General features: G+C 43.8%; 1 protein-coding gene across 5 annotated transcripts; it reads left to right on the top strand.

Moving 5' to 3' along the window:
* Window positions 1-26,084: 26,084 nt before the first annotated feature.
* DDX3X (DEAD-box helicase 3 X-linked) lies at window positions 26,085-47,435 on the top strand. 5 transcript variants are annotated; one of them, XM_081952243.1, is made up of 19 exons: window positions 26,085-26,289; window positions 27,722-27,776; window positions 28,468-28,518; window positions 30,795-30,857; window positions 32,549-32,680; window positions 33,521-33,644; window positions 36,086-36,253; window positions 36,337-36,436; window positions 37,761-37,896; window positions 38,317-38,402; window positions 40,649-40,747; window positions 40,841-41,001; window positions 41,127-41,271; window positions 41,669-41,813; window positions 42,051-42,232; window positions 42,315-42,432; window positions 43,973-44,129; window positions 44,668-44,831; window positions 44,934-47,435. In XM_081952243.1, exons 1-19 carry the CDS (start codon window positions 26,245-26,247, stop codon window positions 45,011-45,013), a joined length of 2,211 nt encoding a protein of 736 aa, XP_081808369.1. In that variant the 5' UTR covers window positions 26,085-26,244; the 3' UTR covers window positions 45,014-47,435. The 5 variants fall into 5 exon arrangements, with proteins under 5 accessions (XP_081808369.1, XP_081808366.1, XP_081808365.1 ...); XM_081952240.1 differs by lacking the exon at window positions 30,795-30,857 and having other exon boundaries at window positions 26,087-26,289; window positions 28,471-28,518; XM_081952239.1 differs by lacking the exon at window positions 30,795-30,857 and having other exon boundaries at window positions 26,087-26,289.
* Window positions 47,436-72,089: the final 24,654 nt, after the last annotated feature.

Genomic DNA, 72,089 nt, shown 5'->3' with positions numbered 1-72,089 from the left:
ACAACCGCCCTGCCGCCCTGTTTCGGGTGACCCACTCCCTCTTATCACAGAGGCCGCGGGAAGCCCCCTTGCAGGGTAGAGCAGAGGAATTTGGGGAATATCTGCAGGACAAAATCGCTCAGATCTGGAGTGAATGGGTCCCCTTCAGTGGACCAGGGGGGACGGCAGAAGCGAGTCTTGAGGGACCACTCTGGGAGGAGTTTGACTCTGTTGCCGCCGATGATATGGACAGGTTGCATGGGCGCCTGCGAGCCACTACATGTTTATTGGACCCGTGTCCCTCCTGGCTTGTACTGGCATCCTGGGAGGTTACACGAGGCTGGCTCCTGGGCCTAGTAAATGCTTCATTGGGTGAGGGGTCCTTACTGGCCGCCTTGAAAGAGGCGGTGGTGAGGCCCTTACTCAAGAAGCCTTCTTTGGACCCGGCGGAGCTAGCTAATTACCATCCCGTCTCCAACCTTCCCTTCTTAGCGAAGGTTGTAGAGAGTGTGGTGGCACAACAGTTCCCACGTCACCTGGAGGAAATCGATTATCTAGACCCACGCCAGTCCGGTTTCCGGCCCGGTCACAGCACGGAGACGGCCTTGGTCACGTTGGTGGATGATCTCTGGAGGGCCAGAGATAGGGGGTGTTCTTCTATCCTGGTCCTATTAGATCTATCAGTGGCTTTTGATACCATCGACCATGGTATCCTATTGCGCCGGCTAGAGGGGGTGGGGGTGGGGGGCACCGTTTTGCGGTGGTTCTGCTCCTACCTCTCCGACCGGACGCAATGCGTGTTGGCAGGGGAGCAGAGGTCGACCCTGAGGCCGCTCACTTGTGGGGTGCCGCAGGGGTCGGTCCTCTCGCCCCTCCTGTTCAACACATATATGAAGCCGCTGGGTGAGATCATTCGTGGTTTCGGGGTTGGATACCATCTGTACGCTGATGATACGCAGCTGTACATCTCCACCCCGAACCAGCCCAACGAGGCCGTCGAAATGATGTCCCGGTGCCTGGAAGCCGTTCGGGTCTGGATGGGGGACAACAGACTCAAGCTCAACCCCTCCAAGACGGAGTGGCTGTGGCTACCGGCGCCCCGGTTCAACCAGTGGACTCCATCGCAGGCCATTGGGGGCGAACAACTGGCCCCCATGGAGCGGGCGCGCAATTTGGGCGTCCTCCTAGATGCCCGGCTGTCGATGGATGACCGTGTGGCAGCCGTGGCGAGGGGGGCATTCCACCAGGTCCGCCTGGTGTGCCAATTGCGCCCCTTATTGGACCGGGACGCCCTTCGCACAGTCACTCATGCACTGGTGACGTCTCGTCTGGACTACTGCAATGCTCTCTACATGGGGCTCCCCTTGAGATGCACCCGAAGACTGCAGCTGGTCCAGAATGCGGCCGCGCAGGCTATCATGGGGAGTACGAGATACTCCCACATAACACCTCTCCTGCGCGAGCTGCACTGGCTACCTGTGGTTTTTCGGGTGCGTTTCAAGGTGTTGATTACCATCTTTAAAGCGCTCCATGGCACAGGACCTAGTTACCTGCGGGACCGCATCCTACCCCATACATCCCTGCGACCAATTCGCTATCACAGGGAGGGACTCCTCCGGGTGCCGTCCACCAAGCAATGCCAACGGGCGGCGCCCAGGAGTAGGGCCTTCTCTGTGATGGGCCCAACCCTCTGGAATGACCTCCCCCCCGACATCAGAACCACTATTAACCTCCGCTCCTTCCGTAAGAAACTCAAGACCCACCTGTTCCAATTAGCCGGCCCAGCCCATCTATAGTTCGATTCTTATCCTCCTGGCAGTTATTTTTAATTATTTTAATTATGGGGTAGTTTTTAGGGGCTGATTTTTAACGTTGTTCTTAATTGTATTTTACTGTACAGTTTGTATATTGCCTCCTCTATCTATATGTATGTATGGTGTTTTTACCTTGACTGTACACCGCCCCGAGTCCCTTGGGGAGAGGGAGCGGTTTATAAATTTAAATAAAGTTAAAGTTAAAGTCTGGTCTAGCCATCATTTCTTTTCCATAAAATATTTCCTGAGGTAACATATGGTACAAAGTACAAGGAGACCTTTTTTAATATTTGTTCCAAACCCTTAGAATGGCACATCTAACAAAGTGATACTTAAATTAAACATTTATTTTAACCTATACAATAAATAGGTATATCATTCAAATCTTAGTTTGTGGCCCTCTAATTCAAGTAATCTCATATTTTAGGGAGTCACACACGCATTCATCCAAACCAAACAGCAGGCATCAACCTACAATTTCAAACCCGGTAACGGCAAACCTTCTCTTTCTTCAGCATATTACAAAAGTTTATATCTAATATTCGATTTTTTTCTTTGACATATTTACTTAGAAATGTCCTTTTGCCATTGTTTAAATCAGAGGTGGTATTCAGCAGGTTCTGACCAGTTCTAGAAAACTGGTAACGAAAATTTTGAGTAGTTCGGAGAACTGGTAAATACCACCTCTGACTGGCCCTGCCTCCATCTATTCTCTGCTTCCGAGGCCCAGCTGATCAGGAGGAAATGGGGATTTTGCAGTAACCATCCCCTGGATTGGGGAGTATTATATTTGAAGAGGTGGCAATGACTGAGGCAAGGCAGTGACTCGGATAACAAGGCTTTATTACAAGGCTTTATTACAACAGTTAACGCAACAGCAACTCCAGAACCAAGAAGCTTGAACAGTTCCCGCTTGACAGCAATTTATATACAGGCTGTCCCATGGGTAGCCAATCACGCAGTAACTTTCCTGCTCTTGCCGCGCACGCGCCTCGGCCAATGGCGAGACTTGGAGACGGAGCCATGTCTCTGAGGCTAAGACATAACCGGGAGGGAATGGAGATTTTGCTGTATCCTTCCCCTGCCATGCCCACAAGCCACACCCACCAAGCAATGCCACACCCACAGAAACGGTAGTAAAATTTTTTAAAAGATTTTCACAATATCTAGCTAAGTAAGAGGAAAACAGTGCTTATTGGTCAGCTGCAAAATGCATTTTAAAGGAGGCTACAATGCTTGCAAATAGAGTTAGGTCACAATGAAACGTTTTAAAAATTATAAACAAACTATAAAGTATTAATACAGTATAGGTTTGTAAAATTTGAAAATGCAGTTACTGGTTCAAACAATTTTTATACAATTCAGAGAGTTAGATTTTAAATTGTCTTGTTTTCCTCTTCCTCATTTCCTTCTAGAATTCTTAAATTTAAATTTAACAGATTAACAGAGTTGGAAAGGACCTTATAGGTCAGCGATGGCGAACCTTTTTTGGCTCGCGTGCCATAAAAGGGGGCAGGGACGTTGTGCCACACCCATAATGCAATGCATGACCCCCCCCAGTGTGCATGTGCGCATGACAGCCCCCCCCCATTTTTGCATGCTTTTTTCGCCCTCCCCAAGTCACTTCCGGTTTGTTTGTAGGGTCGTTTTTAGTCCTCTGGAGCCTTCAGGGAAGCCTCCTGAAGACCCTTGAAGGCTCCAGAGGGCTTAAACCGGCCCTACGAGCAAACCGGAAGTCCGTTCCTAAACATCCGGTTTGCCCATAGGGCCGTTTTTTGCGCTCTGGAGGCTTCAGGGAAGATCCTGAAGCGTCCGGTGGGCCTCCTGGGGAGGGCGGGGGAGGCTGTTTTCGCCCTTCCCAGGCTCCTATAAAGCCTTTGGAGCCTGGGGAGGGCGAAAAATGGCTTTAAAAAAGGCTTAACTCACCTGGCCAGCGTGCGCATGCATGCTGGCCAACTGACAGGGCAACGTCTCGCGCGCCCTGACAAATGAATCCGCGTGGCACCTGGGGCACGCGTGCCATAGGTTTGCCATCCCGGTTATAGGTCATCTAGTGTAACCCCCATCTCAAGCAGGAGACCCTACACCATTTCTGACAAATGGCAGTCCAATCTCTTCTTGAAAGTCTCAAGTGATGAAGCTCCCACAACTTCTGAGGGCAAGCTGTTCCATTAGTTGATTGTTCTCACTGTCAGAAAGTTCCTTCTTATTTCTAGGTTGCATCTCTTCTTGGTCAGTTTCCATTCATTATTCCTTGTCTGGCATTCAGGAAAATAGCTTGACCCTCTCCTCTCTGTGGCAACCCCTCAAATATTCGAACACTGCTATTATGTCTCCCCTGGTCCTTCTCTTCACTAGATTCGCCATGCCCAGTTCATGTAACCATTCTTCATATGTTTTAGTCTCCAGTCCCCTTATCATCTTGGTTGCTCTTCTCTGCACTCTTTCTAGAGTCTCCACATCTTTTCTACATCCTGGTGACCAAAACTGAATGCAGTATTCCAAGTGTGGCCTTACCAAGGCATTATAAAGTCGTATTAACACTTCACGTGATCTTGATTCTATCCCTCTGTTTATGCAGCCTAGAACTGTGTTGGCTCATCATAATCATCCTGGTTGCTCTTCTCTGAATTTTTTCTACAGTCTCAACATCTTTTTTATAGTGTGGTGACCAAAACTGGATGCAGTACTCTAGGTGTGGTCTTACTAGGGTTTTATAGGGTGGTATTATCTCATTTGATTTTGATTGTATACCTCTGTTAATGCAATTTAGGATTGCATTAGCTTTTTTGGCTGCCGCTGTACACTGCTGGCTCATATTTAGCTGGTTGTCCACCAACACCAAGATCTCTCTCACAGTCCAGTTTTGTGAACACCGTCGCCTCCCGGAGCCGCTCCAACAACTCAGGAATCAGGGGCAGCGGGTAACGGTTACGCACCGTGATGGAATTCAGGCGACAGTAATCACAGCAAAGTCTCAGATCCCCCGTCTTCTTTTTCACGAACAAAACCAGGGCAGGCAATGATGAAGACGAGGGCCAGATAAAACCCCGGGCGAAGTCCTGCAATGCGGCCAACTCCGGCTCAGACATAGAGTACAGGCGACCCTTAGGGAGCTTCACATCAGGTACCAGGTCAATGGGACAGTAATAAGGCCGGTGCGGTGGCAGTTGATCCGCCTCCTGCTCGCTGAAGAAGTCCGCGAACTCTGCTAAGTCCGGCGGCACGGCCACCTTGGGTGAGCTGAGTACCTGGGACGCACAGACGTGACGGGTGTGGTCGACACATTGCAGGGATGGGAACATGATCAGGTTCTGTGACCAGTAGATCTGAGGATCGTGTGCCCGCAGCCAAGCCAAGCCCAAGACCATGGGGAAATGCAGGCCCAAAGCCACATAAAATTAGATGGCCTCCTCGTTCTCCCCGAGGATCAGGCACAAAGGCTGCATGGCGGCCTTGATAGGCCCAAACAGAAGCACCCGGCCGTCAATGGTCTCAACCCGCATTGGTGGGTCCACTGGACACAGAGGGACGTTATACTTTGTAGCAAACGCCGCATTCGTAAAGTTCATGGTAGCAACAATTAATTGCACATTTATTCAAAATCAATTTAAAAACCTTTTTAGTTAATGTTAATTCAACAAAATTGTTGAACATGATCCAGTGATACCAGGTTTTCAAAGTCTGATAGTCATTTATCAAGAACCTTAGTGATTAGTAGTTTAGTAAACTCAGTAAAATTTAGTAACAACTTCACTGTTCAGTAAATTCTTAATGTGATGGATGGGCTTGATGAAGTGATACCAGTTTCCCAATGTCTGGTTTTAAGTCGTTTAGAGGAGTCTTAAATCATCATGTTCAGTAATCTGGAGTCGATTTCTTTGCTTGGAGAGAAGTTGGATGACCACACTGAAGCCACGTTCCACTAAATATGATGTTGGAAATGCAACAAGGAACTTCTTAACCACTGTCCATAGTGCAGGATAGCGATCAGAAATTTCTTTCTGTAACCAAAACTCTTGGTACGATTTCTTAAACTTTGGCTTCAGCTTAATGTCATTTTACAGCTCTATGAGTTGTTCCTCCACTACGCCATCTTCCTCAGTATCTGAAAATGGATTTATCACCCAATCTGGAATTTCCATCAAAAGAAGATCCTGATATCGCTCAGACATATCTTTATGCAGCATGTCCAAATGGTCACAAAAAACTTGAAGATCAACATCTTGTATCCCACCTTTCTCTTCTAGCTCAGAGAAGCTCAGAAATTGGTATAGCTCGCAACAGCCTATATTGCACTTGAATAGAGTTAACTTTGAAATAAATGTAGAGATGACAGATTTGGCCTTTATAAAAATAGACCAAATTTCCTTGCAACTGCAAATTCACTTCATTGAACTTTGCAAATAGTTCTGTTTCTACACAGCATGACAGACCGGCCGAGGGTCTCCGTGTGCTCGTCGGGTGTGACAGAACCTTCGGCTCTTGTGAAGCTGTTCACCCACAAACCCATTTGTTAAATAACAGCGGGCCGCGGAGAAGGAAGATGGCAAAGCCGGCGAGAAGCAGGGAAGGAATGGAAAGTTTCCCTTCCCCCTCGATCGAGGTGTGAATCATCGCCCCTCCTTGTTAGCATATCTCAGATAAGAAATAAAAACCCGAGAACATGTTCTAATGAAAACAAAATTTAATATGACAATAAGAAATAAACAAATCTATCTAATTGTTACATTTTGGCAAGAGCAATTGTTGCCCACCTTCTTGGCAGACGAACAGAAGAATAAAAAAGTACAGAAGTCTCTGGGATGTGTGATGTATTAAGAAACATATTAAGAAGCATGCACAGTACATCACTTGCTGATAGGGCCTATGACCTGCGCAGTATATCTCAGCACAGCTAGCAAACAATTAACGCAGTGACACCCCTTCTTTTGCTAGTTGGGTTGTCATCAAATCATCAAATAAGGCACATCTTCTTTCGCAGATACTCATGTTGAGCTGCTGGAAGTGGTTTGTTGAGCATGTCAGCAATCTGATCATGTGTAGAAACATATTGCAATTTAACAAATGAAGTGATAACGAATGTCAATGTGTCTGCTATGTTTAGGGGTTCATGGCCACCGCCCCCACAGCTGGAGGAGCAGTTTTAACTGCCAGTCTCGGGCGACGAAGAAGAACCCAGCCCTTTCACCCATTGAAGGCGCGCGCAAGACCCGATCCTTCCCAAAGGCGTGATGGCACCGGTTCCTGGTGAGGCGACACTGAGTTGCCACCTCCACACAAGGCGTGTGGGGAAGGACTCTCGCTTTTGGTCCCATTGCATTCCTTTCTGCGCCTGCACGCTAAGCTAGGCGAGTCGGGAGTACAGTAGAGCAGAACACCTCCAGCACTCCTCTGCCTCCTCCCTTGCCTCTTAGCACCCCCCTGCCACCACCCCTTGCCTCTTAGCGCCCCCCTAAGTCATCCACCCCCAGGAGGCGGTACCGCCCACTTTGGGAACCACTGCTTTAATGTCTAATGGAAGATAGCCATGGGAATGTATTTTTGTTCGGTTCTCAGGGCAATTGATAAAGGAAATATCTTCATACTTGTGTATTGGCTAAAATCTGCATTCTAACTAATGGGAGGGGTCTCTACTGCTTTAATTCTACTTGCATTGCCTAAGGGGATTCAGATATTGCTTTGAATTTAATGGCTTCCATTCTTCTTAATAAAAGGTTTCTTTTGAAATACTCCATTTCAAGAGTCTTCACTTTCTTAAGTTAGGAGAGTAGCCCTTACACATGGGTTCTCATTAGAGAAAGTTGCTCATGTTTCCAGAGAATGGAAAAATTTCCAGGTTGAGGCAGCAGGGACAAATAATGAGAATCAGCCAGCATCTCTCAGAAAAAAAATGAAGGAACATTTTAAATCAAAATCACACACCATTTGTAGAGAGAACATTAAACAGGAGCATGATGCTTTAACAAAATCTATAGATAAATCAACTGGAAAACATTTATTCAGTACTAGCACAATATTTTTATGGTTTACAATCAGGCACAAAGATGCAAACTATTCTCAGACACTTGAAGGGCAGGTAGATTTGCTAACTGCCATTGGAGTAGATCTAGGAGTAGGCTTTGCTTCACGGAGATCCACAGTGAAAATAGTTGAATTCATTGCAAACGAAATTAAAACCACCATGTTTGCCAGCATTATTGCAAAGAATCTGAAAGTGTGTTTGAACATTGATGAAGCCTCAATGCTATCAATGAAAGCAAATGTGATAGTTTTTGTTAAAGTTGAGGATTCCGAATGCCCCAAAACCATTTTTGTTGAGCTGGTGGAATTGGAGAAACAAGACGTGGAGACCATATGATCTTCAGTGATGGGAAGCTTACATAAAGTTGGGTTTACCACTGAATATCTACAGAAGCATATAATCTGCTCCGATGGTGCCAGCATTATGCTTGGGAGAAAATCTGGATCAGCACCAGAATAGCTAAAGACTTCCCAAACATTGTAATCTGGCACTGCTTGAACCATCGCCTCCACCTTGTGCTGGATGACTCCATAAAGGACATCAAACAATTGAACCACTTCAAAATATTCCTTGACAAGATACAAACCACTTTCCATAAATCATGCAAGAGCCATATGGAACTTTTCCAAATCTCTGAGCAACTGGGCATTGAAATCGTAAAGATTGGCAGAGTTTTGGGACCAAGATGGGTTGCCTGTAGTTTAAGATCAACTATAGCTGTGTGGTGTGCTTATCCAGCGCTACATCAGTTTTTTCTGGGCAATGAAAAATCTCCAGGCATGGCTGCCCGTTTTGAAAATTTAAATTTTTTGACTGATTTGGCCCTCATGATTGATATTCTAAATGAGATTTCTCTTCTGTCAAATGCCCTGCAGGGGGAGAAACACAGACATCATCAAGGCCAAAAAATTGGTATTGTGATCAATTAAAGCATTTGAAATGCTTAGATGGGGAAAGGGCCCATATGGAAAAAAGGGTGATGGAATGATAGCTTTAGAAGCCTTCCAAAATATAAAATTAGTTCAAAATCAATGATTTGTTGCACTTCCTCATGAAAATCTTTTGGAAACCATCATTATCAATTTGAAGAAAAGGCTGATGGATTGCGAACGTCTAAAAACAGGCAGCCAATTGCCAGACGCAAACAAATTACAATTTCTCACATATTTGGAGCCGGATTACTGGAACATTGAAGATGTAGTCATTCCATGGGCAGAAGCAGAGGAAGGATCGATTGAATTTGGTGAAATGTTTAATTATGAAATTGATTTGAATGATTACAGAGTTTTTGGGGAAAATGTATTCAAAGATCCAAGAAATAATTTCTAACAGTATAAATAAAGCTAGAGGTATTGTTAGGACAATTGCTGTTAGTTCAGCAGAGGCGGAAAGGGAGTTCTCAAAAATGAACCTCATATGTTCAGAAGAAAGAATAGCGGAGGGGTGTGGCCTGAATCCCAGCAACAGGATGTGTTCTCTGGAGGGCTCTCTGAAGAACCATCAGATTCCTGCTGTATCGGGGGAGGGGTTATTTTGTAACCCCACCATAGCTGTCCTAGGGAGACAGTGAAGAGGAGAGATGCAAGTGGGTGTGGTTGGGGAACCTGCAACTCCCCTAAAACACCTGCATTTGCCTTTGGACACAAAGCAGGAAAGGTAGCCAATGCGAGCTACCGCAGCTGGAAGGCCAGACAGAGCACGGGAATTAGCATGGTGACGGTCCGGGTAGATAATAAGAGTGTTTGAAAGTGCAACATTCCTCTAAATTAACTTTTTAACCTCCAGTTAAAGCTTTTTAAAGAGAGTGTGGCAGAAGAAAGGGGGGGAGCGGACGTTACAAAGCTCTCCCTCCCATGGGCCTGCAGCGAATGGATGGAGCTGATAGAAGAAGGGAAGTGACAGATCTTGAGAACTGCTTAAGGATGTTAGAAAGCAAATTGTTTAACTTCCATTTTATGCCTTTGATTTTCTTGGTAACTTTCAAGAATTACTGAGATTTGCTTTCAAAGCAAGGAACTTAAAAGAAAATATGTTAAATTAACAGTCTGCATTGCTGTCTAGTAGTAAATGATGCCCGGTAAAAGCTGCGTAAAAAGAGTTGACCTTGAATTACTGTGGGCAATTCAGTTGGCATGCTTTTTTGTGGTCTGATAAAGTAGGGCATGTGGCTATTTTCAAAGACATTATGTTAGGAATGGATTATTAACAATATGGAAAAGAGTGAAAGGGAAATATTATTCAGAAATACCAAAGTGGCTTTCAACAATGGAAGCATTGACACAGCCAAATATTAGTAGTATGAAAAATATTATTAGATACAAAGATATCTTAACAGAAAGGGGGAAACTAAAACAAAAACAAGAATTAGAAAAACAAGGGATTGATATAGGTTGGTTTTCACAACTGCAAATACAATCAAGATATGAAAAAGATAAAAGGGAGTATGGTTTTAACTTAGGAAGTTCAGGGTTGGATAAGATACTTATGGGAACTGAAGAAAGAATAATCAAGGAACTATATAGCTACCTATTAAGAACTATGTTAGAAGAAGAAGAGGTTAAAGATACAATGATAACTTGGGCAAAGAATTTTGGCCATACGATTGAACTAGAAAAGTGGCAACAACTATGGGAAAGGAATTATAAATTAACCACGTCAACAGCTTACAAAGAAAACTTATACAAAATGTTTTAAAGATGGCACATGTCACTGGGAAAACTAGCAAAGATGTTTAAAGATGAGTCAGGGAAATGTTGGAAATGTCAACAAACAATAGGTTCATACTATCATATGTGGTGGACATGTGCAGAAGCAAGGAAATATTGGACTAAAATAAGAATATGGTTAAAGAAAATGTTACAACAAGAAATAGAATTTAGACCAGAGATATTTTTACTAGGTATTATCCCAAAGAAATTCAAGAAAGAGGATACCTATTTGATTATACATGTAACTACAGCAGCGAGAATTGTATTTGCCCAAAATTGGAAATTAAATAAGTTACCAACAGACGAAGAGATAATAAAAAAGATATTAGATTGTGCAGAGATGAATAGGTTGTGTTCTGTCCCGTGATTCCAATGAATATGCAGACACAGGCTTGGCTGTCTGCCACGACTAATTACATAGATAAAGCTGTTAACTAAGTAAGCTTCCCTTTAGGAAAGCGAGTGTGCAGAGAAGCGTAATGAGAGTGGTATGGACGTACACGCACAAACCAGCATACAGGGACACTGAATAGTATAAAATATAGTAGTTTACTATGTGGATATATAGAGGTATTCAGAGTCCAGTTAACAGTCCAAGGTCATACACGGTTCAGTCATTCATTTATCAAATAGTCAGTCTAGCACACAAAGCAGCTAACAGTAGCAAACCACAGTACCTCACAATATACCGATCAGCGTCTAAAAAACAGAGAGCTAACAGTCATTCTGGGTCCCTCTTATGGCTGCTTGAGGTAACAAACCAATTACATCTCTCTAGCATTTAAAGTAACAGATACATTTGTTACAATCATAGCTTATATACATTGCCAAGCCAAGCCTAGGATTACATCCCTAACAAAAGCCACCCCTTGGCTACGAGCCTAGAAAGTTATTTCAAGAACCCAAGATTAAATTTACAGAATGCTTTCTCAACGGCTCATATAATGGACTGTTGTTTCCTGCAAAGATTCCCCTCCCATCGCTCCACCTATAAACTCTTTGGGAGGGGCCACACCCTTAGCCAGCTGTCCTTACTTCCTTCTATGATGTCTTCTCCACAGCTGTTCCTTTCTCCTATCAATTCTACGGATACCCACATCAGGGACAACCTCCCTCTGTTCCTCCTCATTGCTCCCTGACTCAGATGCCACCTGGTGGCCACAGGCCTCTCTAGTTCCTGCTCTGACTCCAAACACTCTCCAGAGTCTTCCTCAGCCTCCAGAGCAGTCCCATAATGGTCTGAGCTGTCAGTGTCCAGCAACAGCTCAGCCGGCCATTGCTGGGCCACAACAGGTTGACAATGAAAATAAAGGATAAAGAGGAATCAGAGTACTTCAAGATGTGGGGAAGATTTTATGATTGGCTAGAGAAAGCAAGCTAGAAAAAAAAGTAGGTAGAAGATAAAGTACCCAGACAATGCACTATTAAATGGAAAAGAGGAGAAGAAGGGGAAAACAGAAAAGAAAATATTAAATATATAAGTATATATTCAAGAATGATATACAAAAGGGGAGGAAAACTAGGGTAGATTAGAGAAAGGTAAGAGAATAAGAAATGATACTAAATTATATTGGGGTTGGCGGAAATACCATCCCAAGGAAACATAAACTGAGTTTTGAAATATACACTAACAATAATAGAAAAAGAAAGGGAGAGAGAAGGAGAGAAAGAAAGGAAGATGGGGGAAAGAAGAAAGAGGTAAGGAGAGGAGGAAGGAGGAGGGAGAAAGAGAAGGAGAGAGGGGAAGAAGGGGAAGAGGAAGAGCAGGAGTAGGAGAAAGGGAAGGGAAGAAGAAAGGGGAAGGAGAGGAGGAAGAAAGTAGAGAAGGAGGGAGAAAGAAAAGAAAGGGGAAACAAGGTGTTACAAAAGAAGGAAGGGATGGTAAATAAAGCAACCCAAAATGTACATTATAACTTATTAAATGAAATAATAAATGTAAGGAAGAATACCAATTATGTGAATGTATACTTAAAATGGTATGTAAGAGAATAAAAAAATAAAAAATTCTTTGGAAAAAAAAGTTTAGCTATAGCAGCAATTCCTGGTCCATCTCACCTTGCTTAACAAGTTTGGGTCTACCCTAGAGAAAAATTAGCAATGACTTGGTATATTGTGGCATTTCCTTATTGGCAGTTTCTTTATCTGGCTGAGTTGTGGCTGAATTAAAGTAGAGTAATCAGGACTTAAATTGGCAGCCATAATTTTCCATCTTTTCTATTGCATAATTGCCCTCCCCAAACCCTACTAATAAAATTATTAATTTTAACAATTTATACGGTCTCCACAAGAAACTTTACTATGACATAAATGGGGTATTACCCATTAGCTTTTGAATGGAAGTGAAGCCTGCTTGAGCTATGTACCCTACGAAGCAGCAGATGCCGATGAGACGCAGGGGGAGGCATGCAATCCGGCCACGTTGTGTGGGCCATGGGAAAGCTGAGAGTTGGTGAGTGGAGCTGGCAGACAGCTGCAGGAGGCTCATCTCCGCACAACGGCACTGGCAGCAGACGGAGGCAGGGGCACGGGGGAGGAACGCAATCCAGATTCGTTGTGTGGGCCACAGGCAAGCCAGGAGATGGTGGGATGGAGTGGGTGGCCAGCTGTGGAATGCTCAGCTTTGTGTCTTTCAGCTTCCTTGTGGCCCAGGAGGAGCATCAAGATTGCCTTGCCTTCCTTCCTTCGCCTCTGCCTCTGTGTGCTGCTGCTGGTGCTGCCACAGAAGATGAACCTCCCAATATTGCCTGACTTTCATGAAGCCCACAAGGCGCGTCCAGGTTGCTTGCCTTTTCACCCTGCACCTTTGCCTCCATCTGCTGCTTGGACAGGTAATCAACTCACCTGTGCTGTGCAGGTTGTGGCTGCCTAACCCTAACCCTGGTGCTGGCCACATCCCTCGGCTGGTGACAACCTTAACTAGGGCTTATTTTTGGGGTAGCCCTTATATTAGGACAGTGATGGCTAACCTTTTGCCATCGCATGCCAAAAACGTGGTGTCAGGCCTGTAGTTATATTCTTTTTAGGATCTTTGGCCTGCCACACTTTCTTATAATTTTCTATGCTGTTTCATTAGTGTAGTAGTTGGGAGGGGGGAATAGAAAGGAGTAGGATTGTGGAATGTATGTTGACATTCTTTTATAGAAGCTCAAGGTCATCTTTTGTCTCCGCACTTCGACACCTGACCGGAACCAGAGGGGTGTAGATGCCAGCGTGGAAGATGATGATTGGAACATGTGATGGATTTGTGGGTGTGGGGATAGATCATGAACTTTCAACTGGGTGGAATTTCAGGATGTAATTCAGAGTTGGAATTTTTCCATAGAGGTGCTAACTTGCCTGTAGAATAAATTGGACCTTTAAGGATGTTTTGCCTTGGACAATGATTTATTTCTGCATGGTATTTAGAACCCTTACACGTGGGGAACGTGGGGGGGCTGCATGCAAGCTTCAGGGAAGCCTCCGGATGGCAAAAAGCGGCCAAAAATGAAGGCCAAAATCAACTGGCCACCGTGCACATGCACACTGGAGCTGACAGGGCAACGCTTCGCGTGCCTTAAGAAGTGGCTCTGCGTGCCACCTGTAGCACGTGTGCCATAGGTTCGCCACTACGGTATTAGGAGAATGCTAAAATCAGGCTAGATCTTATTTTTGGAGAAACACGAAGACAAAATTCTTATCAATAACCATGGCTTTTAAAAGTTTCCTGGTGCTTTTGTCACATTACTACCTTATTCAGGGTTTTATTTTATATAGTTTTATACTTCTATGTTATTTGTTGCATTTTGTCTTTATGATAGGTATTGGACTATAAGTGTTTTGAATTAGTTCAGTGGCTACCAAATCTGTTTTATTCCTGTAGGAATAACAGTGTTGTAAGGAATTTAAGACAGAATGAAGATAAATAATATGTTTTTATTAATCATACTTGGAAAACAGGCCTTTCCATATACCTCTCCGTCAATGTATATCAAATGACCAATGAAAGTGTTGTCAAATGAAGAAATGGTTCTCATGGCGTTCTAAAGCATCTCTAAGTGTATTAAATACAGAATGCAAAATTGGCTAGTGGCAATCATAGACCAAACTGTTTTTACTCCTTGAACTGCCATTTCACAATACCAGAAGCCCAACTGGAAAATAACCAACAACCAAAACAGCTTCTTGACACCTTGACATGTATATAATTTTAATAATGCAAAAGAAGGGTTTTTTTCATACAATTTTTTTCATACAATTTTTAACAAAATTAAAGAAGAAAATGCTAGTAATGTTTGTAAAAAAAACACCTGAAAATCATGATACCAATATTATCCTTTGATCCATAGCATGGTATAAAATTGCCTGGAATCTGAAAAAGAATTGGGAATGCTTCTGAAAGATGATTGGAGCAGAAGAAAACGGAACTATTAAGCTTCTTGTAAAGGTAACTTTTTCAGTACTCTCTTTACTTTCTGTATGCAGCTGCTATTGATGGATATGAGAATACTGCTAAGACTAACTGTTGCTATGGTTTCTGGGAAACTATAGTTTCTACTTCACAAATAAGTGCATGAAATTCAGAGCATGAGTTAAAATTCAAGACATATTTTAAGACATGATCAGATAAGCAGACTATCTTTGAGGTTCTTATGCGATTTATTTTCCACATTTCTACCCAATAGTTCAGAGACTCTTGTTGGCTTACAATGTAGATGTACTGCACGTAATTTTTCTAGTGAAAAAATAGAAACCATGGGCAGATGTTTCCCTTATTAGCAAACATTGTACAGAATTGCTGATGAGTTGTACTGGATTTATAGAAATTGTTATTTTCCAACATGCCACATGGAGCTCAACTAGATTGAGATAACTATTTTTTTACCATGTTTGTTGCATTTTATAATGTCTTTTTAGTGACATCTTCTAATTTCTTTTTAAATTGGAAGTGGAATCTCATTTTACAAAGATTTATAATATTTAGGAATTGCCAATCTCCCTCACAGAGGGTCGCTAGGTGGTGTACAATCAAAATATTAAAAGCATAAAACAGTATATAAAATTTAAAAGAGGCAAGCAGTCTTACAAATTAAAAGATGGGTGGTTACAAATAGCAATCTTTTTATATAATCATTCTAGGCAGAATTTGGATGGCTGTGACCAGATTCAAGAGAGAGATTTTCAGAAAACAGACTCAAGGTAGGAAAATACTTATCAGTACAGAAAAAATAAATACTTCTTGATAATAAAGACAACTGTAGCTTAGAACAAAAATGACTTCTTGTGTATGATGTATAATTATCAGGAATTAACTTAATAGATTAATCTAAATTCTCATCAGCAATCCTAGTTATTTCAATGATAGAGAATAAGTCTCCCTGGAGACTTGTTAAACAATCTTAGCAATAATATTGAAGTGGTCTATCATTGCTGGGGTATTTTTTATCTTACATTAGCCAACAGCCCTTGTATTGCTTGATGGTCTTCTACCCATACTACCCTGCTTAATTAGCTTTTCAAGTACTGCGATATAATGTAACTATGATAGTACACGGATCCTTAAGTTTTATTATGAATGAAGGCAAATATGTGTGTCCCAGGATAACGTTGCAGGATCCAATCTGGGTCGGTCACTGGCACCAGAGGTTTAGTCCTCTGAGCTTTCGGACTCGTGCTGGAGCCCATCTTCAGGGAACTTCTCTCCAGCAGTGTGACTAAACTTCTGATCCCAATGACTGACAAAGATTGGATTCTGAAATTTTATCTTGAGTGGATTTTTTGTACATTACTTTAAAACTGGTGATACACACAAAGGCTACTTTTAGAAGAAATGGCTGTTCTGAACAGTTGGTATTTGGTTGTTCTGTGACTATCCCATATTTACTAGATAGGACAACCAGTGCTGATACAGTGTATCTAAAAGTGAATCGTTGTGCTGTGGAAAGTTATCACACAGCGCTCTCCCAGAAAAATGAAATATCCTAGGAAATATTGAAATGGCAGAATATTATATTTCCCTGGATGTGAAAAGGAAGAAACATGTTTTAAAGAGAAAATAGCTCCCTGCAGCTTCCTGCCCCCACCCATTTTGTCAATGGGCCATTAAGATGGCCAAGCCAGTCCCTTTACATAATAAAGAGTTCTCCCCCTTCAGCTCCAGGGGGATGGGATTAAGGCATGATAATATTGGCCCTTTACCCAACTCACCACATGGCATCTGAGAACTCAACCAAACCTGGATTCAAAACACAGCCTAGAGAGTTGCCCCTACATGGCCCCATAGGAGTCTGACAACCAATCAGAATACAAGCTCAAGATCAAAGGCCAGAGAGGGCATAAAACCAGGGACTCGGCATCTCAGCCTCCCTTCTCTTTTTCTCCACCAACATTGAAGCATGTGATCACCTTTTCTGTTCAGGACTCAAGCCATGTGGTCCTGTCCACCATTAAACCATCTTTCCAAGCAGCTTTCATGTCTCCAGTGTCTTTTTCCCCACTTGGAGCCGAACTCAGGAGGACATTTCTTTCATCAATTGGCGACCCAGATGGGACTCCAAGCTTGCCTAACCAATGGATATGGCCCAGGTAAGCCTCCCATGCCGGCAAAGACCCCATTGAGTCTGTGGTCGACTTTATCTTGGCCTTAGCCATTTGGATCTAGGTTTTAAAGGGGTTTTGAGTTTGAGCTCAAAGGTTGCCTGGAAAGATGAGTACCTCTAAATTTTAATTCTCTAAAATTTAATTTTAAAGCATGGCAAAATGTAGAAATGACCGGTGTCTTACCTGAACGGTCGTTCTCCGGGCACTGCAGGAGAGTCCAAGGAAGGGTTAACACAGCCTATCTGCCCAAGGACAGAGTTGATTTTTCCCCTGGTCACGCCTCCTTTGCCTCCTTAGGATCAGTTTTAAAAACGAGGTCTTGTCCGACGAGGATGCCCTTAGCTCACTCAACTGCACGGAACAGTCCTGGTGTTACCTATCAACCCTGGGTGGGTCTTGGACTCTCCCGCAGCGCCACAAGAACGACCATTCAGGTAAGACAACGGTCATTCTCCAGTGCGCTGCTTGGAGAGTCCAAGGAAGGGACATACCCAAGCTATTGTGTCCCAGGGCGGGAAGTGTCACCACTGTCCGGAGCCTCAACCACTCTCTGCAAAACTCTTCTTCCAAAGGAGGCTTCGGCGGAGGCAAAGGAATCAATCTTGTAGTTTCTAATGAAAGCCGTGGGGAAGCCCACGTAGCAGCTCTGCAAATGTCAAGAATAGATGCCTGGGTCGCCCAGGCTGCAGTCGTGGCCGTGCTTCTTGTGGAGTGGGCCGTCACCCGAGCCGGAACAGCCTTGCCCTGGTGCTCGTAGGTCATCTTAATGCAGGCCCTTAGCCAGCGCCCAATGGTCAATGATGAGACCTTGTGACCCAACGATCCCGGTTGAAATGACACAAAGAAGGCCTCAGAGTGCCTGAGGTCTTTAGTCCGTTTCAAGTAGATCCGAACAGCTCGCCGCACGTCCAACTTGTGCCAACTGCGCTCCCTGGGGTGCTGAGGTTCGGGACAGAAGTTCGGGAGTATCACCTCCTGAGATCTGTGGAAATGAGAGTTCACCTTCGGTAAGAAGGCTGGATCAAGACGCAAGATGACTCGGTCCGGGTGGATGATGCACAGCTCCTCCCTGACCGAAAAGGCAGCAATCTCTGACACCCTTCTAGTCGAAGTAATCGCTATTAGAAAGGCGGTCTTAAGAGTCAAGTGTCGCAGAGAGACCCATCTCAAAGGCTCAAACGGTGTAGTAGTCAATGCCTGCAGGACGAATGGTAAGTTCCAGGTCGGGTACCTATGTACCGCCTGAGGCCGTAGATTGGAGGCCCCCTTCAAGAAACTCTTGACCTGGGGGTGATGACTCAAGGATTGAGGATGGTGTCTAGCCAGAATGGTGGACAAGGCCGTGACTTGACGCCAAAGAGTGGCGGGCGCCAGACCTTTGTCCAAACCCTCCTGGAGAAAGTCCAACAACTGTGGTATGGACGCTTCAACGTCAACAATGTCCCGCTGCTTGCACCAAGCAGAAAACGCAGACCAGGTTGCCTCATATATGCGAGTCGTGGCCGGTCGTCTGGAAGCTTGAATGGTCTGGATGACTTTGTCTGAGAGGCGCTGATCCTTCAGGAGCTGCCCCTCAAGCGCCAGACGGCTAGCTGAAGCCACTGGGGTTCTGGATGACTGATGGCCCCTTGGCTCAGAGCCACTTCCCCCGGGGGAATTCTCCACGGCCTTTCCACGGAAAGATTGACCAGATCCGCGAACCAGGATCTCCTGGGCCAATGTGGGGCCACCAGGATGAGCTCCGCCCCTTCTGCCAGGAGTTTGTTGATCACCTGCGGAATTAGTAGGAGGGGCGGAAACGCGTACAGCAGTCCCGGAGGCCATCTGGCCCTCAGAGCATCCGTCCCCTCCACCTGCGCCGACCGGTAACGCGAGAAAAATTGCCGAAGTTGCGTGCTTGCAGCCGTAGCAAACAGGTCGACTTGCGGAAGACCGAACCGCCTCACAATCTGAACGAACAGGTCCGGATGTAGCTTCCCCTCTGAGTTGTCGATCGTCTGATGACTCAACCAATACGCACTCACATTGCTGGTGCCGGAGATGTGATCCGCTCTCAGTGATGCTAAGTGGATCTCCGCCCAATGACCCAGGGCTTCCGCTTCTGCCATGAGTCGTCTGGAGTGGGTGCCACCCTGCCGGTTCACATGGGCCTTTGTGGCAATATTGTCCGTAAGCAACAGAACGTGGCGACCCTCCAGTTGACTTGAAAATCGTCTCAGGGCGAGTCGGGCTACTCTCAGCTCCAGCCAATTGATGTTTCGGGCCGCCTCCGCGCACGACCACCTGCCTTGCGCCAACTGACCTTGGCAATGCGCGCCCCAACCGTAGAGGCTGGCGTCTGACATCACTACAATCCTGTCGGGCTCCTTGAACAGGCAGCCCTTCTCCACCGCCTTCGACTGCCACCATCCCAGGGAATGGGACACCTTCAGTGGAAGCCGAACCTTCATGGTTGAGTTGCTTGCCTTCGCCCTTTGCATTGGCAGCAGAAACCATTGCAATTCCCTGGCATGAAGGCGCGCCCAGGGAACCACATTGAGGCAGGATATCATGATCCCAGGCAGTTGGGAGAGCTGGACGATCGGCAAGGTGGCGGCCCTGCGGCACAGTTGAATCCTGCTCCTGAGATTGCGGACCCTGTCCGGAGACAGGAACACCTGGCACGAGACCAAGTCTATTATGGTACCCAGGTGTTGGATGCGCGTGGCAGGTTCCAGGTGGCTCTTTTCCATGTTTACAGAGAACCCGTGGTCCTGTAAGGTGCGAATGGTGACCTTCACGTGTTTCACCGCCTGTAGACGACTCCTCGAGTGGATGATGATGTCGTCTAGGTAGCATTCCAGGCGGACGGGATGCTTGCGCAGATGAGCCGCCACAGCCGCAAGAAGCTTGGTAAACGTCCTGGGTGCCGATGAGAGTCCGAATGGCAGAGCCCTGTATTGCCTTCTGTTGTAGCACAGCCGTAGAAACTTCTTGTGGGACGGGTGAATGGGTACATGCAGATATGCCTCCTTGAGATCGATGGAGGTGAGCAGGTCGCCTCGCCTTATGCAGCCTAGGATGGATTGGAGGGACTGCATCTTGAAGCACTTGTAGGCCAGATGTCTGTTCAGGCGCTTCAGGTGTAGTATGGCCCTCCACCCCCAAGTTCTTGGGGACCAGGAAGAGAATGGAGTAGAATCCCTTCCCTTCCTGTTCCGGGGGAACCGGCTCTATGGCGTTTATTTGCAGAAGATGATGAATTTCTGCCTGCACGAGGGACCTTTTTACAGGGTTCTTGGCCAGGGGGCAACGGACAAAAGTTCATGGAGGAAATGATAGAAATTCCAACGTCAGCCCCCTCCTGATGGTATTTAAGATCCACGTGTCAGTGGTGATTCCCTCCCAGTGGTCTGCATAGAGTTGCAGGCGGCCCCCGATGGGAGGGGGACTCTGGCGGTCACTTTCCACGCCTGAACTGCCGGTTGTGGGAACCTCCTCGAAAGGGCTTCCGAAAGGAGCCCTGATTGTGCTGCCTGCCCCTGGGGGTAAAGCTGTTCCGATCCTGGGCCCTGTCATTAGACTGGTTATAGGACCTCTGATAAGGATAGGAAGAGGTGGAGGCCTAGGCACTGTCCTGTGCCTGAAAGGCCTGTTTCCTGAAGGACCCGGAACCCTTCTTCTCATTTTTCTTGAAAGTGGACGGAAGGATTTTCCTTTTATCCTTCGTCTCAATCAAGAATTTCTCTAAGGAGTCCCCAAAGAGATTGCCCCCCTTGAACGGAGCTGAAGCCAGCTTCCATTTGGCCTTCATGTCCACCTGCCAGTGCCAAAGCCACAGCAAGCGGCGTGAAGTCACGTTGGAAGCTAGCGCCCTGGATGCGAACTTTGCTGCATTCAGGGAGGCATCCGCTGAGTATTTCACAGCCGTGATGATCTTGTTGAGATCGTGTCACCAACGAAATGCCTCTGAAGGAGGCTGCGATCTCAGCTGGCGCAGCCAGAGCAGGGAAGCCCTTGTAAAAAAGGAAGCGGAGGTGGATGCCTTGATAGCCCAGGCAGCTGCCTGATGCATTTTGTGGCAAGCCTTTTCAGACCTCTTATCCTCTGCCTTTAATCCCTCTAAGAGATCAGCTGGCAGAGTCGAGTTGGAGGTCAGCGAGACCACCGGAGCATCCACCTCTGGCAGCTTTAACACGTCCTCTAATTTCGGTTCCAAAGGATACAAGGTTTTGTCTGCGCCACTGGGGTTGGCCAAGGTGCCCGGCTGCGCCCATTGGCACTGGACCACGTCCATGAACATGTCAGGGACTGGTATGAGCTCGGGATCAGGGGTAGTTTCACTAAACAGCCCCACCTTAAGGTGCTGAGTAGAAGAGGGGACGGCCTTGTCCTTAGGTTTAGCCCGAGCTCCGTAGAAGCTCTGGCCTTATGTAAGATAGCCTTAAACAAGGATGGTTTGAACAGGTCCATGAAAGCAGGCTTATCTGGAGGCATGCCATCATCCTCCGAGAGTTCAAACTCATCCGCAGCCTCCTCTTCCCACGCAGACACCTCCGTGGTAACAGAAGTGGACGGGGAATCGAGGTTGTGGCTTCTACCCTCCGCGGGGGGGGGCGAGAAGCCTTAGAGGTCTTGCTACCTATACCTTCCTTTTGCCGCATGGCCTCTACTACTCCCTGGGAGATGGCCTGGGTAATAATCTCCCTCATCTCGGCTGACATAGGTGGGCCCTTATCCTCCACAGGCCTGGGCCTGGAAGAGGGCTGAACTTTATCACCCCTAGTGGGACCCCTATAATCCTCCGCGTGGAGGCAACACTGGAATGGAGCCAGTTCCTCCCTCACTGAAGAACTAGGAGAATCTGGGTAACCCAGGGAGGCTGCAGGGGAACCTGACATCGAATCCCTGTCACAGAAGGAAGGAGATTGATCCCCTAGATTAGCAATATATTCCTCCTCCCCATGACTGGATTTAGGAGGCTTTGGCCCAGCCTCGCAGGTCAGAGAAGGCAAAGGAACCAGGGGTTTAACAGGCCTCTCCTTTGGAATTTCCTGCCCCTTGTCTCCGTGGTGTTTGGGGGCCTTGCTCCCAGCAGACGAATGGGAAGACTTCCCCCTGTGCCCTTATTTCCCTTTCTCCCTTGGCCTGAGAGATCTGGTCTGCTGTGCTTGGCAGATGGCCCTGCCAGCTCCTCCCTTTGCTCCAAACCTTCGTCTGCCATCAGAGGAGTTGGTCCGAGTAGAAAAGGAAGCAGCTGTGGGAAGGGCAATGGACGCTGGCCAGACGGCTCCAAAGCGTCTGCAGATCAGGATTGGAGGCTGGATCCAGGCACCAGGACACTCCCTGCCGCCCACCCCCTGGGGTGGGGGTTGTTGAGAGAGAAGCTTAGGACTGCCGGTGATCCAGACAGGCCTTCGCAACCCTCGGCGGCGATCTGCGGTGAGGCAGAGAGGCGCTAGCTACTGCTGCTGTCAGCAGCAAATCGATGAACAAAAATGGCTGCCGCGGTTTTCGCACGCTCAGGGAGCAGCCCAGGATGCAGCAGGTTTCCTATTGGTGGCCGTTAGAAAGTGCGCCAACGCAATGCCTCCCAAAATGGCCGGCGCGCCCCCCCCCCGATCGGCTAGAAACGCCGCCCGAAGAAGAGAAGGTTTTAAATCTCTTCCTCAGAAGTTGCCAGAGACGAGCGGAAAGCCGTCGCCGTCCCCACGCTCGCCAGCAGTCGCCGGACCAGCAGTCTTGCCTGTCCCGCCCGCTGCAACTAAATACAGCAGGGGGAACCCGATCGCAGCCTCAACCTTCGTATCAAGGTTTGAAACAGCCAAAATAACACCAAATGAAAAGAAACACAACTAAAAACAACACTAATGAAAAAGGGAAAAATTCTAACAACCACTAAACTAAACGTTTGCACTAAAATACACTGGAGAGCTCAGCCTATCTGTCCAAAAATTGAGAGCTCCCCAAAACTAGTCCTATCGGGCGGACTGAGTTTTTAAAACTGGTCCTAAGGAGGCAAAGGAGGCGTGACCAGGGGAAAAATCAACTCAGTCCTTGGGCAGATAGGCTGTGTTAAACCTTCCTTGGACTCTCCAAGCAGCGCACTGGAGAATGTGTGTGAGTGATGATGAAATCTTTCTCCCAATCACAGCTGGATCTTGGTTCCTCTGTGTGTTTTACTAAGAGAGCCTGGAAAGTATTAGGGTCAGGCCAGAGCACAGGACCTTCTGTTAGGGAAAGAAGAGTGTGTGTGAAAATGGATGGAAAAGTGAATGCCTTTTTGTTGTTGTTTTTTTCCTGTGAAACAAAAAAGCAAAGGCCCATTATGCGTAAAGAGAGGAGGTGCTGGAACTCACTACAGAGGGGCAGGGATCCTCCCCGGATCACCTTTTTGGATCCGGAAAACCTTAGCGGAATTCCCTACGAGGAAAGGGGCCGAATACTTCATTGAGGGAATCGAAGTCCTTCCCGGAATTCCCCCCCCCCCTGAAAACTTACAGCGGGTCACCCGGCTAGGCCAAAGTGAGCCCTACATGTAAAGGGTCATGGGAAGCGTTAGCTCGTGGGTGACAGGAATTTCCCTTGGAGATTTCCTTGAAGCTTGGGACACCAGGCACATGCCTATCTTGGTTGGCACAGAGAGCAAGGAAATTGTGTGGCAAATGGGCTTTGCTGAAAGATGATACAGGAAAACGAATTTGGCTACATAAAGGTACTTAAAAGAAAAGGGAAAATGTTGGAGTTTTTCTTTCTTTCTCTTGTCTGTTTGTCTCTTTCTGTCTTCTATGCAATTACGTGGTTTGTTTGTTAAGATTTGTGCCTTCCCTAATTTAACAGATTTGTGCTGGGAATGACTAGGATGTGTAAACCTGAGAGTTCTTTCCCCCCCCCTCTTATTTTCTCCTTGTCCTTGTGTATATGTGTGTCTAAGTCTTTGTGTACCCTCAAGGTAATTGTAACTATAAAATGTCTCCAATCCAAAAAGACAAGAATTTTAAATTGTTCAAAGAAAGAAAAGAGTAAACTGGCAGAAATTGCCTTCGCTCAGTTTGTTGGGCCCAGAAAACTGAGTGAAGGTGTGGGGGAGTCTTTACTTTGTGTTTATTTGGCCAACAAAAACAGAGTAAAGGTATTTTTTCTTCCTTCCTTCCCTGTACCTTAAAGTAACAACCCAGAGAATGTTTTAAGTTCATTTACAAGAGAAGCCTCATCCTTGCATATTAATTGGCATGGAAAATTGGATACTGTACATTTCTTTCAAGAAATTGTGCCCTGGCTGCTAGACCTTCATGGTTGAAAGATCTCTGGGAGCCACTGAAGAGATCATTCTGCTGTCTCTCTCAATGACTTTCCATCAGGAAAAAAAAATTAAGTCTCCCTGACCTGACCAATTTTAAACTTTTGCCAAGAACGTGTGAGTCCCACTCACATTTTTTAAAAAGTAGGGATTGTGGAAAGTTATCACACAGCCCTCTCCCAGAAAAATGAAATATCCTAGGAAATATTGAAATGACAGAATATTATATTTCCCTGGATGTGAAAAGGAAAAAACATGTTTTAAAGAGAGAATAGCTCCCTGCAGCTTCCTGCCCATCCCCCTTTGTCAATGGGCCATTATGATGGCCAAGCCAGTCCCTTTACATAAGAGTTCTCCCCTTCAGTTCCAGGGGGATGGGATTAAGGCATGATAATATTGGCCCTTTACCCACTCCCCACATGGCATCTGAGAACTCAACCAAACCTGGATTCAAAACACAGCCTAGAGAGTTGCCCCTACATGGCCCCATGGGAGTCTGACAACCAATCAGAATGCAAGCTCAAGATCAAAGGCCAGAGAGGGCATAAAACCAGGGACTTGGCATCTCAGCCTCCCTTCTCGTTTTCTCCACCAACATTGAAGCATGTGATCACCTTTTCTGCTCAGAACTCAAGCCATGTGGTCCTGTCCGCTATTAAACTATCTTTCCAAGCAGTCTCCATGTCTCCAGTGTCTTTTTCCCCATTTGGAGCCGAACCCAGAAGGACATTTTTTTCATCAGTGCTTCTGCAGCCAATTATCACTGATTCAACTTCGCCCCAGAAAAAAAAAATCAGATGCCATACAGTGTCGGAGTGACAAAAAAATGTCCCGTTGTTGCTATATAACGGTCATCAATAGTTTTGCATCATAGATGAGACCTGGGAAAATTACAGTAGAGGATGGCCTAAAATATCTGTGGGAGTAACGGTGACATGTTATCAAATAGCATTTACCCTTGATAAGAAACGCGGGAGCAGGCACAAAACTCATTACCCCTTTATTGTTCGGCGATTCCGCGGGTCTGTGAGAAAGAGGCGGGAGGACTTACTACCCATCCTCGTTGTTGCCAGGGTACCGCTATTTAGGTCACACACAAGGGAGAAACGAGTCACATCATGTCTCCATGACATACTCGTATACTCTCGTGCTGTTTTTTTTTTTGCAATCCTCCAGACCTAAGCCTCAGGCCCCTTACAGAATCCCTCCCATCTCCCTTTTCGCGACCCAGAGCTGCGCCACTGCAGCAGCGAAAGCCGCTCATAATCTAAGATGGCGGCTAGACTAAGCAGGGTTGTTCATGTGACCTAAGGAGACTGTTGCCAAGAGCAGACTTCTTTTGATAAATCTCTCGCGAGATCTTGGAGGGACCGGTTGAACCACTAGAGTTTTTATGAAACGAAAACAGAAGGGAGGGGGTAGCTAAAGGAGGGGGAATCTCGCGTGAATAGCGCTATAAACTTTGTGCAGGGAAGCCTCGCGGTATCATCTAACGCCTCCTGAATCGGAAGGAGTCCAGAATTTACTTTAGTTCTCGCGGTAGTCTTGGGATTTCTTCACCCTCCCCCCACCTCTTAATGCGGAGCGGAGAGTTCTCCCCGCGATACCTTTTGCAGCAAGCAGAGGTGGGGGGAGGGGGATCGAAAGGAGGAAGGAGGGGCGTGGCTTGCGCGCTGAAGTCAGCACGGCGGCTGCGAGGGGGCGGAGGAATATATAAAGGCCCGGGTCGAACTGGGGGTGTTTCAGTTAGAGAAGCGATTCTAGGGCGGAGGAGGGAGAGCTGCTGTAAGCGAGGCGTATATTACTTTTGGTGAATTCGAGTTTATCTACGCGGAGCGGGACCTCCCGGAACGATCTCTCGTTATGAGTCATGTGGCAGTGGAAAATGCCCTCGGTCTAGATCAGCAGGTGAGGGAACTGAAGGGAAAAACTCAAGGGTGGGCCCGGATAGCGAGGACTTTTCGCCCCTCCCCCACTGGTGGCCGATCTGGCTTCGGGGTTCTCGTAGTCTCCTTTGCCCTTGTGATACCCTACTAGCTTCCCGCGCTCCACCAGCCCAGTACGGTTTTTGTGTCGGCCTTCTGGTGGCGCATTTTACTGTGACGCAGTTCATTTTTTGGAGGCCGCAATTTTGGCGGCTTGGGCTTAAAATGTAGTAGGCCGGAAAATGAAGCGGGGGAGGGGGTTGCTGAAGGGAAGGGGGAGAATCGCGGCGAGGCGTAAAGGATAGGGTGAAATGCCCCTGGGCCGTGTGAGACAGGCCGGGCCTGCTCCGGGCTTTGTGCGGCTCTGGCTAGTGTGTTACATCTGCCGGGCCCTCTGGCGGCGTTGGCTTCAAACTGCAGCGGGCGGGGGACCTCAGCGGCCATCGAGTGGTGACGAAATGGGAGGATGGGGGAAGCGCGTGCGCGGTTCCCCAGCCGGGGAGCCACTTAGCTACTGCTGCCGCTCTTGTTCCCCGTGTTGGGTGCGCGCGCATACACGCGCGCGCGTCCCCTTCTCCTTTGTCCTCGAAGCCCCTGTCGGAAAGGGGGGAGAGAAAGGGTGGTACCGCGCCTGTAAAGGCGGATTCTCTCTCTTTTTTACGCTAGTCACATAGTTCCGCTCCCCGCTTCCTTTCTTTCCCGTGGTCGAGAGCGGTGGCAGAGCAAAGTCTTGCGGGCGGTGTGGGCTAGAACCAGCTCCCGAAATGGATAAAGGAGCCGGTCAGAGAAATAAGAGCAGGCGTGTGACGCTTCCACCGGATTAGCGGCAGGCTAGGAAAACGCAGTCGCCCTTAGCTGCGGCAGAGCTTGGAATGCCGCGGCTGCGGCCTGAAAATGCAGAGAGAAGGCAGGAAACGACCCAGCTAGGTTCGCCTGATCCGGGGAGGCGGCCGTATAGTTTGCGATTTTAAAGGAGGGTATTTAGAGTAAAATCAAAATATATGTTTATATATGTTTAAAGTATATGTTTATACTTAAAACAGTTTTAAAAAAATAAGTAATCGATATATCTAATATAATGTAAAGCTGTGATTTACTACATAAGGCTCCTATAGCATATAACGAATGTGATTTTGCTCAAAGAAATCAAATCTGCCATAACACATTAAAAGAAGTGGTGGGGAGAATTTGCTTAAAAAGCAAGGGCTTTTTAAAACTGGATGGTAGTTATTGGGAAGCAATTGGCATATTTAATATCAATATAAAATAATATGGTACAGCACTTGAATTGCTGTATTCTATAATTAAGTACTGATAAAAAATGAACAAATGCTTGATATTATTCTGAGTCAAAGGTAAAACTTAGCAGGTTTTCATTTGAAAATGTAACTAATAACTTGTGTATTTTTTTAAAGTTTGCTGGTCTAGACTTGAATTCCTCAGACTCTCAGAGTGGAGGAGGAACAGCAAGTAAGTACATAATTCAAGAATATTTTGCTAGAGTTAATATGTCTTATGGGTGGTCTATCAATTCAGTAAAAATAGCCTCTATTGATGTTTTAAAATCAAGCTACTATTCTGTTCCCACAGGAGTATTTGTAATGCATATTTAATGTTAAATAATGGTTTTTTAATCTTGCTAGACAATTGAACAAAAAAAATGTTATGGGCTGCATGCTTCCTTAATCCAGTATTGCTTGATCAGATCATCACTCATTCAATTTCTGATTCCTGTAACTTTTCTGGAATATATTTGAAGAATAGAGATTGTTGGACTGGACTATCACCTACCCGTGCTATCTTATTCCTTTTATACTGCAAAAGAACCCTTGTTGACTGAGTTCCAGGACTGTATTTTTTAAGTTTTAGCAATATTGGCTTGTTATATAGTGGGATAAATGGGTTTCAAAGGAAAAAGCTACAATATAACAATATTTTTTTTAAAAAAACTTTTGATTCTTAGTAACTTAATCTCTTAATGGCAGGTTATTACATAAACTACACTTTATAAATTATTCTATTGGTTTAGAAGTTCTCTCCTTGATAGCCAAGTAAAAGTTATAAACCGACAGCTTCCAATCATGAAAAGTATAAGAAAAATACTGTGATGGATTGTGAATGTTCTAGATAGCAAAGTGTTTTAAAGTATTTTTTCTTCCAGAAGGCCGGTACGTTCCTCCTCATTTGCGAAATAGAGAAGCTTCAAAACAGGGTATGTTTGTTAATACAGATTTCAATTGTGAAGTAATACTGCTTTATTTAAACTTGATTCACAGGTGGATATCCATTACAACCCCCCCCCCCCCAAAAAACGTTAAACATTAGTAAAATCCTGTACTAAGCTTAGAAGTGATATCTGTGGTTATAAGTAGCAAGGAAGCATATAAAAAATTGAATTTGCACACTAACACTGATTTTTTTACAGTATGAATATTGCAAGAGAAAATTCAGCTTGAGTGTAATACAGTTAGTAGGCTAGTGATTGAGTTGCATTTTCATTTAAGCAGTAAAGCTATTTAAGTATTAATGCAATTTACTACAAAGAGAACAATGATGACACCTGGCCAACAAAAAATATTGTTTCTTCTGAAAGTTATGCTCAAATTCATGGTCATGTATTGATTCTAATGTGGAATGACATAATTGATAATTATGATGATTCTGATTGCAATTATGAAACATCCATGATGAAATGAAACATTTGAAAACATTAGTAATAAAGAAATGGAAGTAAGCAGAGACTCAGGCCTTTTTCCATTTAGTGTGGGTGCTATTTTTTCAAAAATATGTATTCTTGTGTCGATCTATAGGGCTAGAAATTTAAAACTTCATAGAAGTTTTTGAAGTTGTTAATTGGCAGTTAAAATTAGTTATTAAAAATATTAGATAAAATTTTAGTATTCTTAACCCTTAATGATCCAAAAAGGTTATAGAAATGATAATCACATTCTTGAGTTTTCTCAGAGGATCCATACTTCTGGAATTCAATCTTGTTAGCAACTAAATAAATAAAAGGTAAATATTTAATAGAAGCTTTGTTAGGGGTAGATAATTATTTTTACTTTTTTTGTGGTTTGCAAGAAAGTTGTTTTGCCCCCATTTTTTGGGAGGGAGGATTGTTTTAAGTTGACAATAGTGGGCAAAATAAATCAAGTTTGTTTCTATGTTAGAATTTCTGATTAAATGTCAAAATGCCATTTTATTGGTTCTTAACAGTTTACTTAGGCCAACCTTCCATTTTTAAATTTAAAATTAGAGGGATATTATCATATGGTCCACTGAGTAGTAGACCCTTAACTCATTCAACTGTTATGGAAAATTTTAGAAGATTTGAATGTACAGCTTTTCTACCATTGTTGAAATTAGATATCAGTCTACCTTTTGGCTGTTTCTTGTCTTCACTGTGGAACTTACTGTAAGCTAGAACTTGGTAGAATTTGAAAAATTGTTTTGACTTCCAGAATTTCCATAACCATAAATAGCTAATCTTATCTTATGGATTCACATGTGTAGAAAAGTAATAGAATTCAGAAACTTAAAATTGTGAACACATAACAAAGATTAATAAATTAGTGCAACCCACCACCCACCTATTCTAATACACAAGGCAAAAGTCATTAGAATGATTTTTTGTAATCTTCTAGTAGTGTTTTTCATACATTTCGGCTTATACTATAAATGTTAACTGCTGATTGGGAGCGATTTAAAACACAAGAATGAAACTTGCGGCGTTACATTGCCATCATGTGACATTTCGTGACCTTTGCAGAACGGTGGGTGTGGCCTGTGACGCATCCGGCCCTTGGGCCATCAGTTTGATACCCCAATCCAAAACATTCTTGGGTCTTGTGGGAGCGTTTACTGAAAGACCTGAAGTCTTTCAGACCTGGGCAGCGGTGCTTGTTACTTCAGAGTGACATTGAAATTCATAGGATAATTTTTGGGTTTTTTACTAGATTAGGGAGAAAAGAGTTTTTAAAAACGTCTTGTTACAAGCAGAGAATCAAACAGACCTCTTAAATGAAGATGGGTAGCTGCTTGGGTTAATCTTCTCCAGAAGGATATTACCATGGTGAAGGTACTTAAAAGCAATCAAAGAGAAGATTTGTAATACTATTTTGACTGAGTGAATAAGAACCAGATTTATACTGGACTAAAACATGCTTGGAAGTAGTGAGAAATGTTTGATGTTTCTGACTGTCCTAAGCTGTTGATTGGCCAGCTCCTTTTTTTTAAGCATTCTGTTAGATGATTTGGGGAAGGGGTGTCTTCATATGGCCACAAAAATTCAAGATACTTGCTTGTTATACTTCTCCTAATGTGAACTCTACTATCACCAAAGGTAAGCTGATATATTTGTAGAAACTTTACATTTTGGAATAAGGATGCTAAAAAGTTAACACTGATGGAAACATTCCATAACAGAATGTTTTAATTTGCTTTCAAACTGAATCATAATGCTGGGAGTTTTCATGGCTCTTTTTGCAGCATACAATATCCATAACTATACAGCAAACTACTATTCCAATTCGATGCCACCACCAAGAAGCTGTAAGTTGGTGTCAGGCTGAGGTGATTTTAAAGTTTGTCGTTTGGGAGCATGCCTCTAAGCAGTAATTTGCAGTTAACTAACAGTTTGAGCTTTTCATCAAGCACATTCTCAGGCATACCATGCCTTCTTCGCCTCAATTTAACACTTTTCTCAATTGATGTTACATGATTAAGAAAATGGACAGTGAAGAAATGTTAAAATCTTTTGCTCCTTTTGAGTTTAGTACTTTTAGTAATACTATTTTTATTAAAAACCTATAATTAGCAAGTACAGAATCCCCTTTTGTAGACTCATCATTACGTGGTGAGAAAGTTATTAGTTCTTAAAGAAGACACCAGCATAGTAACAAAAAACTTGAAATTCACCTTTATTCATTTTAAATCCAAGTTAATTATGGCTATGGTTCTTTTTATACTACCTGTACTAAAACTATTTAACACTTTCTTCACCAACAATGCGGTTAAAATGTTTCCTTTGACAATAGTGTGAATCTATTTGAAGTTTTAAAATAAAACACAGGTTTTCTGTTTAGTGGGCATGTTCATATAATACACGCTAGCATAATGTGCTGAATCTTTCAAGGTAATTATTCAGCAGGTGGCTTAGTACTTTCCCTACTATTAATAACTAAGTATTTTATTTATGAACTGGATAAGTTTCTGAAAGATTTAAAAAAGGTCATAAATTTGAATAGCTTATTCAAAATACTATAATAAAATTAATGGCAGATTTTAAAAATAAAATTTGTTGGTATATTAAATATTGTCAGATGCAATATGACAAAGTTTGGGAAGCACTGGACTAATGTGATGTTTTGAAGGGAAAATTCCTTTAGCTCTAGTTGTAGCAAATACTTTATCCCCCACAATGCTAGCTACTCTTTATAGTCTGAGCTCTTCATATTTTCAGTAGGAAATTAACCAAGGTATGTTTCTGAAACTTCACAATATTTGCAAAGATAAACCAGATGACTAACCTTTTACTGGAACTCACGAATGAAGGCAAATATATGTGTCCCATGATAATGTTGCAGAATCCAATCCCAGTTGGTCACTGGGACCAGAGGTTTAGTCTTCTGAGCTTTCAGACTTATGCTCTGAGGATGGGGTACAGCATGATTCCAAAAGCTCGGAAGGCTTAATCTCTGGTCCTGGTGACCAACACAGATTGGATCTTTTTTCATGAACTTTCTAATAATAGTTGCAGACTTCTAACATACTTCTAACATTCTAAAAAAAATGCACATACTAGCATTGGCTAGTCAGAATTTTGCTTTTTAAAATTACTACATGCTTAAATTGTATCTTTGAGCTTAGTGTTGGACCCTGAGTTTAGTGCTGGACTTGCTTCAAATTGACCATTTTTTTTAGATGTGCTTCAACTTACTGCATGGCACCAATATTGGTATAGCAGTTACCTAGCTATAGTACAAATATAGTGCATAGCTTAAGAAAGTTAGTTCAGCTACATAATTAAGTATCCATAAACTGCAGCTTTTGTGAACATAGATGTAGAGAAACCTGCAATTTTAATTATTTGAGGCCAAGTTGCCTTTTTAAAAAAAGAGGTGCCCTTAAATGTACATTTTTGGCAACAAAAGTCACGCTTACAGTGGAGCTTGCAAAAACTATTTGCTGGCACAAGTGACATTTAACACTTTAATTGTTTAACTTTTTATTCTCTGCTAAAGATTCCCCCAGCTGGGACTCTCGTGGAGGTAATGGCTATATGAATGGATATGATCGTGACAGCCGGATGAATGGCTACGATCGTGATCGCGGTGTGTTTGGATCCAGAGGAGGATCTGGACGTGATGACAGAGGTGGGCGTGGGGACCTGTCACTTCCCTCCAACTTAGTGATTAAATAGTGATTAAAACTAGAGATCTTAAGATAGGACAAAGCTGATGGAACTTATGGAGAATTCTTCGAATTTTCTTACCAAGCAGCTTTAATGGAGCTGCCTTCCTAAACTGAAATGCAACAGATATCATAGTTCTGACATTTTAATGGGTCTTTAGAATCCTTACCACAGTTGAAGATGATCAGTTTGAATCCTCGAGTCAAAACTTTTCATGTTTTTATTATTGACTTAGCAATATTGAAGCTCATTGCCCAATAGTTGTTCCAATTACTGTATTCAGGTTTTACATATCAAGGAAGTTATATTTTTTTATTTTATTCATTAGACTTGTTAGCCGCTCCCTCTCCACGAAGGGACTCGGGGCGGCTATGTTATGTTCTTGAAATCTTTCATATGACTGTTTCTTCTTTACTCTTGTCAGTATGTGGGCAAATGCATGAAACTTGAAATGATCCAGTTTTCAAGCTGTTGTGAAATTGTCAAATTTTAAATGACTATAATATATTTAGAATGGTTTGCCTAATGGTTGAACTCTAGAGATATACCATAGGCTGATTCCTCATTGAACAGAAGTAAAAGTATCCAGGGTGGGTAGGGTTCATTCAGCTTGAAAGGATCACCATTCCATTTTTTGCTGTCAGTGCCATCTTAACTTGATGGCAGTATGGCTTACTTTGAACAAACAGAGAAGTTATATTTGGAAAACTGATGGCTACTTGATATTAATGGTTGTTCTCAATATATTTCTTACCTGTAAATATATTTGGAAATATTTAATAATGGATTGTATTATTTGTAGGATTTGATGGTGGATGGAATGCTGGCAGAGACAGGGATGCATATAGTAGCTTTGGTGCAAGAAGTGAACGTGGATCAGGAAAATCAAGTTTCTTTCCTGACCGTGGCAATGGCTCAAGAGGAAGGTAACCACTTTGTTTAACTTTTTTTAAAAAACTGCAAATCTTTACTAATGTATTGGCTGCAGAAATTTAGTTGTATCATGTTACTTTTAATAAAATTATTACAGTAATCCTAATACGTAATTGGTTTGAATTGTTTGGTACCAATAGCTAGGTGTATGTGTATTTTTATTGGGAAAAATACTCTGCATTTCCCATAAAATTGCTTCTGGCTAATAGGATTATTTAGTTCAGAATTTATGAGAAATTATTTGTGGTTTGCCATATTTAAAATCTTACATGGGTATTTTTCTCCTTATATTCAAAACCTGTTCTGTAACCATTTGGTTTGGTTACAGAGTATCTTGACGTTTTCTTTTCCCATCAGGGAGCTCAAGGCAGTATGCATGTTTTCCTCCCTTTTATCTTCATAAGAATCCTATGATGTAGTTTGTACTGAGTGAAAGAATAGTTTAAGGCAGAGGTTCCCAATCTTTTTCGGTTTGCGGCTCCCATAACACTTCGGATTTTTTCCGTGGCTCCCTTAATAGGTACATCCGATTTTTTTTAATTTTTGACTTTTTAAGGATTTGGAAATCTACTTTTTAGTTCGTTAAGGTTAGGTTAATTGAAAAATAAATTAAACACGAGCTTTAAATTCACAATTTATTGAACATCGTTTAATGATTTAAAATTATTAATGGGATGGATGGGCTTGTTGTTCGCTGCACAACTTCTCAAATCTTGGAATAAAATTGGAAATGGCGACTCTCATTTCTTGCTCGACGTTAATTTTTGAGCGATATTTACTTTTTATTACCGCGACTGCCGAAAACCCAGCTTCGCACAAATAGGACCGCGGATCCTCATCAGAGCCTTAGGCTGGAGCCGTGCAAGAAGTCCGCTTGGGTGGGGAGGGAGGGAAGCCCTTGGCCGCCCGTCCTCGCCACCGCCACCCCTTCAGCCCTGGTACTGGGACGCCTTGGCAGCGCTCGCCTCGCGCGACAGCAAAGTGTGTGTGTGTGTGTAATGGGGGTCTGGCTGGGACCGATCAGCTGAGAGGCTGGCGAAGAAGCGGCGCTTGGAGGAAGAAGGCAGAGATGCTGGCTGGCATTCGCTTCCCTTATTTTTCGCCGCCGCTGCCCCGGCAGAAAGGAGCATTACCACCCCTCCCTGCTGGTTGCAGCCCAGGCCCCGCCTGCCCTGCTTAGCTGAAAGTGGCGAGGGAGCAAGCCGCGATGAGCAGGAAGGGAAATGAGCGCCGGCCACACACACACACACCACTTGTTGCCGTGCAAGGTGAGCGCTGCTGGGGAGAAATCGGGGAGAGGGGGGAGAAGACCATCCCTAGCAGAAGATTGTTTTCTTCTCCCCCTCCCAGATTTCTCCCCAGCAGCGCTGGTCTCGCACGGCAACAAGCGGTGTGTGTGTGTGTGTGTGTGTGTGTGTGTAACGGGCTGGATGGGACCGATCACCTGAGAGGCTGGCAAAGAAGTCTTCCCCACTGCCGCGAAAAGGCAGGGATAGTGGCCAGCGCTCATTTCCCTTCCTGCTCATCGCGGCTTGCTCCCTTGCCACTTTCAGCTAAGCAGGGCAGGCGGGGCCTGGGCTGCAACCAGCAGGGAGGGGGTGGTAATGCTCCGTCCTGCCGGGGCGGCGGCGGCAAAAAGTAAGGGAAGCGAATGCCAGCCAGCATCTCTGCCTTCTTCCTCCGAGCGCCGCTTCTTTGCCAGCCTCTCAGCTGATCGGTCCCAGCCAGACCCCCATTACACACACGCACACACACACTTTGCTGCCGCGTGAGGCGAGCGCTGCCAGGGAGAGATCAGGGGGAGGCGAGGGGGGGAGAAGGCATCCCTAGCAGAAGTTTGTGTTCTTCTCCCCCTCCTGCTGATTTCTCCCTGGCAGCGCTAGTTGAATATTTGAATATTAATTAATTGAATATTTCGCAGCGCCCTTATGACGATAGCGCGGCTCCCCAGGGAGCCGCGGCGCACACTTTGGGAATCACTGGTTTAAGGTCATGAATGTCATGATTGAAAAGGGAGCTGAACCCAGAGCTTGGTACCCAAGAGTTCCTAATTAATTACTAAGAATTGAGATGGAATAAATGCAATCTGAATTATTAAAATCTTCCTATAGCAAGGGCAAAGAAACAGTTAAATGGAGAGCCTTTGATAGCAGAAAGGCAAAAGCTGCAGCCCTCAAATCAGCATGATTCCCAGAAGTTGGTTCCTTAACATGATAGAAAACTGAAATTATTAATTTCTATAGTCAAGTTAATTAATTAAACAATCTTTGGATGATACCTTTAGTATGTTTCTGAAAAGCAAAATATGGGCTTAAGCCTCAAATAATGCAATCTGCTTTAAAGCAAAAGGGAATATTTTAAATTAAATGTTCGATTGGTAGGTTGCTTTAAAAGGAGCACATGTGAATTTAATGTTATGTTGTATTATGTTTAGATTTGATGATGGTGGTGGAAGATGCAGTAGTGATTTTGATGGTGTTGGGAGTCGTGGTGATAGGAGTAGCTTTGGTCGATTTGATCGTAGTGGAAACAGTCGTTGGTGTGATAAAAATGACGAAGATGATTGGTCAAAACCACTTGCCCCAAGTGAACGTATGGAACAGTGAGTATTATAAGCTTACCTGGCAACTTTTCAGTGAAACATTCAATGCTGTAGGTTACACAATTGATTTATTTTCATTCTAGGGAGCTTTTTGCTGGGGGGAATACAGGCATTAACTTTGAAAAATATGATGACATTCCAGTTGAGGCAACAGGCAACAACTGTCCTCCTCACATTGAAAGTGTAAGTACTACCAGTTTCATAATGCATTTACTTGATAAAATTGTTAAACTTCTATATTGTAATAAGTCATACTTTTTAATTGATTAATCCTTTAGAAAGAACATTGGTTCCATTTTTTAGGCTAGTAATTTTGTTTAGAAAGAGATGATACCTTATGATTTTGTATCTGATTCTTTTTAAACTTGGTCATTTTATTACACCTGGCTATATTGAAGCTTTTGCTAAATGAATTGAGGATGAAATACATTTTAAATATATTGGAGAGAGAAATGGGGAACTTCTACATAGTTAATAATTGAAAAGAAAATAATTGACAGGTTAATGTACTAAAATAACAGTGCAGGTGGATTATTTTCAAGAGTACTGTAGATTGTTGTTAGGTTGTTGTACATTTGCTGATGTTACTTGGCTAGGTAAAAACAGGAGTCCAACTTACAACCACAATTGAACTCAACATTTCTTTTGCTAATCCAGGCTAAAATGCCTCACTTTATGACCTTTTTGCCACACTTGTTAAGTGAATCACTACAGTTGTAAAGTGAATCTGGCTTTCTTTCTTCCACCCCACCCCACAATTGACTGCTTATCAGAAACCAGCTGGAAAGGTTACAAATGGTGATTCCCATGACCCCGGGACAATGCAACTGTCATAAATACATGCCATTTGCCAAGTACCTGAATTTTGATAATTGGACCAATTTCTGTAAGTGTAAAAAATGGTAATAAATCACTTTTTTAGGGCTGTTGCCACTTTGAACAGTCATTAAATGAATGGTTGTAAGTTGAGGACTACCTGTGCTTGTTTTCTACATTGAGTGCATTGCATGACCATAGCATGCTCAAAAACAGCTTTAGGCATACTGCTTCACCTAAATTTGTTGATTCCTACATTTTATCTGTAAATGAGACAAGTTGATTGTATGGCACAGTCCAATTTTTAAAAAACAAGTCCTGTTTTTTACAAATTTTCTTCAATGGAAACCAGATAACAAAAAAATTGCATCCTGGAATTATAATTAGCTGCTTTTGATTGTCTACTATACATGGGGAAAAACTGTTTGCCCCAATGTCAAGCTTAGAACTGAATTTCTGTGAATATATTTGAATTGTTTGGTAGAAGTCTAGCACTTGGCCACCTCAAAGTCAAATTCCTATCAAAACTTTAAAATCAAACAAGCGTCTTTACTTCATAAGCAAGGCCAATGGGTAGCTGGGAGTGCTCTATCCATTCATAATCAGGTGTCCATATGAGTGCAACACTGGCTAATAAGGTAATTATACTGATGTATTAAACTCCTGTTTAATAACTGAAATACCTTTGCAGTTTAGCGATGTTGACATGGGGGAAATTATCATGGGGAACATTGAACTCACCCACTACACTCGACCTACTCCTGTTCAGAAATATGCTATTCCTATCATCAAAGACAAAAGAGATCTGATGGCTTGTGCCCAGACAGGTAAGTCTGTAATGTTTATGTTATAGCTGCATGTTCTAAATGAAGTAAAAGTAACATTTAGCAACTATGAAATCCATGCTGTACAAATTTTGAACTTTCCTTTAGAAACCTTGCTGATTATTGTATTTTGAAGTGTTGAATAAATACTGAGAATGGGCCAGTGCTGTTCTCCAAGTGGAGGGGTTTGGGTAAATTGCAAAGACCTGCTGTTTTGCAATTGGCTGTATTAGTTAACTACCACTAATTTGACCATTGGAGTAAAAACCATTTGCAGCCAACACAGGTTTCTGTATAACTTGTAATAATAATAATAACAATAATAATAACAACAACAATAATAATAGCATATCGGTTGAATTTGTTTTCAGAAATAATAGGATTTTGCATTGCTATCAAATTTTAATGCATCTTTTTCTCTAGGTTCTGGGAAAACTGCTGCATTTCTTCTTCCCATATTGAGTCAGATATATACAGATGGTCCAGGTGATGCTTTGAGAGCCATGAAGGCAAGTGTATGGTTTGCATCATATACAGTGGGGCAAAAAAGTATTTAGTCAGCCACCAATTGTGCAAGTTCTCCCACTTAAAAAGATGAGAGAGGCCTGTAATTGGCATCATAGGTAGACCTCAACTATGAGAGACAAAATGAGAAAACAAATCCAGACAATCACATTGGCTGATTTGGAAAGAATTTATTTGCAAATTATGGCGGAAAATAGGTATTTGGTCACCTACAAACAAGCAAGATTTCTGGCTCTCACAGACCTGTACTTTCTTCTTTAAGAGGCTCCTCTGTCCTGCACTCATTACCTGTATCAATGGCACCTGTTTGACCTTGTTATTGGTATAAAAGACACCTGTTCACAATCTCAAACAGTCACACTCCAAACTCCAGTATGGTGAAGACCAAAGAGCTGTTGAAGGACACCAGAAACAAAATTGTAGACCTGCACCAAGCTGGGAAGACTGAATCTGCAATAGGCAAGCAGCTTGGTGTTTCAAATCAACTGTGGCAGCAATAATTAGAAAATGGAAGACATACAAGACCACTGATAATCTCCCTCAATCTGGGGCTCCACGCAAGATCTCACCCCGTGGGGTCAAAATGATCACAAGAACGGTGAGCAAAAATTCCAGGGCCACACGGGGGACCTAGTGAATGACCTGCAGAGAGCTGGGACCAACATAAGAAAGGCTACCATCAGTAACACACTACGCCGCCAGGGACTCAGATACTGCAGTGCCAGATGTGTCCCCCTGCTTAAGCCAGTACATGTCCGGGCCTGTCTGAAGTTTGCTAGAGAGCATTTGGATGATCCAGAAGAGGATTGGGAGAATGTCATGGTCAGATGAAACCAAAATAGAACTGTTTGGTAGAAACACAACTACTCGTGTTTGGAGGAGAATGCTGAGTTGCATCCAAAGAACACCATACCTACTGTGAAGCATGGGGGTGGCAACATCATCCTTTGGGGCTGTTTCTCTGCAAAGGGACCAGGATGACTGATCCGTGTACAGGACCGAATGAATGGGGCCATGTATCGTGAGATTTTGAGTGCAAACCTCCTCCCATCAGCAAGGGCATTGAAGATGAAACGTGGCTGGGTCTTTCAACATGACAATGATCCCAAACATACCGCCCGGGCAACGAAGGAGTGGCTTCGTAAGAAGCATTTCAAGGTCCTGGAGTGGCCTAGCCAGTCTCCAGATCTCATCCCCATAGAAAACCTTTGGAGGGAGTTGAAAGTCCGTGTTGCCCAGCGACAGCCCCAAAACATCACTGCTCTAGAGGAGATCTGCATGGAGGAATGGGCCAACATACCAGCAACAGTGTGTGCCACCTTGTGAAGACTTACAGGAAATGTTTGACCTCTGTCATTGCCAACAAAGGATATATAACAAAAGTATTGAGATGAACTTTTGATATTGACTTATTTTCCACCATACTTTGCAAATATTTTTTTTTCCAAATCAGCCAATGTGATTGTCTGGATTTGCTTTCTCATTTTGTCTCTCATAGTTGAGGTCTACCTATGATGCCAATTACAGACCTCTCTCATCTTTTTAAGTGGGAGAACTTGCACAATTGGTGGCTGACTAAATACTTTTTTGCCCCATTGTAAACAATATCTAGATACTATGCATTTTATCATGCTGTTATCCAGTTGTCACTTCTATGTTAATGTATGGGAATAAACTGTTTCTGAGAATGTAACTCAAACTCGTTTGCCTCTGCAGAGGAAAGTTGCGCACTAATTTTGTTTTAGCACAAAAATAGCTGTACAGGCCTTGATTTACATAACCACTCATTTAGTATTATAAGAAGTTATAATGGCGTTGAAAAAAGTAACATGATAGTTTTTCAGACTTAATAACTTGGTTATGTGATCAAAACCTAGATGGTTGATAACTGGGGTGTATTTCTGACATTTACACTGTTCCAGAATCATGTCACTCTTTGTAACCTTCCCTGCCAGCTTCCAGAAGCAAAGTCAATGGGAGAAGCCAGGTTCACTTAACAACTGCTTGATTCACCTAACTTCGGTGATTTGCTTAACAACTGGCAAAATGTAAAATAAAGTGCAACTCACTTTTAATTGCCTTGCTTAGCAAAATTTGGGCTCAATTGTGGTCGCAAAATGAGGACTCTGTATTGCTGTTTAACTTCAAGGAAGTATTCAGGCAGAATGAAATGTCTTGCATAACATTGGGCTTATACCTTTAGTGACATCTTGCTCTTCTAACATTACAGGAAAATGGAAGATTTGGGCGTCGTAAACAATACCCAATTTCATTAGTTTTGGCTCCAACAAGAGAATTGGCAGTGCAGATATATGAAGAAGCTAGAAAGGTAAATGTTACATGCTCCTGGGAACTTATTAGCAGATCACAAGGCATAATTTTAGATCTGAAATTCTAAAATCTGAAATTTCCTACCCTCTAGTTTGCCTATCGTTCCAAAGTCCGTCCTTGTGTTGTATATGGTGGTGCTGACATTGGCCAACAGATGCGTGACTTGGAACGTGGTTGCCATTTGCTTGTTGCAACTCCAGGCCGCCTTGTAGATATGATGGAGAGGGGAAAGATAGGCCTGGACTTCTGCAAGTAAGTAATACAGTTCTGTATATTTATAAGATAAGTTTTATAATATTGATAGCCTTGGATACTTTGGAACTTCCTTGTCAGTATGGAATTGTGGATCTCTTGATGTGCTATTTTATATTTTCTAGATACTTGGTTTTGGATGAAGCTGATCGCATGCTTGACATGGGTTTTGAGCCTCAGATTCGTCGTATTGTTGAAAAAGATACTATGCCACCAAAGGGTGTCCGTCAGACAATGATGTTTAGTGCTACTTTTCCAAAGGAAATCCAGGTATTTATGCATGACGTTCAACTTTCCAGTAAGATTCAGCACATTAAAGGGAATTGATACACTGTAAATAATTATCTATGGTAAACCCAATACTGCTGTTCCAAAAGGCAACTGGACTTCCTTGATTTTTTCCCCTTGAAAATGTTTCACTTCTCATCCAAGGAGCTTCTCCAGTTCTGGGATGAGAAGTGAAATTTTTCAAGGGAAAAAAACAGTCCAGTTGCCTTTTGAACTTGTTAAAAAAATAAACAGGGTTCTTGAATAGTTTCCTTTTGAAGAACTTGTCTATAGTTAACTCCCTATTGTTGAGATAGTTCCGTACCCCCATACAGGTTTGTGGGGATTGATAAACTGATTAGATGCATATTGTTTATGCTAATTAAGTGTTATTTTTTAGATTCTTGCTCGTGATTTTTTGGAGGAATATATTTTTCTGGCTGTTGGCCGAGTTGGCTCTACATCTGAGAACATCACACAGAAAGTAGTGTGGGTGGAAGACGGAGACAAAAGATCATTTCTGCTTGATCTCTTGACTGCCACAGGTAAAGGCCAAGGAAGAATTCCAGCATAAATCTAATGTAAATCTGTATTAGCTGGGGAGAAAAATTAAGATTTTTCCTTCTTATTTTCTCTTATAATTGACTTCTTACTTTAATCTGCCTGCAGCTAGCTTGCCTAGTAACATCTTTTTATTATTGCAATAATAAGCACTAGTTTATACCATGCCGTGCTACATTGACAGATACATCATTAGTTAATGAAATTTTTTGTATGTGCAGGCAAGGAATCCTTGACTCTGGTGTTTGTAGAGACTAAAAAGGGAGCTGATTCTCTGGAGGCTTTCCTGTACCAGGAAGGATATGCTTGCACCAGTATTCATGGTGATCGCTGTCAGCGAGATAGAGAAGAAGCATTACATCAGTTCCGCTCTGGCAGAAGTCCCATCTTGGTTGCCACTGCAGTAAGTATATATTTATATAGCTGTGTGTGTTTTTTTAATTTTATCTTTGGGAACTCAGGATTCCCCTCTTGTCTTCCAATAGGTAGCGGCACGAGGACTGGATATTTCCAATGTTAAACACGTAATAAATTTTGATTTGCCAAGTGACATAGAAGAATATGTGCATCGCATTGGCCGTACAGGCCGTGTAGGAAATCTTGGTAAGAGACCATTAATCTTGATGGGGTTTTTATAATTGTTAAGATCTCTATATGCAGAAATGCTAAATAACTAACATGAGATTGTAACTTCCCAGAATTTTGTCAACCTTTATTTGAAAAAAAGCCTTTTCAAAATAATAGTGGACATTGATTAGGATGAAAATACTTTTAAGGAGGCCTCTAGCAATAAAGGCCGTTGGGAAAGATCAGTGTAAGTATGTATTATTGAGATAATTCATAAGTTCCTTGTAAGGCAGTAAATGAACTTACAAATCTTGTTGCTAGTTTGGTAAAAAAAAATTAATGGAAATCTGCATTGGATAGTTTTATTATGCTTTCGAGAAGCTTTCACATTGAAAAATACATTTGTGAAAATATAGTATCCCAAGTTTTCAATTTTTATACTTAAAACATTTTGAATAATATCCCCATTTAAATTCCTTTGATTTTGACATGTTTTTACTTTCATTGTTGTAAATCATGCACTGTAGAAGGAAAAGCCCATCAATGGCTTATCCTTCACACAAAAGGGAAAAGTTATCATAAATGCAATGATAAATCTACTGATACCGTGTTTCCCCGAAAATACAACCTGTCCTGAAACTAAACCCTAGCGACATTTTTCGCGTGCGCAAAAATATAAGCCCACCCTCGAAAATAAACCCTCTGGACAATCCCCCCTCCTCCGACCAGGCAGAGCACCGCTCGCCGACCTAGCGGTATCCCGAAGGCACCAAGCCACGGGAATGAGGTGGGGGCAAAGGCGCTTGCGTTGCTTGGTGCTTTCGGGGTACCGCTAGGTCAGTCAGCGGCGCTGTGCCCAGCTGAAGAGGGGGGGGGTTTGCTGGGCAGCTGCTCTCTTGCGAGCGGGCTCCCGAAGAGCCGGGCACAGCCTCAGGGTCGAATGGCCGTGTTGCGCTGTCGCAGCAGCAACGCAGCAGCCATGAGATGACCAAGCTTATGAGCAGCCGCCCGGCAACCCCCCTTTTCAGCCGTGTATAGTGCCGCTGACCAACAGCAGTACCCGGAAGGCACCAAGCAACGCGAGCGCCTGTTCGCCGCCCTCCGCCTCCCGTGGCTCGGTGCCTTCGGAATGCCCCTAGGTGAGTGAATGGGGCTCTGCATGGCTGGAGAGGGGAGTTGCGCAGCGGCTTTTCCGCTCCCCACTCGCGCGAAGGGCATCTGCGCTGCTGGCGCCGTCCGCCGCTTGGTGTTTTTTTTCAAAGCACGGAGGATGGATGCCGCTCTGGAAGTACGCTCTATGGTTGTACAATCTGAGGCTGTGCCCGGCTCTTTGGGAACCCAGTCACAAGGGAGCAGCCGCCCGGCAACCCAAAAATAATAAGCCCTCCCCTTTAATAAGCCCAAGGCCATATTTCGTGGGTCAAAAAAATATAAGACCCTGGCGTATTTTCGGGGAAACACGGTACTAAGAGCTCATCATGAATGGTCAGGAAGAACTATCTGCTTTTATTTGTGTCATTTTGAAAATAAGTACAGATCGCTGAAGGTCTCATATTCCCCATAACTTTTATTTTAGGTCTTGCCACATCATTTTTTAATGAAAAGAACGGAAATATCACAAAAGACTTGTTAGATCTACTTGTTGAAGCTAAACAGGAAGTACCATCTTGGCTAGAAAGCATGGCATATGAGCAACATCATAAGGGCGGAAGCAGTCGTGGGCGTTCCAAAGGGTAATATGAATGAACTAAGTTTGAGTAACCTGCCTTCCATGTAGCTGGCTAGAGCTTCACTCTGTTTTATTGTTACATTAGGCTGCAAGCTATTCTACTAACTGTGTTTTTAGGGTGAGGGTTTTTTGCTACTCTAATATTCCTTTGCATTCCTAAGGAAAGTAAAGGACTGTTTCATTTTTGAAAGATCAGAGGAAATGGTAGTAAATAGGGTACTTGTTTGCTAGAGTTATATCCCACTTTTCTTATAGGAGCTCAGGGCCATATGCATGGTGTTCCCTGTTGTGTTAGACATTTTGGTTTGGTGAAATTAGATGCCAGTTCAGTTGAAATTTTGAAATAATGTTCCGCAGATAATGAATAATAGAAAGTCTTTTTTAAAAAACTGAACCATTTGAGACAATAGCTATTGCTTGATAACAGGTGTGCAGTAGCAAAACAGATACAGAATGTAAGAATTAATTAAATGGAGGGTTTATTTAATGCGATTCATGGCTAATTCAAATACTGTCTTACCTACCTTTTTGTTTTCCTTCAGCCGCTTCAGTGGAGGCTTCGGTGCCAGAGATTATCGAACAAGCAGCGGCGGCGGCGGCAGCAGCAGCGGTGGGGGCAGTAGTTTTGGCAGCAGTCGTACAAGTAGTGGTCGCAGTGGTGGTAGTGGTGGTGGTGGTGGTCACGGAGGTAGCAGAGGATTTGGAGGTAAATCTTTTATGTTGTTTAGGTTGGGATGAAAGATGGTAGAAAAAAATCGTGAACATTTTCATTGTATCTTAAATTTCTCATGTTTTTTTGTCTTTATAGGTGGCTATGGCGGCTTCTATAACAGTGATGGATATGGAGGAAACTATAACTCTCAGGGGGTAGATTGGTGGGGCAACTGATCTGCTTGCTGCAGATTCTTACCAAACAAGCTAATATGGAAACCACATGTAACTTAGCCAGACTATACCTTGTGTAGCTTCAAGAACTCGCAGTACATTACCAGCTGTGATTCTCCACTGAATTTTTTTTAAGGGAGCTCAAGGTCACAAAGAAGGAAAGGAACAGAAGCCCTACTCTGAAGAAGGTTTAAAGACTCCACCGTAGTCAGGATTAACTCCTTTACCCAACCCCACTCTCACTCCTAAACTGTATTTATAATTTTGTGACTGAGGATCATTTGTTAATGTACTGTGCCTTTAACTTTAGACAACTTTTTATTTTGATGTCCTGTTGGCTCAGTAATGCCCAAGATTATCAATTGTCTTTGCAAAATTATTCAACTTGGGCTTTATAAAAATCAAACCTTGGCACACAGGTGTGATACAACTTACAGGAATCATTGATTCATCCACTTTACCTGCAAAAACAAAAGAAAAAAAGAAAACTTGTGCGGTGGCCTACATTAGGATTTTGATATTGGAGATTTGGAAAATAAAACATCTTGAAGCATATCAATGGAATTAGTTTCTAATGTGGCAAAACTGTACAAAGTTAAAGTTGATTTGCTCACTCTATCCTGGATAGGTACTTCGAACCTGATTGTCTTTAAAAAGCCATTCCAGTCCTGATAATGAGGTGATGTATGGATTGCATGCATACAAGCACTGTTTTAAAAGTAAATGCAAGGAAACACAGCAATTCCAGTGTTTAGGCAGATTATTAATGTGAGCTAGCCAATAGAAGGCAGAACATTACAGGGAATGTTTAAAGGTCTGAACTTGAAATAGTTTTTAGGAGAATTCATCTACTTAGACGTTTCAAAATTGCCTGCCATATTAAGTTGAAATGGTAGAATGGCTGACCAGAACAGTGAAGGTCCGTTTTTTTAAAAGGGCCTGACTGGTTTTTTTGGTCTTAACGCATGCTAGTGTTGATGTTTTTTGGTCAAGGGGGAATGAACAGGAAGAATTATGCAGCAGGCTTTATTTTAATGCAGATTCACATTACTCTGTTCAAGCTGCGTTGAAGTGTTAACTGGCTTACTATAGACTTGTAAAATGGCTCCAGAAGAGTAACAAATTCTGAAATCACAAAGGTTGGAATGTACATAACTGCACAAGGTTCAATTCTGCTATCAAGTGCAGTTTTAGTCAGTTTTAGTTGCATAGGTTTCCATTGTATTTAGTCTTGTTAATGCTGATCTGGCCAAAGATGAGTATTTCCAACAGTAAAAGGCCTCTGCCACTTAGTGTCTCTGAGTTAACGTCTGTTGCCAGAGGTATTACCAACTTTCTCTAAGTGGCATAGGACAACAGCAAAATCTAAAGTGCAATAGATCTTTTCAAGTGTATTGTGCCTTGTACTAAACTTTAAGTAGGTGCACTTGACAGTATTTGAAGTCATTTGTTATGGTGCTATTTCAATTAGTCTAGATTTAGGCCCTTGTACATTTTGCCCATAACTTTTTACAAAATACTTCTTTTATTGCACATTCAGAGAATTTTATATGTCTTGTGTGCGTGTCCTTAACTTCCAATCTTATTTTGTCTCTTGGGAGACTGAACGCAGCTTGGCTAAGGAGAAGGAACTAGATTCTAAAACTGGGACCATGGGAATAATGGTTGGGAAGAAAACTATTTGCACACGACAGATTTCTAGATACTTTTTGCTGCTAGTTTTGTGTAATATTTATTGAACATTTTTGACAAATATTTATTTTTGTAAGCCTAAAAGTGATTCTTTGAAAGTTTAAAGAAACTTGACCAAAAGACAGTACAAAAACACTGGCACTTGAATGTTGAATGTCACCGTATGCGTGAAATTATATATTTCGGGGTAGTGTGAGCTTTTAATGTTTAAGTCATATTAAACTCTTAAGTCAAATTAAGCAGACCCGGCATTAGCAGTGTAGCCATAACTTTCTGATAGTAAAACAAAAATTGGCAACTTTAAAATTAAACATGCCAAGGTTTTGATACACTTGTCTTAAGATATTAATGAAACACTTCAAAACACTGATGTGAAGTGTCCAGATTCTCAGATGTTCGTTGCGTGAGTTTTTGTTTAGTTGTGTGGTTTTTTTTTCAGTGAATGTCTGGCACATTGCAATCCTCAAACATGTGGTTATCTTTGTTGTATTGGCATAATCAGTGACTTGTACATTCAGCAATAGCATTTTAGTGAGTTTTACAACCAGCAATATTCTTCAGTTGTGATAAAGATTCAGTCATATGCAAAGAATGGGTTTAAACTTGCTGAGTGTAAACACTATGAACGTCAGGTCACTGTAGGTTTAGTAATTGCTTATTGTATTAGTTTAGATGCTAGCACTGCATGTGCTGTGCATTACTCAGTTTTAATAAAATAAAAAGTTGAAATGCATCCTGTGTAGTTTTGATTCTTACTGTAGGTGGAAAGGAGTGGTTTAAAAATAGATTGTTGAAAAAATTAATGATTCTGCTTTTCCTAATCTGACTAAATCTGGGTATCATGAACTGAACTTTCAGTGGGACTTTTAGTTTGGGATAGACAGAAAGCCATTTATTGCTTTTTGGTACACTAATGCAATACAGATGCTAGTTTTTACCTGAATAACCGCCCCGAGTCCCTTCTGGGAGAGGGTGCGGTTTAGAAATCAAATAAAAGTTAAAGTTAAAGATAATAAGTAAATAAATGGTTGAAAATTGTAAATGAGGTTGCTTATTGATATAATAATTATGCAGTAGAAATAAAATGTATCTAATTTGGCAGTTACTTATCACTGATCCTGTAAACCACTTTTGGGACTGGGAGAGTATATTTACATTAACCTCTTTTTAAAATACGCATTGGACCCTTGAAGTAGAATTGTTTTATAGTATAACGGGGGGTTTGAGGGTGTGATATGTGTGTGTGTATGAGATAACAGACAGCATGTTCGCATCAACAAATGTAACCTGTTACCCAGGAACTTGTTTTCTACCTTAGAAAAATAGTTCCGTATTAGGTTTGAATGGCGTTTGGGGGAGGATATCAGAACAAGAATATAGTACAAAAAATATGCTGATCAGTGTCCCGTCCCCCCCGTCCCCCCAGTAACAAGTGGTTTACAAATTTTTCAAACTATTAAAAGCAAAATTAAGCAGGAAGGGTAAAGACGGTAGAATTTTAAAATCAGGAAGGCTGGCGTTCACATAGCAATTGCCAGCTAACGTAGCAGAAGACAATGAAAACTAATCAAATGGACAGACTGAACTGTGGGTTCAGTTGGGAAACAGCATCCATATATACTTTAATTGCTTTGTAATTCATGTTTTGTCATATGCAATACCTAGAATTGCTTACTAAGAAGGGTGACTAGAATTTTTTTTTTAATGTTAGGAAATTCCTAAAAGATTGTCATTCAGGCCATTTAGCCCAGTGGTTCCCAAACTTTTTCAGTCCTCAGCCCCCTTGGTGCTACAAACTGATCCTCAGTGCCCCCCACCCAGTGGTGGAATTCAATTTTTTTTTACTACCGGTTCTGTGGGCTTGGCTTGGTGGGCATGGGTGGGGGAGGTCATGTGACTGGGCAGTTTGCACAACGGAAGGGAGATAGTAACAGTAAAATTCAAAACAATTGCACATTTATTCAAAATCCAATTTAAAAACTTTTTTAGTTAATGTTAATTCAACAAAATTGAACATGATCCAGTAATACCAGGTTTTCAAAGTCTGATATTCATTTTTCAAGAACCTTAGTAACTAGTATCTTAGTAAACTCAGTAAAATTTAGTAATTACTAAATTTAGTAATTACTTCACTGTTCAGTAAATTCTGTGTAATACAGTACATGCCTGATCATTCACACACACACTGCTGCTTCCCCCCCCCCTAAATAACAGGGTGGGGTGGGGGGTAGAGAAGGAAGAAGACTTTGTTCTGTGGTATCTGCTATTTCAGAAATGTTCATTAGACTGCCCCATGTGATCAGTCTTTCCGTATTCTTCAATATATTGGTGCCCAGCAGCTGGTCAAAATCTTAGTAGTACTTATGGGGCTGTAGATGATACTATGGCAAAATACAAGCCTTGCAGCTCATGTATACTCACACAACATAAGAGTGATGCCATTATCCAGGTTTATCTGACAAAGGTCTCACTGCATAAATGTCAAGATAGGAAGGGGACTTTATTAAAAAAAACTGCAGTGTTTTGACTCCATTTGGTTATAAAACATCTTGTTTGGCATACTGGGAACATTTGGACAGCATTTTCTTCTAATATGGGATGTTCCGTCATAATTTTGTTTTGCTTTGTTTTTTCCTGTATGACAATATCCAACTTGTAATCAGACCACTTTTTTATTTACTTTTTTTTAAACAGTATATGTTGGAAATGCTTATCCCTTTTCCACAATCTCCCCTATATTTCAGCCTTCAATGAGATTACTTTGCAACTCATGAGAAACCACCCCAAGTGTCCTCCCGCTCCTCACTTTTTAAGGCCACCTTTACAAATGGAGCGAGGAGGCAGAGGGGGGCTAGCCTCTCTTCCCCTCCACCACATGTTTACCTGTTGCATTTCTAATGTGGGAGGGGTAGAAGCAAGCGAGAGGCGCATCCGTGGAGCGGGTGCAAGAGGGATTGGGGAGGTGGCTCCGTTGCACATGTGCGCTGCGGTGCAATCCTCGCGGAGGTGGCTCGCAGCGCAGTCCTGGAAAGGGAGTCAGAAGTAAAGCCACTTACAAAAGCGTGCGACAGGCAGACAGCCGAGTGCTCTTGTGCAGTGACATCGGACTCGCGTAATGCAGCACCAATTCCCAATCCCCGAAATGCAGGCCCAAGGACAGCCCCCTTCAGTCCCACATCTCTTCTCCGTGCACAGCACACGCAGAGTCATATCAGAGGAGAAATGCAGGCAAAAGGCTCTTCTTTCTCCCCCACCCCCGCCTGACATGCTTGTATGCCTCCTGAGCGAGCGAAAAATCCTTCCAGTCTTTGGGACGTTAGACTGAATTTCACCCCTGCTGGAAGTGCTCAGATGACTGGCATCCAACAGCCCCAGGCAGAATTGCGCCCTGCCAGGGGGCCATTTCTAGCACTCCTCTGCCACCTCCTTTGCCTCTTAGTCCTCCCTGCCGCCTCCCTTGCCTCTTAGTGCCCCCCTGCTGTGCCCTTGCCTCTTAGCGCCCCCCTAAGTCATCCCACCACCTCCCAAAGGGCGGTACCGCCCACTTTGGGAACCACTGATTTAGCCATTAACAAACAAAACCATATTTACACACTGTTCAAAAGAAAATAAGGAAACAGCCGGTACATGTTATCTTCAGTACCAACACTGGGGTAAGCAGGGATTAATATCACAGAAAACTACAGGTAATTCTTGAGCTATAATGGCTCAAAATTAGTGATCTCAGAAAAAGTGACTGATGACATATTCTCCACCAGTCGTGGCAGTTTGGGTGCTTGGCAACTGTTTTATAATGGTAACAGCATCTTAGGTGATTGAAATTTGTAATCTGAATTGGCTTCTAACAATCAGTCAATTTGGGGAAGCCAGATTTTAATGATCACAATTCCCCTAATTGATTAAAAAAACAGTCATAAAATTGGTCATATGATGTTACTTAAACATGTAGCTTGGCAACCAATATTCAGATCCCAATTGTGGCTGCTGTACTTTAATTCAACTATTGAGGAAACTATATTGCTGTGAACACTTGCAGGGTAAGCTACAATATATAAATGGAGCAAATCCCATGTTCACACTTACCTAGTTGGGTAATAATATGCAAGCAAGCAAACCCAGACAGCATCAATGATTGCACTGTTCAAGTCTGGCCAGCATAGATTCTGAAATGCTAGCTTACAATCATGATTTAATTGTGTATCTTGAGGCATAATCTTGGAGATGTGCACTCCTGACTTCAAGTGTGGCATTAACTAATTCCAGTACAGGGGCAGGGATGTTGGAGGCTATTATAGATTCTTCTGGCTTTCAGGGATATTATGTAATAGATATCGGACTCTAATTGTGAAATTAGGCTCCAGCAATAGGTGGGATTGCTGCTAGTACCAGACTTGCTGCATAGCAGCTTTATACCAGAAGTGAATCGGAATAGAGCTGGAAGGGACCTTTGAGGTCTAGTCCAACCGTTGCTCAGGCAGGAGAACCATATACCATTTCAGACAAGTGACTGTCCAGTCTGTTCTTAACCTCCAGTGATGAAGCACCCAAAATTTCTGAAGGCAACCTGTTCCACTGCTTAATTATCCTTGTTTGTTGGGAAATTTCTCCTTCAGGTTGCTTCTCCTTGATTAGTTTGTATCCATTGTTCTGTGCAACGCTTGGAGTGTCCAAGCAAGGGTTAACTTCTGTCACACTGCCCACGGACTGAATTGAAATTCTTTTACCACGCCTTCTGGCTCCTTCTAGCCTCAGTTTTTTCAATTCAGTCAGCCCATTTGGATGCATTCACAGCTTAGCTTTCTCTTAAATCCTTTTATTTCTTACCTAAGTTGTTTCCTTCTACTGTTTTTTAGTTAGTTTAGTTGGATTTCCGCTTCTTTCCTTGGCCGGCTGGTTTTTTTAAGTGCAGATTCCTCGCTCTGGAGAGGACTGCGACTGCTTTCCTTCCACGTGTTTGTTGGCTTCTCCGATGTGATTGCCACTGCCGCAGTTGTCTTTTTCACCGGCTGGACCATCCAAGGCTTCGGCGGCCCGTCTGGCTACAGGGCAGCCCGCTGAGCACCTGGGTGATTGCATGGCATGGTTTTGAGCTGTGCAGCCGATTTTGGACCCTCGACCACATGGCATGCTTCTGCTGGGCACGGCCATCTTGTTTACACCATCGGTGGCCATTTTGGGTTTGATTTTTTTCCCACCAAAGAAGATCGCCGCAAACTGCAGCCGGAGCCTCTGGAAGCTGTTTGCCTTGGTCAGGACTGCCGGCAGAGGCCTCAGCGACAGCGAAAGGTGTTCTGAGGTTTCGGTGGCTGCTATCCTCCAAGAGCCACCTTTGCTAGACTGCCTGCGACCCTGCCTGCTAGCTCAGCAAGCTCCTCCCTTCTGGTGGTGCTGTGAGCACTAGGCGCATGCCAGCCTGCAACTCTTCGTGCGGTGGTGAGTGGGGCTTTCATCAACCCCCCCTCCATACCCTTGGAGCCAAAGATTTTCCCTGTTCGGCTGCTGGGGTTCGAGCAGCATGGAAGAGGCCATCATGGAATTGCCTGAGCTTGAGGCAACCTCCACTCCATAGGATAGGCCTTACACCAGGAAAGCGGCCAGGGAGGCTATCAAAGAGATTGGGAAGTGCCCCTATGCCAGGAAGGCGACTACGGGCCAAGACAGGGTGGAGCTGAGGTACCAGAAGGCCCTTGAAAAGCAATTTGATAGGGCCCAAACGCAGACCTTGATAGTAGCTCAGGTCCACCAAGCAGATCCCCCAGAATCACTGGGGAGCCAGGACACCTGTCTACCTGAGCCTCCCTTATCTTCCTGCGGCGGGGGGGGGGGGGAGGGATCCCCAGGGGTTTTCCCCAGACAGATCCCTTGGAGGATCCAGATCGCTCTTTCTTGGAGAGTGCTGATCTGTTTGGCTGCAAGGTAGCAGAGGACAGGTAATCTCCTCCTCCTGTATCCCGCAGGCCATAATCTTCCTCTGCTGCCACCAGGGTGGGGACCTTCTATATCAGCTAAGATGCGAGAGGTGATTGCCAATGCAATCTCCCAGGGCATAGCCCAAGGTCTCGAGTGAGATGATGGGGTCGCTCGTGGGATTAAGAGAGCTCGTAGACCCTCCTCGCCCCCTCCCTCCATCGTTAGTGCGGGTTTGGTGTCAGAGGAGGAGGATTTTGTGGAACCGGATCTGTCTGAAGACAGGTTGGTTCCTGACAAGTGCGCCTTTGCAGGACTGTTTAAGCCTTCATTATTCAAGTCAATCCTGCACAAAGCAAAGGTGATTACCCACCTGGAGGTGGCTCCTGTAGCCCAGGGATATACTGATCCCACTGACCCCAGTGGGGGGTTGTTTGATGAGAACGTTCAGGCTCGGAAGATGGTTCCTGCACCCAAGTTGTTTAAGGACGTAGTGCAGCGTCAATGGGTGCAACCAGGGACATGGGCGACCCCAGGGGCTAATGACAAATGGCTTTGCGCCATTGAGCCTAGCATGGAGATCCCCTCAAACTTCTGGATGTAGACCCCCCTGTGGCTGCCCTCACCTCCAATCCTGTCCTTCCACCTGATCTGTTGAAAGGCCTTAAGGTGGAAGATAAGAAGGCGGAGAGGGCTTGCCACGACCCACCAGGCCGCAGCGAGGGCCATAAGGGTGTCCACCTCAGCTTCCTTTTTTAGCAGTGCCTCCATAGCATGACTTTGACAGCTGCTCACCTGTCTGCCTCCAGGGGATTCTAGGCTCCGCCAGGATGTTAACAAAATTGTGGCGGCAGCTGAATATACGGCAGACACTTCCCTCAATGCAGAGAAGTTTGCTTCAATGTCCATGGCTTCCAACATCACTTCCTGCTGTCTCCTGTGTCTTCGCCATTGGAATGTGGACATGAGGTCCAAGTGGAAGTTAGCCTCAGCCCCCTTCAAGGGAGGGAAGCTCTTTGGGGATGCCTTGGACTCTGTCCTCATGGAAAATAAGGACAAGCAGAAAGTTATGCTTTCCGTCTCCCACAAGACAGATCGTAGATTCTCCAACTTTCGAAAGCAGTCCTTTCGGACAGCTGAGTCACAGGCCAGTTCCTCTTACTTTCAGCACTCCGATTCCCAGGGATAGGACCTATCTCAGGATAGGCAGCCATTTCAAGACAGAGGTCGTTATCAGCCCTTCTCTAGGTGCCCGTTTTGAGGTGGATTGGCCAACAGGCCTTTCCGCTGTAGTAAATGACCACCAGGCCAATCCCCCCATAGGAGATCGGCTGCAGCTGTTTGCCGACCATTGGGAGGAGACCATGTCAGGTGCATGGGTATTGCAAACTGAGGCTAGGCCTCACCCTAGAATTCATTTCTCTCCCTCTCTGACTCTTTATTTGTTGTCCCACCCCCAGGTATGCCACCAAGAAGGGTCTCATGGAGGCTGAGATTCAACATCTGTTGGACACAAGGGTCATAGAACCAGTTCCCCTGGGTCAGGAGGGGGAGTTTTACTCCATCTTTTTTCTAGTACCGAAAAGCTCAGGAGGGTGGAGGGCCATTTTGGATTTTGAAAAGCTCAATTCCCAACTGGTCTACAAGAAGTTCAAAATGCAGTCCCTCCAGTCAATCCTGGGCTACATTCGACTAGGGGACCTGCTGAACTCCATTGACCAGAAAGAGGCTCCACATCCCGATAAGACTGGGTCACAGGTAATTCCTCCGATTCTATTATGCGGGATGCCACTACCAGTACCAGGCCCTTCCCTTTGGCTTGTCATCAGCCCCTAGGGTCTTCACGAAGATCCTGGCCACAGTGGCGGCACACCTCCAGAAGCGCCCCATTCGCCTCCAATGCTACCTGGACGACATATTGATCCAGTCATCGTCCAGGATGCAAACCACCTGAGATCTGCAGTTTACCATAGACGCCCTTCAACACCACGGGTTCTTGATCAACTTAGAGAAAAGCCACCTGTCGCCTTCTACCAAGGTGCTGCACCTGGGGGCAGTGATTGACACATCGTCTTGCTTCGTGTCATTGTCTCCAAAACAGATCCGAAGCCTTCAAGGCCTCACCCGGCAGGTTCGGTGATTGCCTTCCGTTCGGGTGCTCCTGCATGCCAGGGAGTTGCAATGGTTCCTCCTCCCATCGCAGAGGGCCAATGCCAGCAACTCCAAGGTCATGGTTCAGCCGTCTCCAAAGGTCCTTAGATCTCTCAGATGGTAACAGACTGCAGCGTTGACAAGGGGGTCGCTGTTCTGAGCCCGACCGAGTGACCGTCATATCGGATGCGAGCCTCTTCGGGTGTGGAGCTCACCTTCACAATAAGGTCGTGCAGAGCAAGTGGTCCGCCCGCGAAGTGTTCCACAACGAACTGGTTGGAGTTGAGGTTGGTCCACCTGGCCCTATGCATGTTCAAGTCAGAGGTGCAGGGCTGCCATGTCCTTGTCCTGATGGACAATGTGGTGGCAAAGGTGACATCAACTGCCAGGGGGGCACCAGATCAAGCGCTCTCATGTTAGAGGCAGAAGCGCTTGGAAAGTGGCGGAATGCTATGTGGCATCCATAAGAGCAGAACACATATTGGGGGTAGACAACATTCGTGTGGATTGGCTGAGCAGGTCCACCCTGGACCAGTCAGAGTGGCGCCTATACCCGCACCTGTTTCAGCAGCTAGCGCGCAGATTCGGCTCTCCCCTGGTCAGCCTCTTTGCCACTCCTGAGAATGCCCAGCTGCCCCGATTCTTCACCAGGTATCATTCCCCTCAGGCGGAGGGAGTGGACGCTCTCAACTGCCCTTGTCCCAAGGGCCTTTTCTATGCCTTCCCACCATTGCCTCTGATTCCTCGAGTCATCAGGAAGATTCTGGTGGATCAAGCAGAGGTGCTTCTGGTGGCACCATACTGGCAGCGAAGGACCTGGTTCGCCAACCTGACCATCCTCTCCATCGCCTGGCCCTGGAGGATTCCGCAGGAGTGGGTCTCTCTCAGCCAGGGGGTCATACTCCATCAGGAGCCTCAGTGGCTCCACTGAGCATCTGGCACTTGAGAGGGATCTCCAGACTTGGGCCAGTTTCTCCAGCCAGGTTATTCGTACCACTCAAGCGGCGAGGCGGCCTTCCACCACCAGAATCTACGGAGCTACTGGGTCCACATTCTCCAGTTGGTGCTCCGCCTGTCAACTCGACCCGCTCACATCGTCCTTCCCACAAATTTTGGACTCCAAGACGGGTTCGATAAGGGACTAGCTCCAAACACCCTGCGGCGTCAGATTGCGGTGCTGTCCACCATTTAGTCAGTGGACTCTCACCAGCCACAGCCATCATCCTAGTGTACGTGCCTTCCTCAGGGTAGCATCAAAATTACACCTGCATGTAGTTCATCATTACCCGACCTGGGAGCTTGCAGTTGTGCTTCTGGCTCTTTCTGAACCACTCTTTGAACCTCTCAAGGATTCATCCATCCGGCATCTCTCACTTAAAACTGCTTCCGCATTGCCATTACATCAGCGAGTAGAGTGTCTGAGTCGGCAGCCCTGTCGGTTGGGGAAGACTTGTGTCTCGTTCATAGCAACAGGGTTGTCCTTCGACTGGACCCTTCATTTATCCCGAAAGTTAATTCATATTTCCACAGGGCTCAGGAGGTTGTACTCCCAAACTTTTGCCCGAGGCCCAGTCACCCTAGAGAGTGCTGATGGCATACCCTTGATGTGCGCAGCTCACTGAAGAGATATATTAAGCGGACGTCATCCTTCCGACGCTCAGAGGCTTTATTTGTGTCCTTTCAGCCAGTGACCATGGGCCGCAAGGTCTCCTCATCCACCATGGGGCGCTGGCTCTGTATTATATGTACTTGAATCCAACATTTTCTGGCTTTATTACAAATAGTTCTAAACCTACGAACACAATAGAGACCCACATTTCTGTTGCTAAGTAAGATAGGCATTGAGTGAGTTTTGCCCCATTTTACGACCTTTCCTGCCACAGTTGTTAAATGAATAATTGAAATTGTTAAGTTAGTAACAGGTTGTTAAGTGAATCTGGTTTCCCCGTTGACTTTGCTTGTCAAAAGGTTGCAAAGGGGGGATCAAGTGATCAGGGGTAGGTTGCTGCTGGTGTTACTGCCGGTCTGCTTCGTGTGTGTGCTTCCCATTACTTGCACATGTGTAGTTGCCTGTAAATGGTTTTGCACATGTGCAGAACATTATAAAACGACTAAAAACATGATGGCAACGGCATGGGCGACCTGGAAACTGGTTCAGAGGGATGACAAGCCTGACGTCCCTACTGGTTCGGCGACCCAGTCCCAATTTCCACTACCGGTTTGCCCAAACCCACTTCTGCATGTGACCCAGGGATGCTACCACAGTTGTAAGTGTGAAAAAAATATAACTTGTTAACTTTTAAGGGTCATTAAACAAACTTGTAAGTTGAGCATTACCTGTAAATGTTCGCCTAGCATGATACAATACCCTTTCTTGTTGATTACATTTCCAGCAAAAGTTTATAAACCACTTTTATACATTCTACACATTTTCTCATGACATGTATTAACAATTCCATCATTTTATAAAAATGACATAAATTTCAGTCCTTTCAACCACATATTCTCCCTTTGATCAATGTGTATATCATATATTTTTCACTTCTTTTTAATATTTCAATAAAATGACATTTTAGCAATAATATAATAATTTTTGCACAACTCCATTTCAAATTCAGACGTACAATGTTCAAAAGTTCCTTTATATACTTTTAAATAATTGTTCATAAAAATCCATTGACATGAATATCTGTCTGCTAACAATTCTTTTTTTATTATTAATCTACATTCTCCTCTATAGAATTCTAACACCAAAGTAAATCAACTATGCTGTATAATCATTTTCATAAAAAGCTTCCTTTGCTGAGACCCACAAAGGTATTTTCAGGCATAGCCTTAAGTTTATATCTGTTCCATATTCTCAATATAGCAAATTTAACAATGCTGTTAAAATTTATATAAACCTTAGTTTGATCATATCATAGATATCTGTGCTACCCAAATCTTAAATAATGACCTTCTAGCTTGAAAAGCCTTTTGTTTCTTGGCAGTATCCATTCTTTCATTTAGATCAAACGGTGGGGTACAAAATATAATTTCAAATTAGGTAAACTCAGTCCTCCTCTTTTGCATCTTGTAACACCTCACAGTTTTTTCCCTTGCTAAACAAATTTGGCTAATCCTTATGCCATTGTTTAAATGATACATCAGATGTTAAAACTGGTATCTGAAATAAAAATAATATTCCATGCAAGGCATTCATCTCAATCACAGACATTCTCTCCAACAATGACAATTGTGCTTTCTTGCACCCTTACATGTCTCTTTAAAATTTCATTCCAGTCGTAACACAATTATTTTGAAAAAGCATACAATTTATATTTCTCATATTAATACCCAAATATTTTATCTGATTCTCAACCTTGGAACCTATTTTATTCAATTCTGTTTGATCTTGTGTGTCTTCATATTTTTGTCAACATTCTTTGTCTTTTGTTTGTTGATCTTAAAACTTGCATTTGTACCAAATTCTTTTAATATCCCCATTAAAGTTTAGATTCCATTTAAAAGTTCCTTTAGGACAAATACAATATCATCTGCAAAGCCTCTTAATTTATAAATTTCTTTTTTAATCTTTATACCCTTAATCCTTTCCTCTTATGTCTCTGCTTCATATTTCTAAAGCTAAAATAAACAAAAGGCAACTGGATAAAAAAGTCCACTTCAAATTGTCAAACGACTCCCTCTGCATCAAAAATAAATAAATAATGCAACTTGTTTTTCATTGAGTTGTTGAAAATATTCTAAAATATCCAACACTTTTAACTATGTTTTAGGTAAAACCCCATCTTGATCTTAATGTATAGGTTCTTGTGAAATTATTTTAAGTCTGTCACGATCATTGTGAACAGTTTATAATCATTAAATAATTATATTGATCTATCATTTCTCATCAAAGTCAAATCCTGTCCTTTGGATATTAGTGTTACATATGTATATAATTATGTAATTGACATATCATGCAGTTTTCCTCTCTGTAAGATAAAATTTATCATATTTTGCAAAGTTTGCAAGAGATGATCTTCAAAACATCTATAATAAGAACCTGATCATCCATCTAGCCGCAATACTTTTCCTACTTTAATTTTTTAAAACTTTCAAAGACCTCTAGCATTATAGGAACATTAATAATTTTTCCTCGTTTCTCTAATCTTTGGTAAATTTTATTTTTTTTAATATTCCTCTATTTTTTCCCACAGGGATATCATATCCTACAAATTAAAGTAATACTGATGAAAAACCTTTTGTATTGCATATTATTCATTATTACAGTCTCCCTCTTGAAGTTTCACTATTTTTTCCTTTTCTTTATTTATATGCCTTTCCCTAGTTTATTTGAATTTTTTTTGTTTAATGTCGCTAATTTTTATTTCCATTTCTTTTATTGTTACAACAACTCTTGCTGTAAATGTTGGTGAGAGATATTTGCCTTCCTATTAGATTTCTTTAATTCTCCTTTTCTTATTACATCAAGATAAGCTGTGCTTTCTTTTGGCCTTCTTGTTAAGTAAAGCATTATGTTTTATAAGATATCCTCTCACAAAAGCTTTGTTTGCATAACAAACTCTTGTAAGTCGATACTTCATTTAAGTTATTTTCAAAAAAAACCTTACGTTTCTCTTTACAGTCCTTCACTGTTCTTTCTTTCTGCAGCAACATTTCATTTAGTCTCCATCTGAAAATAATAACTTTCTTTTTATAAAACAAACTCACACAGAGGTAAGGTCATAAAGAGTCTTTAAAATCTGTACTTTAGCAAGCCCTGTAGTTAAATTCTTTGAAACCCAGATCATATCATATCTATTCTTTTTTTAAAAAAGGAATATTTCCATTTTTGAAAAGTAGGAATATTTCTATTTTTCTGTCTTCATGCATCCATCAACCCTAAATTATCCATCCTATTAAAAGAGGCATTTGGTAATTTACAATGAGTGGTTTTGATATTTTTCTCAGATGTTTTATATAATTATGGGTAAATGCTAGTTCCATATCACTCTAATTTTCATAAGAAGAATCATCATTTTCCCCATGTCGCTTATAAAACTTTGCTTTAACTTCATTTGGGGCATAAATTCCCAATAGTATAGACTTAACCTCATATAATTCAACTTCAACTCCAACAAATGTACCGTGTTTCCCTGAAAATATGACCTATCACAAAAGTAAGTCCTAATTAAGACCCCACCCACTCGGGGTTCAGGGGTGGGGTGAGGTGCACTGGTAAAAATTAAGCTAGGATGGGGATGTGGGTGGTGGAGCTGCCCTACTTACCAGTTCTTGCATACCTCGATACCTGCTTTGCCTTGCTGGCCCACTTAGAATTTAGAATTACTTTATTGTCATTGTACATATATACACAGTATACCCATACAATAAAATTCATATAACACCCAGAGACGAGGCCCAACACACATGAAAATCCCCAAACACCCCCGCCCACCAAAAATTCCCTGCCCCTAAACCACCCAAACATCCACATACAGACCAAGTAATGTTGTCCAACAGCTCACTGATAGGGGCCCTTTACTAAAGTTCATTGTTGAGCGCAATTATAGCTCTGGGATAAAAACTATTCAGAAGATGTGTGGTCCGAGTTTTAATTGTTCTGTATTTTCTGTCAGAAGGCAACAGTCCAAAAAGATTGTAAGCAGGATGGGAAGAGTCTCTGAGAATGTTGTGCAACTTCCTCAAATAGCGAGTTGCGAAGATGTCATCCAGGGCTGGTAGCTGGAGCCCGATGATATTCTGGGCAGTTATAATGATTCTCTGTAGAGCTTTTTTGTTCGCTGCAGAGCTGCTCCCATACCATGAAAGGACGCCGTATGTCAGGACACACGCAATGGTGCTGCGATAATAGGACAGAAGTAGATGCTGGGATACATTTATTTTCCTGAGCATTCTCACTAAGTAAAGCCTCTTCTGTGCCTTCTTCGCAAGCATGTTAGCATTCATAGACCATAAGAGGTCCTCCGAGAAATAAATGCCCAGAAATTTTAAACTACCAATCCTCTCCACCTCCTCGTCATTTATGAACAATGATAAATGTACATCTCTCTTCCTTCTGAAGTCAATTATAAGTTCTTTAGGTTTTTTGGTATTAAGTGTAAGATTATTTTCTTTACACCACAATGTTAGCCCTTGTACTTCCTTTCTATAAGCAGACTCGTTGTTCTTATTAATAAGCCCCACCATTGTCATGTCATCCACAAATTTAATTGCATTGGTGCTATACAATGGGGTGCAGTCGTGTGTACAAAGAATAAAGGAAGGGGCTTAGCACACAACCCTGGGGGGCTCCTGTGCTTAGTATCAGAGTTGAAGAATGGTGAGATCCCATCCTTACTGATTGTGGCCTGTCAGAAAATCCTTTATCCACAAACAACCTGTTGGGTAGAATGGCATTGAAGGCAGAGCTATGATGCACAAATAACAACTTTACATATGTTCCCTGTTGTTCTAAATGATTCAATACAATATGGACAACAATATACATAGCATCATCAGTTGATCTATTACTCGTATATGCAAATTGGTATGGGTCCAAAGTAGATGGTAGACTAGCCTTAATATGGTTCAACATCATTCTCTCAAAACATTTCATGACGACAGATGTTAAAGCTACTGGTCTATAATCATTAAGAGATACCACTACTGTCTGCTTAGGAAGTGGCACTATAATGGATGTCTTCAGGCAAGTAGGGGTAGAGCACTGCAACAGGGATAGATTGAAAATATCCGTGAACACTCCAGATAACTCTGCAATGCAATCCCTAACAACTTGTCCCATGATTCCATCAGGCCCAGCTGACTTCTGTGCTGCTTACTGCTACTCATGTGCATCACCCCTGGCCTCCATTTTGCCTTCCGGAAAGCCCCCTGCAGCTGATAACAGCTCCGGATTGATACGGAGCTCTGTTACTGCAGAGGGCTTTCTGGAAGGCCTCTGACAGTTAAACAGGCCAGGGGTGACATACATGAGCGTTGGAAAGATGCCAGAGAAGAGGTGGGCCTCCTGCTGGGTGCGGCTGTTGTTGCCACCGTTGCAAGGTAAGTCAGTTTAAGACCCCCACCTCCCGCCTGAAAATAAGACCTGGTGCCCAGAGGTGGTATTCAGCTGGTTTGAACCAGTTCGGGTGAACCGGTAGCAGAAATTTTAACTGGTTCACTGAATGATTTGCTGCCACTCACCGCTTGCCCCACCTGCCTGGACATCTCGCCCAGTCACTCCTCACCTCAGTGGCATAGCACACTATGTGGCATTTGCTTGCACAATGGCACAGTCTCTGCGGATTGCTTGCTTAGGATGCCTTCCCATGCAGTGCGTGTGCCCCAACCTACCTGCTGCCTCCTGCCTACAGGTAAGCCTGCAAGTCATGCTATCCCCCTGCATCACCAGACCTTGCTGCGGGCTCCCCACCATCTGTGGGCTCACGTGGCTGGTGAAGCCGCCAGCACAGCTCCATTCTGGGCTGTGCTGGCTGTGGCCTAGCTTGCCATGCCCCCCCCCTACTGTCCTTAAGGTCGCCTGGCTGGCTAAGCCACCTTGGCTCCATCCCAGATGGGCCTAGCTAACTAATACCCTGTCCCTTCAACCTCCAGCTTACCTTCACAAGCGACTCCCAAATCCGAAGTGGCTAGTCGCTTGCCTTGCTTCGTCTGCGTCCCACACATCTGCATCCATCTGCAGTGCCTGCTGTGAGCAGCTGAATCTGCCTGCCTTGTGCCTTTGCCTAATTTTGGGTAACTCACCTGCTCTGCATTGGCTGTGCAACCCCAGAGTGCGGCAACCAAGGGACTGGCAGGCTGCAGCTGGTGCCGGATATCATTGGTCCCTGCATGCTTGCCGCTTCTTGTACACATGCTAGAGGGCAGGGTGTCCGCCAAGCCAATCACTCTGAAATTATGTTGCCCCCAAAATAAGCCCCCCAAAATATAAGACTGGGTCTTATTTTTGGAGAAACCTGATAGGTAACTGGGAGTTGCAGTCAACCCATCTTTAATTTGCCAAGATTGAGAAATTACTGGCATAGACTCTTCTGACTGCTTTTTCCTATGAAAAGAATGTGTTTTTTATGTCAAGCTTTCAATAGCACATTAAAATCCCTGGACTTCTGCAATCATTCTTAACCCGGATCTATGTTTATTTCAATCATTTCCACTCATTGCTATCTAATAGTCAAGTCTTTAATTATTTCTACTGGAACCAGAAAAAATTGTAGTGAATATTGCTTGTACATAATGTAAGAAACAATGGATACAATACCTTTTAAAGACCAGTCAAATGCATGCATCAGAACAAGACCATGTTGTCTGTTCTGATGGTTTATTGGGGGTACAATGAGTATAAATAAATATTCAAGTGCACCTAAGAACATGAGCATTTTATACATTCCAGATATCCAATTTTACTCAGCTCCTGTTCAGCTCATAATCTTTCTTCCCAGGTAATCTCCAGTTCTTCTCTACAGTAGGAAAAAGCGAAATAATATAGATGCTTCTTTCAAATTTAAGCTTACTGTGTTTCTCTGGCCTTATTTTGGGGGAGGTCTTATTATTTTGGAGGTGCAGGAGACGGCAGGGGTGGTCACCTCATGGTTGCTGCTGTGTTGCAATATTTTCGGGGTGGGCTTATTTTCAGGGAAACAGGGTACAAACTTGGTGAAGTGTCTCCCAGTGCAAATTATGGACAAAAGCTCAAACACAAGTATTTGTCTGCATGGCAAGAGGAGCTTTTTTCTCCTAAGACTTCTTCAGCTCTATCTCCAGTTCCTTCTGCTATGATAGTTAAAGTCATAAGACTCAGCACCCTAACACTAACATTAAGCTTTCCTCTTTGTGCATTGTGTAAGAGGCACCAGAACTGAGGGCTTAAAAAAGAGTCCTGCTAATGCAGAGATCCAACACTTGCCTGTTACTGCGTAGGGGAGGGGAGGGGAGGAATAAAAACAGATGGATTTATCAGCAATCCAGGAGATTTATGGAACAAATTCTTCCATCTCCAGTAATCCCCTCCTGATATAGAGGATTTCCCTACCATTAAATGATAGCTTTTGAGAATGAGGGTAGAAATCCAGACAGTGAAAGACACAATACATCTGATGATAAAGGCAAAAGGTGGCACAGCTCTCGTCTTGGCAGGTGAGCAAATTTTGTCTTTCTTGCATAAATTCTATAGAAAGATGTGGAGGAAAGATATTAATTGATGATTGGGATCAGAGATATTTATTTCCACACCATTTGTACATTTAATTTCATTACTGCAATTTCCCCCCAAACTATGTTTTTCCAGACTTCATCCAATTTTCATTTCTCAACAAGCATCATAGATATAGGGAAGCTGAAGTTCATAGAAAGCAGCAACAAGCAGCCATAGGTTGTGTTACCACGCATGCCACAGGCATATTAATTGAGTAGAAATAAGGAAGGCTGCAGGGATCGTTGTTTTCTGAAAAACCATTTTTGAGTAGTAATCCAGAGAACAATCATTTGGGAGTAGTCCCATTAAAACCAGCCCTTAATTAACCTCCAAATAAGTATGCAAAGTATTGAGATTTTAGAAGGCTTACAAGATCAGAAAACAAGCAAAACACCTGAGAAAAGCTCTGATGTTTACACAGGAAATGGATAACATGCATTTTAAAGAATTCTTTTAAAATCCAGAAGCAGAAGCAACCATTACAAGCAAGCGTGAATGGAATATTTTGTTTTTGCTTTTGTTTGTTTTTAGATTTGCAAGAACATTTGTCAGGTATAAGATGCCATAGTGAATAATCAGGGTCATGTTGGCCATCATTTTAAATGGTAAGTAACTTCTAATTCTAAAACTCCACAGATTTTTCTAAACACTTAAGATTTAATTTTTTTTATTTTGAAAGCATTTATCATACATTTGTTTGCTTTTCATTTTTGTTTGTGCTGCTGCAACCAATAATATCTGACTACGAGCAGTCTTTATCTAAAAAGACGGAGCAAAAAAATCTATTCTGATATTTGAACATTCCTGACAAGAAATTATATCCATCTTATCGTATTTTAGATTTCGGTCTGAAACACGTCTATTTCATCTCCCCTTATACAACTTTCAGGCAGTTCTGTCTCAAAGGATTTCACTTTTTTCTAATTAGCAAAATGGATACATGAGCTGATCAACAAACTGCAAATACTGCCAATTTCTTGATTGAAGGGAGAGGGGGACAGGTTTTCTTGTTTGTTTGTATTTGACATTCCATTTAGAATAACAGAATCACAGTTGGAAGGGAGCTTGGAATTCTTCTAATCCAACCCCTACTCAGGCAGGAAACCCATTCAAGAGAAAATAATTACTTGATAATTATTGCAGAGTATAAAATACGTTATAAATGTTATCTTGTAAAATAGAGGAGGCAATCAATTTTGAATGTTAATTATATAATTTGACTTGTTCAGACAATGAATCAAATGTATTCCATCTACTGGAACAAAAACCCTTGAAGATCAGATTCAGGGCCCTCTTTTGTCAGGATTATGTAGTCTGCAATACTCAAATGGAGGCATTCAGGATGCTCAGAACAAGAACAGGATGGTGATTGATTGACGTCTCCCTCTGGAGCTTTCTAGAAGCAAGTATTTCATATAGGTTTCTTGGTGAAGTGGTAAAACCTTTGAAGGGGAGTAGTAACAAGGATATACTATATAATACTATACTAGATGATGCCCTTGTATACTTGCATGCTGTGAATATTTGTTTCCTGTAACACATATATGTTATGTCTTGTGTTATGCCCTTTGTAGTTTTAACACAAATATGCCACATTAGACCCTTATGTTTATATTTCCTGCAACTAAGGAAAAAGCTGTTATTGGAGTGTGTAAAGTACTTGGCATTTGTCAAAACCTATACCTCATCTTTGATCGGTTCCCTTCACAGCAGATGGCAATCATGAGAACAGAGGAGAGAGATAAGGCTAGTGAGGAGTATTGTAAAGCCAGGATGTTATTTTATGTTTCTGATTGTATAAAAAGGAGTTACACCTTCTCTGAGGCGTAGTTCTTCCATGCATATCCTTGGGTATGTTGGGAAAAACTGACCATCATGTCTTTAAACTTTGATTAAAGATTAAATGCTGATTGTTATTCAAGCCTCCATTTAAGTCCCATTTTTGGCTCATTGTGACTTGGATGTATTCTCAAACTTCTATGGGTCTAAACCAGAGGTGGGTTCCTACCGGTTCAGACTGGTTTGGCCAAATAGGTAGTAACTTGATGGCCTGGTCGCTGGAACCAGTAGCGACCCTGGTCTGCCACGCCCCCAAACCGGTTCTCCCATCAGCGTCATAGGCGCTGCCATCTTGGGTTTTGCTTCTGCACATGCACAGAGCAATTTTTATTCACTGGTTGGCCACACTGCCCACTCCGATGCTTGCCCTGCCTCACCTTTGCCATGTGGATCCACAAAACTGCCTCCTTCTGGCTCCTGCCTACACACAGGTAAGCAGCATTCACGCTAGCCTAGCCCTCCTTCCCCACCAGCTGCAACCCAGGCACCGCCTGTCAATTGAGCAGCCAGCAGGGAAAGCAGCAAGCGAGCAAGCAGGAAGGTAGGAGGGACCGGCCTGACCTCCAATGCTTCATCCCACAGGAGCGGCAGCAGTGAGCGTAAGGGAACCGATCCCCATGCCATGGGATGGCCATCCTCCCCCGCTGCTGCACTTGCCTTCCATGTGGAGCCTCTGTCGGAGGGGTGCCTCCCATTTTGCCCCACACTTGCCCCCTCCCCACCGCTGCTGCTTCTATAGCACCAAATGATCCGTGCCCCCCCCTCCATGTCTCTCAAAGCCAAGATAGATGTTCCTTGGGGCAAGCTATTGAAGCTTGGCTTCTTTCATTCCACCTCCCCTTCTGATCTGTCTCATCCAGCCCCCGCTACACACACCCTGCACTTGCCATGGCACGAGGAGAGTGCGACCGGGGAGAAATCAGGAGGAGTGGGAGGAGAAGGCTGAGCTTCTGCTAGAGAGACGTCTCGTGCCACAGCAAGCAAGGCAGCTCTCAAAGAGAACGAAGCAGATGTGGTGCTTCCTCAGAGGAGCCAAGGCTGGAAGGGGGTGCAACACAGCTCTGGTCTTGGCTGTTGCGAAGAACTGCCGTACCCGCTCTGTTCTCTTTGAGAGCCGCCTTGCAAAAGTCAGAAAATTCCCCATTTTGCAAAGTGGCTCTCAAAGAGAAGGAAACAGGTGCAGCACTTCTTCACAACAATCAAGGCCAGAGCCTCGGCTCTTCTCCTCCCCCTCCTCCTGATTTCTCCCCGGCCACGCTCACTTCACGTCACAGCAAGCATGGTGTGTGTGTGTGTGTGTGTGTGTGTGTAAGGGGGGCTGGATGAGACAGATCAGAAGGGGAGGTGGAATGATAGAGCCAAGCTTCAATAGCTTGCCTGAAGGAACATATGTGTTGACTTTGAGGGACATGCGGGGAGCAGGCATGGACTGTTCAGTGCTGCAGAAGCAGCAGCAGTGTGTGTGTGTGTGTGTGTGTGTGTGTGTGTGTGTAGGCAGTGGGGGACATGGACGATCCGGCACTATAGAAGCAGTGGTGACAGGAAGGGGGCATGCACAGGGCAAAATGGGAGGCACCCTGCCGGCAGAGACTCTGCATGGAAGGTGAGGGTGCAGCAGCAGGGAAGGCCCCATAGCATGGGGCTTGCTTCCCTTATCACTTGCCGCTCCTCCCTGCTGGATGCAGCCTGGGACCCGCCTGCCCTGCTTAGCTGGTCAGCTGGCCGGGAAAGCAGCGAGAGGGCGAGCGGTGGTGAGCGGTAAGGGAAACAAGTGCCGGGCCAGCATTCCTGTCTCCGTGTTCCAAGAGCTGCGCAGCGGGGAAACCGAGGCATCTTTGCCAGCCTCCCAGCTGCCAAAATAAATTTGAGTGGGTGTGGATAGGTGGGGGGAGGGCATGTGACTGCATGTGCATGTGCATGAGTGATGTCAAGTAGGCTAAACCCACTCAGTGACATGCCCCCTGCCTAACCACGTCCACAGAACTGGTAGTAAAATTTTTTGAAACCCACCCCTTGTCTAAATGTATTCTAGAACCTTACATTTGGCAGCCAACCTGAATGGAATTTGGAAGCTCTGTTTTCCTTCAAGGTAGTCACATCTGGCTTCCCATAGAGCTGAACTCCTTTGAGGTTCAGCAGGCCTTTAACATGGTGGACTGGAGAAAGTGGCATGGGCCACAGATGATGTCAAGTGCGCTCCCGGCAAGTTTGGACCAGTGACATGGGCTTGGCTGACCTAACGCCAGCAGATCCTGATTCCATCTGGGGCTGAATGCCGAAGAGGCTTGAATTAGGTAGTGGGGAAGATTGTATTGTACTAGGTGAGTAGAGATTTTTTTTCTTTTGGGGGGAGGAGGGGAGTGCTGCCTTGTGTGTGTGTGTGTGTATGAGACAAGGAAAATTCCTACTAGAGGTTTGCCTTCAACCTGAGTGAGGAGATCCAATCTGCATTTCTTTTCTTTTTTTAAATAAAATTTTTATTTTTAAACAAACAAGGCATATAACATAAAAACATCTTCAATTACGTACAATGTGTCGATTGGTTACAAGGTTTTTGTGCGTCCTTTCCATAGTCATCGCTTAAACTTTATCTAAAGCCACATATTATCAATCAAATATATTTGTATACATTATTATAGTACTTCATTTGTTTGATTATCATTGTTGTTTCTTCATTTTAAACAAGGTACTCTAAATATAAATTCATTTATATTATCATCAATCATCATCATCAATCATCAATTTAAATTTATTAGCCGCTCCCTTTCCGAATAGGACTCGGGGCGGCGTACAATGGAGTAAAAAACATATAACATTTACATAAACCCATGACATACATAAATACAAAGACACACATGTACGGAGGAGGTTAACAGATACAATACATAGACAATTAAAAACCATTAAAATACCCTAATTATAAAACCCCATGTACAATCCAAATTCAAAATGTTAAAAACAGACAGTCAGGAGGGGTACGAGAAAATTACGGTTGAGCCAGGCCAGATAGTTGAAAGAGGTGGGTCTTCAGTTGTACACGGAAGGAGCGGAGATCGGAAGTAATCCTGATGTCACGGGGGAGGTCATTCCACAGGGCTGGGCCCATCACAGAGAAGGCTCTGCTCCTGGGTGTCGCCCCCCGGCACTGTTTGGCGGACGGCACCCGGAGAAGTCCCTCTCTGTGAGAGCGGATTGGTCGTAGGGATGTGTGGGGCAGGATGCGATCCTGCATGTAACTAGGCCCTGTGCCATGAAGCGCTTTAAAGATCATAATCAAGACCTTGAAACGCACTCGGTAGACCACAGGAAGCCAGTGCAGCTCGCGCAGGAGAGGTGTTACAGGGGAGAATCTAGTCCTCCCCATGATCACCCGCGCGGCCGCGTTCTGGACCAACTGTAGTCTCCGAGTGCATCTCAAAGGAAGCCCCATGTAGAGAGCATTGCAGTAGTCCAGGCGAGACGTCACCAGCGCATGGGTGACTGTGCGTAGGGCATCCCGGTCCAATAAGGGGCGCAATTGGCGCATCAGGCGAACCTGATGGAACGCCCCCCTTGCCACGGCTGTTACATGGTCATCCATGGACAGCCGGGCATCCAGGAGGACGCCCAAATTGCGCACCTGTTCCATAGGGGCTAATTGCACGCCCCCAATGGCCAGAGATGGAAGCACCTGGTTGAACCGGGGCGCCGGAAGCCACAGCCACTCCGTCTTGGAAGGGTTGAGTTTCAGTCGGTTGCCATCCATCCAGATCCGTATGGCCTCCAAACACCGGGACATCACTTCGATGGCCTCATTGGGGTGGTTCGGGGTGGAGATGTATAGCTGAGTGTCATCAGCATACAGATGATATCCCACCCCAAAGCCACGGATGATCTCGCCCAGCGGTTTCATGTATGTGTTGAACAGGAGAGGCGAGAGTACCGAACCCTGTGGCACTCCACATGTGAGAGGCCTCCGGGTCGATCTCTGCTCCCCTGCCAACACACGTTGCGTCCGGTCAGTGAGGTAGGAGCCAAACCACCGTAAAACGGTGCCCCTGACTCCCAGCCCCTCCAGCCGGTGCAACAGGATACCATGGTCGATGGTATCGAAAGCCGCCGAGAGGTCTAATAGGACCAGGATAGAGGAACAACCCCTATCTCTGGCCCGCCAGAGATCATCCACCAATGCGACCAAGGCCGTCTCCGTGCTGTGCCCGGGTCGGAAGCCGGACTGGCGCGGGTCTAGATAATCATTTTCCTCCAGGTGGCGTGGGAACTGCTGTACCACCACACTCTCTACAACCTTCGCTAGAAAAGGAAGGTTGGAGACTGGACGGTAATTGACTAGGTCCGTCGGGTCCAGGGAAGGCTTCTTGAGCAGGGGTCTCACCACCGCCTCTTTCAAGGCGGCTGGTAGAGACCCCTCACCCAACGAAGTGTTCACTAGGACCAGGAGCCAGTCACGTGTAACCTCCCAGGATGCCAGTACAAGCCAGGAGGGACACGGGTCCAATAAACATGTGGTGGGTCGCAGACGTCCACGCAACCTGTCCAAATCCTCGATGGCAACCGAATCAAACTCCTCCCAAAGCGGACCCTCAAGACTCGCCACGGGCGTCTCTACTGAACCACTGAAGGGGGCCCATCCCATCCGGATTTGAGCGACTTTGTCATGTAGATATTTCCCAAACTCCTCTGCTCTACCCTGTAAAGGGGCTTCCCGCGGCCTCTCAAACAAGAGGGAGCGAGTCACCCGAAACAAGGCGGCAGGGCGGTTATCTGCAGACGCAATAAGGGCGGCGCAATGTTGACGTTTGGCCGCTCTTAATGCCACAAGGTACGTCCTCAAGTAGGCTCGTGCCTGTGCTCGGTCAGATTCGGAACGAGAGGATCTCCAACGACTCTCTAGGCGTCTCCTTTGGCGTTTCATCACCCTTAGCTCCTCGGTAAACCAGGGAGCCAGGGTGGTTCGTCGCCGCAGGAGAGGCCGCAAAGGCGCCACCCGGTCCAGGGCCCCGGTAGTCGCACTATTCCATGCGTCTACCAGGTCCTCCACTCGGGGGCGGGTCAAATCCACAGGAGGTGGCCCAAGCTCCGTCTGGAACCTATCTGGTTCCAACAGGCGCTTGGGGCGGAACCATCTAATACCTTCCAGTTCCGCCTCCTCGCGGTGTGGGGTAGCACCAGGGAAGTCCAGCCGGAGAAGATAGTGATCCGACCATGACAGGGGAGTAATGGCTAAGTCCCCTATTCCCTGATCACTCATCCACCGGCCTGAGACAAAAACAAGGTCCAGCGTGCGACCTCCCTCGTGAGTAGGGCCCTGAATTAACTGGGTCAGGTCCATGGCTGTCATGGAAGCCATGAACTCCCGAACCCCCTCAGACGCTTCTCCCATCGACGGCAGATTGAAATCCCCCATCACTATAAGGTTGGGGGTCTCAACCGCCACCGATGAGATCAGCTCAAGGAGTTCAGGCAGGGCCGCTGACGTATAGCGAGGAGCCAGGTATACTATCAGCAGGCCCAACTGCCTCCCTGGGCCCCATCTCACGACAAGGGACTATTATTATTATAATGAATTATAATAATTCATTATATTATCTTCAATATATCCAATAATAAAGTATTTTTTATAACCTATTCTAAGTCATTCTATTGTTTTAGTATTGGTAACATTCTCTAATAATTTCCAATTCCATGTTTTTTCCATCATTAATATCATCAATCTAATATATATGTATACAATTATTATGATTATTAAACATTCATTGAGTATAGCTATTATTACATTCTTTTTATGTGAAGCATAACTAAATTTAAAGTAAATTTATATTATGGCGTTTCATTACATCATCCTAAAATCATCCAATGATATTACATCTTTATTTTCTATTCTATATAAAATTGTTTATCTTTTATAAAAAGCTTTTCAACCTCATCTCCATAGTCCCACTTGCAATTTTATATAAAATTTCATATTATCAATCTAGTATATATAAATGCATTATTATCATTGTTAATTATTTATTTGACTATAACTATTATTACATTGTCTTATACTTAATACTCAAAGTTTAACTAAGTTTAACTTGATTTTATTATAACATTTCATTTTATCATCCTGTATCCTTCCAGTAATAGTGCAGTCCAATATCTCTTGCCATTTGTAGAACCAATCCTATTTAATGCTTGGTGCAATGTGTGAATCTGAGTTGCTAGGACTGAAATACGTTGCATACAAAGTAAGTGCACTACCCAGAGGTGGGCTGCTGCTGGTTCACACCAGTTTGGGCAAACCGGTAGTTAAGA

This window comes from Natrix helvetica (genome assembly GCF_964273705.1).
Source record: "Natrix helvetica genome assembly, chromosome: 4".
NCBI classification, from domain to species: domain Eukaryota; kingdom Metazoa; phylum Chordata; class Lepidosauria; order Squamata; family Natricidae; genus Natrix; species Natrix helvetica.
The sequence above is the reverse complement of the archived record's forward strand: the minus strand, read 5'-3'. Positions and strand labels throughout refer to the sequence as shown.

Bases quoted from the DNA above. Each gene is read 5' to 3' on its own strand.
- DDX3X (XM_081952243.1), top strand. From the start codon at position 26,245: ATGAGTCATGTGGCAGTGGAAAATGCCCTCGGTCTAGATCAGCAG. The intron at 33,645-36,085 runs GTAACCACTTTG...TATTATGTTTAG, and splicing joins GGCAATGGCTCAAGAGGAAG to ATTTGATGATGGTGGTGGAA. The intron at 38,403-40,648 runs GCAAGTGTATGG...CTAACATTACAG, and splicing joins ATGCTTTGAGAGCCATGAAG to GAAAATGGAAGATTTGGGCG.